General features: G+C 47.5%; 2 protein-coding genes across 2 annotated transcripts; one reads left to right on the plus strand and one right to left on the minus strand.

Annotated features, from left to right (window-relative positions):
* The first annotated feature begins 6,338 nt into the window (after positions 1–6,338).
* Positions 6,339–11,586, plus strand: LOC144168259 (uncharacterized). Its single transcript, XM_077697279.1, has 4 exons — positions 6,339–6,491; positions 7,962–8,055; positions 8,879–9,152; positions 10,959–11,586. Exons 1-4 carry the CDS (start codon positions 6,339–6,341, stop codon positions 11,296–11,298), a joined length of 861 nt encoding a protein of 286 aa, XP_077553405.1. The 3' UTR covers positions 11,299–11,586.
* A 25,365-nt stretch (positions 11,587–36,951) lies between these two features.
* LOC144157180 (uncharacterized) lies at positions 36,952–47,015 on the minus strand. Its single transcript, XM_077688410.1, has 3 exons — positions 46,995–47,015; positions 38,319–38,486; positions 36,952–37,191 (listed from the first exon to the last, which is right to left on the minus strand). Exons 1-3 carry the CDS (start codon positions 47,013–47,015, stop codon positions 36,952–36,954), a joined length of 429 nt encoding a protein of 142 aa, XP_077544536.1.
* Between the last annotated feature and the right edge of the window lie 24,830 nt (positions 47,016–71,845).

Genomic DNA, 71,845 nt, shown 5'->3' on the forward strand with positions numbered 1-71,845 from the left:
GAGGGCTTCCCGCCAGTAACCCGCTCATGACAGGCTGTAGACGTTCGAGTCACGCCCCGGGGTTGAAAAGAAGGTCCCCTTCTCCCCGTGTAGTCAGAGTGGCGCTGGCTACCACCCCCAAGCGTCAGATACACTTCTAGTAAATATAAATAGCCCAGAAAGTGAAGGAGAACACAGTCGCCCAGATAGCCGAATTGGTAAGGCATTCGACATGTAATCGAAAGGCGTGGGTTCGGTCCCCACTCTGGGCGCGTGTTTTTCTTTCTTTCTTTCATCTGTATATTAAAAAAAGTGTACTTAATTAACCGTAGTAAAAAAAAGAAAAGAGCCTAACCACACCCCTATGCCTCCTTTGGCATTGTAGACTGCCGACCTATCTTTCTGTATTTCCTCAACGAGCCCCTCATTTCCTTACTATATTATTCTGCGAAAGCCTAGCGAGGGTCTCGGCTCTGGCAGCCTTGATGCCTAGGTAGCATAAGAGGGCTTCCCGCCAGTAACCCGCTCATGACAGGCTGTAGACGTTCGAGTCACGCCCCGGGGGTTGAAAAGAAGGTCCCCTTCTCCCCGTGTAGTGAGAGTGGCGCTGGCTACCACCCTCAAGCGTCAGATACACTTCTAGTAAATATAAATAGCCCTGAAAGTGAAGGAGAACACAGTCGCCCAGATAGCCGAATTGGTAAGGCATTCGACATGTAATCGAAAGGCGTGGGTTCGGTCCCCATTCTGGGCGCGTGTTTTTCTTTATTTCTTTCTTCTGTATATTTAAAAAAAATGTGTACTTAATTAACCGTAGTAAAAAAAAGAAAAGAGCCTAACCACACCCCTATGCCTCCTTTGGCATTGCAGACTGCCGACCTATCTTTCTGTATTTCCTCAACGAGCCCCTCATTTCCTTACTATATTATTCTGCGAAAGCCTAGCGAGGGTCTCGGCTCTGGCAGCCTTGATGCCTAGGTAGCATAAGAGGGCTTCCCGCCAGTAACGCGCTCATGACAGGCTGTAGACGTTCGAGTCACGCCCCGGGGGTTGAAAAGAAGGTCCCCTTCTCCCCGTGTAGTCAGAGTGGCGCTGGCTACCACCCTCAAGCGTCAGATACACTTCTAGTAAATATAAATAGCCCAGAAAGTGAAGGAGAACACAGTCGCCTAGATAGCCGAATTGGTAAGGCATTCGACATGTAATCGAAAGGCGTGGGTTCGGTCCCCACTCTGGGCGCGTGTTTTTCTTTATTTCTTTCTTCTGTATATTTAAAAAAATGTGTACTTAATTAACCGTAGTAAAAAAAAGAAAAGAGCCTAACCACACCCCTATGCCTCCTTTGGCATTGTAGACTGCCGACCTATCTTTCTGTATATATATATATATATATATATATATATATATATATATATATATATATATATATATCCTAACATAGAAAATATTTTTTGAGTATAGTATCAGCGAAAGATATTTTTAACGGCGCTGCAGTGACCTCGCACTTTGATTTTTTGTTTTTAATTTAACCTAAATGATTAATGCGGAAACATTTTAGCATCAACCATCACGAAGACACTGCATGCATGCGCTCGGGCAAGCACGTCCCAATATATTTTTTGTTGAAGCCCGAGCCTGGCCCGGGCCCGAGAAAATGCGTGCGGCCTGGCCCCGGCCCTTGCAGTGCACTAATCCACGCAACACACACGATACGTTTTAAAAACGTCACTCAAGTGAGCGAAAAGCATCAACATTCGCAACCGTACGTAGTTCTAAGAAAAGCACCACACGGCACACTTTATCGCGCGATCATTTTAAAAGTGCACACAGTTCATTGGAACGCTGGTTGCCCATTAACATAAAATTATTACCGCTTTAGAATTGCACAAGTTCATGAAATGTGCTGCCCACGTCTTGCAGACGTAAGATAATTATGAACAGTTAGGAACTGAACAAATAAAAGCAGGGTAAAACAAATCGCAAATATAAAATATTTCTAGCTAGGGTGCAGTCCCACCCCACAATACTGCACAATCCTTTCAAACTGCATGAGCCATGGCCCTTCTGCAATTAGAGATTGTCGCACGCATAGCACCCTGTCCGTATTACCCATAAAAGACAGAATCAAGAACACTTAAGGATCGGTGCAGTGCCTGCAAGGCTCCTCTTGTAATTACACACAAAAAAGACCATGTGCAGCGGTTAAAAAACGTCAAAACACAGCGTGAATCACCGAACAGCAGCATAGTCGATCAACGCGCGCCGCTTTGGGATCTCCTCGGGCGGGGCACACCAGCGCCACGCACGGCGGTTAACACGTTTGGCTTCAAGGGCGCCGTGGGGAGCAGCCGCCGCTTTTTCCACTACCCAAGTATTCTAGTTCACTCTAGCCGTGCTATTCGCCCCGAGCGCGAACACAGTGGGAAGCACTTGATACCGCTTCTCAATCAATGGGCGGAGCCACGAAGACCCGTGACGTCATAACAAAAAAAAAAGACAGACTGGGTGTTTATAAAATTTTGCTTTTTGTTTTTTCATTTTTTAAAAATCAAATGCACCGTAAGCCGATATTGTGGCTGGGAGTTCGGTCGTTCGGTGGCATGCTCGGCGTTTGTTTTACCGCTGTGTCTAAAGGTACGTCGGACGTACCCGCAAAATTTCTTAAAGATACTTCGGACGTACCCGCAAAATTTCTTAAAGATACGTCGGACGTACCCGCAAGATTTCTTAAAGATACGTCGGACGTACAGGGCCCAGAGTGGCTCGAAAGCGGCGTTGCTCGAAACTATCGTGGTTATCTCGAACCATCGACGGCAAAACCATCACGCGTTTGATGTATATAAGCCAAGAATCTAACGATGCCTAACCTGACGCAGAATGTATTTTTTTCCTCGTGTTCTCTAGTTGGACCTTGAAGGGGCGGTTAGAGCCTTCGCTGAGGTCAGAGATCGAATGCGGACCACTACGGGTTCTCGCAAGAGGGAAACAAAATCATGTGCGACGCGAGTATCTTTCTTTTTTTTTTCCCCTCATATGTTTCTGTTTAAAGCCCTAACCACATTGGACGCGAAATCACGCGTCGCGCGAACGTCGGCGTCGTTCGACGTCAACGCGCGGGCCCGCAGGAGACCGGCAAGGTCGCGCGCCAGTCGCTGCGTCGGCGGGCGTTGCTGGACACGTATGCCATCCTGTTGAAGTCGTTTATGAGCAGTTATTATCGCTTCTTGAACTGCAATTGTCAAGACTTTAGCTTTAGCAAAAAAAAAATTCCCCGCATTTCCCCGAGGGGAAGAATGTGAAAGTGCGAATGCACGAGATGAATTTGCGCGGTTCGGTAATGTTCGCGAAAGAGAGATCACACACACACACACAACTACAAAGAAAGAAAGATGCATTTATTCACAGACACCTATTTGTGTTGTCGTTGTACTTGATTGCTAGAGCGGATCTCAGCTTTGAAATTTCGTGTCAGTACTCCTTTAAAGGGACAGACAACCGATTTTTGTCGAGTATATATTCTCTATCCCAAATGAAAGGGCATCACTTAAAGCCCCTAGACGAGAAACGGTTTTGCTGATAACGCCCTAGAATTTTTTAAATCGAAATTTTTAGATCTACGAGGCGTATGTGTCCCTCCCAAAAATAATGCTGGCAACTATGACATAGAGTAGCTCGGCAACATACTTTTGTCTGTATGCGAAATGAAAAACGATATTTCAAAACTTGTCTTCAGCTAAAAAAGTTTGAATCACAGGCTTTCCTGTTCCTTTGTGTGTTTTAAGTGCGAATGCACTTTATAAGCGACCCCAAACCATCCACCGCCGGCGGCGGCGGCGTCGGCGGCGTCCGCAGTGCTCCTCTATATATAAACAAGAGGCAGCATCCGGCGCCAGGTTTCGATCCGAGGACTTTGCGGCCGCAGCGCGACGCTCTACCGACTAAGCCACGGACGGCACGCTGATATCAGTGTGAGTAACGCGCCTTATATCTTTAACACATTCAAACTACGTCGTCAGCGGCGTGCGTTGGCGACTCAGCGGCGTTATAGCGGCTTGATAACTGCGTGGTGTACACGTGATACTACAAACCCGATGGAAGAGATGGAAGAGAAGGCGGCGAGGCGGTGGGCTGCGGGGGCCGAGCGCAGCGCCGCAAGCGGGCCGACAACCGTGCATTCGCACTTTCACATTCTCCCCCTCGGGGAAATGCGGGGGAATTTTTTTAATGCAACGGTCTATTTTGCACGAATGCGCCATCTGTTGGGAAAGACGATAGGTAGAATGTGGCTTCACGTTGTGGAGGCGGGAAGTTTGGTTCTCCCTGGGCGCGACGTTTTTTTTTTTAAGCTGCCGTTGGCGTATTTGGAAACTGAAATCAATTATTTTGGCAGAACAAACGCTCCTGACTCAGGCAGAATCCTCAAAGCTCCTTCACGGGGTCTGTTTACTGAACGCTGCCGTTGATTCTGGGCATGGAGGTTCAGTTAGCCACACTGAGAGCAACCTTGCGGCGGCAGGCGGCGTGTGTTTAAAATTTTCAAAATAATGTTTAGAAATACACACACAATTTAATCTTGTACAAATACTTGTGTTAAAAGGTTTTCAATACGTAAATAAACGTTTCAGCAGTTACAGTAGCTGCTGGGTTTGCAGGTCACGTGACAGGGACACATATTGTAGTGTCAAGTTTCGACACTACAAACCGCCAACCTTCCGATTTCAGGAAGTTTGCTGCCGAATTAAAATTATTTCCGCCAATTTGTTTAGAAATTGCTTGTGGTTACCGGGCTAAATAAAACGCCGGCTTTCATTTGGGATAGAGAACATATACGCGACAAAAATCGGTTGTCTGTCCCTTTAAGCGGGTGCATTAGCCCTTCTCAAGCCAGATTCCTGGCCAATCCCCCACTCCTGGCCAGGCAGCGCGCGCCCATCTCCCCCCGTTGCTAGGGAAGACGAGGAGCGCGCGCACCCGCAGCTGTTGCTATGCGGACTACGGCGGCGGACGATTCAGGCTCCCTGAAAGGCGTTTTGAGCACACTAAATTGACTAGCGCAATCGTTAGATTGGGTCGTCAAGGTCATCTGGGCCAAGTATTACTCTTTTACGCGCAGCGGAAAGCTCACACTTTTGTTGCAAAGTTTGTCGCTTTTTTCTCACCATTTCCTTCGTGTTTTTGGACGCCGCCATCTTCACATGTCTACATCATCAATTCCCAGATGTTCGTCATGAGCTAGACATCCTGCTATTGGGCGGTTTTTTCGCGCACTTCCGGCAAAGAGATGAGCCGTCTGCTCAGCGTCGGCTCGCCGGCTGATCTGCCAGCGGAGTGCCGGAGTGCTTGGACATTTTACGACAAACGAAACAAGTGTAAACAAACTCTTAACCGTTTGTATTGAATGCAACAGGGCCATAACACGACATGAATATTCTCTTACTTGAGTACGTTCCATAAAGAAAGCGTTGAAGCCCCGTGGCACTTCTTTCTTGCAATCGCAGAGAACGCCCTGAGCCGAATGCCCGGGTTTGACGCATACATTTTATTCAACTTCCAAACAATCCAGAGATGCGTTTCGAACGAACACAACGTCACAACATGCGTTGCAAGTCCGAACCGCGATTGACAGACGATGGGTTGCCTCTCCTGCCCCTCGTAAATTCGGCACTCACCTCGCGCGCGGTTCGCGGGGACGAACAGCAAGTCACTTAACTCTGGCGCACAAGCCGAGATGGCTTTTAGCCACGCACACTGCACATACCCCATGCGAGGTTGAGTCGTACGTCGCTTGAGAAAGATAATCCAGACCATGGGAAGCACTATCCACCCGCAGAAGCACAACGTCGCATTTCATCGCGAAACAAAGGCGTCCACAACACACACACCATCGCCTCCTGTAATGCCAAACGCATCTCGCACTTCCAAATAGGAGTGAGTAGTATGCCTGCAGTGCCCATATGCCGCGAGGCGGGGCCCCCAGCTGAACCGGGATCACGCAACCATAACTGACTTCTAGAGCGGTTTGTGCCTTGTTGCCAGGGCAACCGATGTTTGATATTGTCAAAGAAATGGTGCTCGCTCCAGCGCTAGAAAGCTCAGAGCCGCGGTGGAGCATGTTTTGCCAACGTTGCCGCTCTCCACCACGCGTCGCCCCAAGCTGAACTGGCGTAGAGTGCCTCGATGCGCGCGCCCCCGCTTAGAGTGGTGTCAGCTTTTGTAAGGGCAGATGCCGCCGCCTCGGCTTCGGCACCAGCGCGACCGCCATTTTGACGCCTCCGGCCGGTAGTTCGTGCTTGGCGTGTGTGGTGTTGTTGGGCAGTGTTCGTTTTCTTCCAGTTTTATGCACCCATCTCCGCATTACCATGCCTGGCTGCTGCGTGCCGCAGTGCACGAATCATTCGAGAAACGGATGGAAGTTGTACCGGTTTCCGAAAGACCCAAAAAGAAGGCTTCTTTGGACCGTTAAAATCAAACGATACAAGTGGCAAGCGACCAATACGTCGTACGTTTGCAGCGTAAGTAAACATGTTTTTTTTTTTTTGAGTGCGTCGTAATCTGACTGGTCAGAATTATTTAGGGCGCCGTTGTTTTTATTTAGGTGCGCAATGTAAACGCAGGAAACGTCGTGCAGGGTACTGTGCGGCGTGCTCGTGAAACAACCGCGCTTTAAGAAAATGCGTCAAGTAGGAGGCCGTGTAGTATATAGAATTCGGAAGCCCCCGTGTCGATAACATTTCATGCTGGTTCAAGGGCCTCGAGTGTGCTACTACATTCAAAAGAATTGCGACTAGTTTCAGTGTCCTTGCACGGAAAAGTTTTGCCTTGGCAGCAGCGTTGTGAAATCTCCCCCCTACCCGAGGCTGTTGTGCACTGCGCTTCGCAGCGATTGTGCTCGCGAGATCGGCTGCCGCTGTCGTGACCGTCCGCTTCGCGTCCCGAAGACAGACGTCGTGAAATTACCGTACTCGCTCGCCAACTCGCCCCGACAGCGTACGCGTCGACCGGGTGCTGGCGAGTTGAGCTGGAAGAAAAGTAGGCAAGAGATGGGGACGCAGGAGGTGTAGTTAAACAGATGAGAATTTAGAAAGTAGAGGGGGGAGAAAATTATATGCAAGGGCAAGAAACGGGGAGATTGTTCGGGCCGCGTGCTGGCGAGCGAGTACGGAAATTTCACGGCGCCTGGCATGCTGTCGAGCTTCAAGAGTACGGCACGTAGAGTTCACGTACAGTTCATGGAGGCATAGAATTCACATAAGAGGAAATCGAAGGTGAAATGCGCGCATATGGCCTCGCAGGGAATTAACATAGGCTCGGGTGGGGGTTTAGGGATTTCACAACGCTTACGAGGCGCCTGCGCGTGTTTATTCGTGCTCGCGTTCGCATTAATCGGTCGAAATTTGAACGCCACTTCCGAAATCGCACTGTTTGAATACAAACATGCTGTTCCTGCGAAAAATTCGTAATATTACGAGGCCGGACTCCTGCCCGCCTCGTGTGTATCGTCGTCTTGTACACTTGGGAATCAGGAACTTTTCAGTGACAAACAAAACAAGCGCTGGTACGGAGTGTTATGTCATTTTTACCTGACAAATAAATTCGACCCCATTGGGAAATTGGAGGCTTGGGTACAAAGCTTTTGATAGAACGAAATCTGTAACGCCCACTATAAAATCAGACCTGGTCCTTTGTCCGCACAATAGACTAAAATTTTATTCGCGCGAATTCAGGATTCTTTACAGATTTTCAGTGCGAAAATTGAAAGCGTTATTATAACAGCAGGCTGGGTCCATGATCGCACTCACTGAAGCGGCTTATGTGAAAGCGCGCGTGAGCTCAATTATTTCTTTCTTTTTGTGTCAAAGTTGCTGCTGGTTCCTGCTGGGAATCATACTGCACGCATACATGAAATCTTGTTCAATGACAGTGACAGACGTTCGTTTTTCTTTTGCCAGTGTGTTAATCTCCAATTCTGATTTTATTTGCAGGCTCACTTTGAAGAGAACAACTATGAGCAACACCGTGCGGATGGCTGGAAGAAGTTGAAACCAAATGCAGTCCCAACTTTGTTCACATTCAAACGTAAGTTTGAACTTTTTTCTTGCATTACATAAAGCAGCACTGATTGCAGGTACTTTATGTACCTGCGACTTCTACGAAGCTTAACACCAAATAGGTCCTCATATGCTGCGTCCACATTAATGCATAAATTGTGGACAGAGTGATGGATAAAGCAAATGCGAACACAAAAATGTGAACCAGACCACGCAAAATTGAAAAATATTGCTAATATTAGAATGTCAAACAATGGCACGCTATTAGTGCATTTGGAAAGCTACATTTCCCAGCTTTGTTTTTGTGATTACACCACACATCATTTTGACTTGCATGTAAAGAAATCACACTATTTGAGTGTTGTGGTTCATATTTCTTGTTTGCATTTCATTTGGTCATGACTGTATATACGTCTGGATCTCAGAGTTTACAGGCATGACCCGCCGCAGAACAGTTTTCTGCTACTGAGCACACGGTCGTGTACTGCTAGAATCTCAGGTGCAGTGACTATTTTATATACAGAGGGGGAAAACAGAAACCCTCATGTATATGAGACCACGATGCATTTTTAAACTACCTAGGGCGGCCGAGGTGGCTGCTTTTCGAGGTGGCCGGACACATGTAGCTCTGGCATATGAAGCTCCAATTCGAATTAGAGGCATTTATTGTGGGAAGAAATTTTTAGCACAATTTAATTATGGTATTGTAAGACCTTCCCCTATCCCTTGTAGAAAGGGCGGGGGAAGGAAAACAGTCTTCCTCACGTTAATAACCAAGCCAGTATTAACAAGCTAAACATGAATCGGCATTGCTTGAATATGTTCATGAATACGTACATTTCTGCTTGCAGCGCTGCCTAAGCAACGAAAGCCACCAAAAGAAAGAACTGTGCCCTCACCCTCCAGCAAAGAGACCAACAAATCTCCTCCGGGTCTGCGTCAATCTCCAGCTGCAGTTGAAGCTACCCTGGAAACCCCAGAAAACCACGCCATTCCTGAATCTACACGGCACGGAACATCGTGTTATGGACAAGACGCCATGGAAGTCGGCGACGCCGTTATTGAATTGTCAGCGAACACTAGTGATGCGGATTCAAGAGAGGTTAATGCAGCGACTGGTGAAACATCAAATGCTACTGCAGAATCAGCAGAACTGAAGAAGAAGCTTGCTGACCTTACAAGAAAGTACACTGAACTTCAGCAACATCATGCCACAGCCAAGAACACCATTCATGGTCTCAAGAAAAAAGTGCAAAAACTCGAGACTGAGGCAACAAATATTTCGCAAAATATGAAATTTCTGAACGAAGATCAAGTACGCGCTCTCTCAAGGAGTAGCTTGGGGAACTCTTGGTCTCCACACACTGTCAAGCAAGGCCTTCAAATTAAGTTTGCTTGTGGAACAACCGGATATGAAACTTTGAGAAAAATGGGATATCCTCTCCCATCCAAAAGAACGCTCGCAAGGAGGATCCAAAATTTGAAGTTTCTCCTAGGCATTCTTCACGAAGTGATAGACGTTATGAAATGCAAAGCTGAGACTATGGAGGATGTAGAAAAGGACTGCGTCCTTTTTTTGGATGAAATGGAGATAGTGCCGGGGTTTGAGCTAGACCTGGCCGAAGACGCACTTCTCGGAGGAATAACTCTTCCTCCGAAGCCTGAAGAGCCTGCGGTTCATGCTCTGGTATTTATGCTGGGCGGACTTAACCAGAGATGGAAGCAAGTGATTGCATATGAATTTACCGGAAGAAACATCGATGGCGGCTTGCTGAAAAACTATATGTTGGAACTAGTACAGCTGTGCAGTCAAATATCTCTGAGAGTTCGCGCAATCACATGTGACATGGGCTCGGCAAACCGCGCAATGTGGAGGGAATTTGCCTTTTCCAGTCACAGAGATTCTTCCACGGTGTGTTCCATACCTCATCCGTGCATGGACGGGAAGGAACTTTTTTTCATTGCTGATCCGGCTCACGTCTTGAAGAACCTGAGAGGCCAGCTCTTGAGCTCAGAAGTTTTCACGTTGAGTGAGGCCACAGTCGCCAAACATGGCCTGCCTTCTTCACAGGTCAACTTGGAATATGTTCAGGCTGTGCTCGAAGAAGATGCTAAAAGAGAACTGAAGGTAGCCCCAAACTTATCCGAAATGCACACCAGCACAGGCCACTTCACTAAAATGAAGGTTGGTGTCGCCGTACAACTTTTTCGGGAAGCTCCCCCAGCTATCCGATTCCTTATAAAGGAAGGGGTACTTAAACAGGAAGCAGAAACAACAGCTTGGTTCATGGAGCTGATTTCAAAATGGTATGCACTGATGTCTTCGCGTCATCCAACAATGGCCCTAAGTCGGAGAAGTAGGGCTAAGTACTCCGAAGTCCTAGATACATTGCACACAGCAATGGAAGCGACCAGAACTATGAAAATGGGCGCCACATCCCATTGGAAACCGTCGCAAGCAGGCGTGCTCATATCAACTACAGTTGTACTTCGCCTCCAAGATGTTCTTTTAGGAGACGAAGGCTATGAGTTTTTTCTTACGAGCAGGCTCCTGCAGGACTGCTTAGAGAACCTCTTTTCTGTGGTGCGGCTTATGAAGCCGGTTCCCAGTGCCTACGATCTCAAGTGCGCTCTGAGACTTGTGAGCGTAAGCCAATTTTTGCATACACCGAGGACGACGAGCTACAAGCTTGACGACAGGGAGTACCTGGTGGACCTGCTATCCCAGGGGAAGGAAACCTGCGTCGAGAAGGAAGCTCAAGAAATTGACGATTCGGAGATTTTGTTCATTGAAGGATTGTCGTCCACAGAATGCAGTATTCTCTTTTACCTCGGAGGATTTATTTTGAAGGGAATTTTGAAATCTGTGAAGTGCGTAAAATGCAAAGATGCTCTCCTTGGAACTGCCAACGACGACCATGCTTCGCTAACGGCGCTGAAAGAGTATGTTTCGGACGGAGGCAACCTCAGCTACCCCAGCAAGGGAGTAATGAAAGCCTTGATCGACTACGAGGAGCACTTCACGGCCATCAACTCTTGGTGCACGGACAAAATAGTCACGATGAATTCGCCGCTTCGTTCACTTACTGCATACCTAAGCAAGGTACGCCGCCACAGCTTGTCTGTATGCGCTGAGCACGAGGACGGCATATACAGACTGCTAATTGAGAGGTACGCAAGAATGAGGCTGCGCATCCACCTTCGGCAGGTTCCAGTCGGGAGTTCCAATGGGCATGGAAGTAAAACTTGTGCCGGCGTCAACCTTGCATAAGAAATGGACACGCTAAGATAAGCTGTATGCTTAAAAGGTTTCGGCTCAAGTGGGCACGCTTTTGACTTGTGCATTTTTTTTTATTTTTAAACATTTCGTACTGCATTTGGTTTGCCTTGTATCTGCCTTTGATTTTCATTTTCACTATTTTTTGTAGTGGGACAGCGCAGCATTGAGGTGCACAAATAAATGTCCTGTTCACTGGAATCGTGGGTGTCGTTTCATAAAGGTAGACTGGTAAAGCATGTTACTCTCAGCTATGCTGCCTGCAAGTGCATGAAATGGTGAGGCAGGGGAAGGTGGTACTGAATGTCAGATAATAGTGATATATATATATATATATATATATATATATATATATATATATATATATATATATATATATATATATATATATATATATATATATATATATATATCAAAGTACAGCGCTTCCTGGCTTTGCTATTCGGCTGATTCACGAAGACCCAAATATTCCATTCCTTTCAGCAAGCGTAGTAATAAAAGTTCATGCGCCCCTCTGTCTAACGACGACAATGGTTTAACGCGAAGTTTTCTGGTGTGGGATTTCATGGTTATCTGAGTTTGAACTTTAACTTGCAGACGGGTGGGACTTTGAGTCACTGAGCTTTGAGTGACTCCATGCAGTTGGCACTTTTTATCGCAGCGGTTTTGAGTTTGACCCTTCGCCATTTCATTTCACACAAAGAAAGATTCATGTTCGACCATCGTCGTCGTTCTACGGAGGAGTACACGAGTTTTCTCATTTTGGACGTTCATGCACCCCTTTCCAAATCCAATCTTCGAGAGTGTCGGAATAGTGCACTCTGATAAGCGTCGGGTTAAGAACACGAGGAACCCAAGTTCGATTTTGATTGCTGTAAGCGTTTTTTTTTTTCTTACACATCACAAACGGTCATTCACGTCGTCAGAGAAAATTGACTTTCCTGCAGAGTGTTTTTCACGCGATATACGCCATCAGTAAGACGTAAAAACCTTCGCTTTAATAATGTAGCTCTCATTTCTTCTTAACAGGATAATTGCACCGTACTACGCCTCGGCACCTCATCTCTGGGCATGGGGACCTATTTCAGAGCACAATACGTATGAAGCCGTTCATAACAAATTAGTAAATTGCTTGTAAACAGCAAAATATGCCCCCAGAGCCACACTTAGATAGCTTCGCAACAGCGAAATTTTTGTTGAGATACATAGGCTGCTGCCGACATGCATATAAATGCTTTAAACGGTTCTTAGTGCATTTGAAATTCAGACTGCCCCAAGAAAAGAGGTACCTGTCGAAAATCTGTTGTTTCCATCCCAAGAAATAAAATTCGTTTTTAAAATAACGAAGTATATGTCAGCCTCTGGCGCATTGCACAAGCACCGACCGCTGGCTTATATGACGTGCTTTGTTCCATTTAACGTTTAGGCAACAACGGCACTAAGAGGTGTCAAAGTTTCATTAAAAAAAAAGCTTGTGAACGTGTACTTCTTTCCGACCATACGCGAGCACCGCAAACGGTAGTGCGCTTCGCATGCTGCCCCGCTACGGTGGGAGGCGTAATGGCGGCCGTCGTAGCAGACGACGCGGCTGTCCTCACCCTCAGCGGAGCGCGCAGGAGCGCAGGCATCAAGGCACCCTAAACTGGCGTTTTGTGCACGGGTTCTGTATCGGTTTAAAATGGCTTTTTCACATGCCGCCGGCAGGAATTACCACCGCCACAAAATAAGACCCGGCACCAGCGGGGCCACATCTGATACGGCGCTTTTTGGATAAACAGTGCGCTGTGCATCCAAGGGAGCGAGCGCAGGATCCTCCCCGTGCGGCTGCGAGTTCGCCGCCGATAATAAGTCGCGTGCCGCCGATAGCAAAGTTCTGCAGCAACGTACACCGCGAAAGGGCAAGGCCAGGCCGCCGCACACATGCGGCCAGATTTTTCGTTCGCTTTTCCAGCCTTGAGCGGAGTGCGAGATTCATGGTGTCAACAAAGCTTGCCCGTAGCAGACGGCTGTGTGAGCAGCGCAATAGCGGAAGTACGTCACCGCCGGGGAGCGCAGCATCATGGGAGGGAAGGCTCGCTCGCCGTCAACGGCGGAGAGTAAGTTGAAAGGAGGAGGAAACGCGGCGCGACGATAATGCGCGGTTTTTGATTTCCGGTTTCTCAGCTAATACTCATTGCTTCAACAAAGTTCTTGCGGGAGGAGATTGCTAATACATTGCTTTATTTGGTTACATGTACATCCACGCATCGGCGGAAGGTATTTCAGGACCCCTTTAAGAAGTGCATTCGCACTTAAAAAAAAAATCCCTTGGCGTCTTTATTTATTGCTAAGTATGTTGGCGGGCAAATATTGAAATGCTGCGAAATGTATCTGGAGCCATCACGGTCAAATCAGAACAAAATAAGATAGAATGATAAACGAAGACGCACCTCGCACAACTGCTTTAGTTGCTACTTGATTTAACCTTCATGTTGCGTACCGACTGCACGTTCATGAATTCAAGTTGTAAGCAAAACAAATTTCAGCGCTGCCTTGATAGTGAGGTTACCGTCGAACGTCATTTGTAGGTTGAAAGGCAGGGTACTCTGGCACCCTGTCTGTACCCCGTAAAAAAAAAAAAAACTGATCAAACCCTCGCCGCAAAAAAAAAAAAAAAAAAAAAATGTTTTTGCTAGGATTCGAACCATAGACTTTCCAAACGGAAGCCCGGCTCTCAACCGCTCGACCACGGGAGCTTTTTTTTTTTTTTTTTTTTGGTAACCCGACCACGGGAGCAGACGAGGAGGTGTGAAGAATTCGGTGTACCAACTGAGGCTGCCCACGAATAGTGTCGGGTGTGCTTTCTTTTGGTCGTATTTGAGAGATTTGAGCAGTGGTAACGCTTGCTTCTTGCGCACCGCTCTTGGAGCCGAGGACAATAATGCTAGTGCTACAAGCGATGTAACCACAGCTCCCTTATTTGAGTCAAAAAAAGCTATCACACATCCCCGGTCTCCCCTGCGCAAGCCACGGGAGCTACGAATGGAATGGAATACGCCAGAATTCTGGCGTTGATAACGCTTGCTCGTCACGCACCGATCTTGCTGACAAGCCACATTATGCTAATACTGGATGCGATGTAACCAGAGCTCCCTCATTTAACTCACACAAAGCTATCGCAGATCCCCGATCTCCCTGATGAAAGCCGAACAAGCCACAAATGGATGAGCGCTTGCGAACAGAAATAGTTTGCAATTTGTCTCAAGGCAACCGATTACCGTAAGTTAAAAAGAAATTGATTGTTTTCTGCTGAAAGGAACGACCCCAAACCACGCGAAGACGGACGCTGCCGCTCGCTTTCCGATGCTCTCTCGCGCTGCGTCGACGCCGCTATCCGGCGAGCGTAGACATCGGCGTCGCTCGAGTTTCAGCTCGCGTCGCCATGCATTTCTGGCGACGCGACGTCGACGCGAGAAAACGCTGAACGTATGCTGCATGTTTGGGACGAGTGAAACCGAATACACCGACGTACTAAAAAAAGTTTTTCCGGATACGTCCGAGGTATCTTTAAAAAATCTTGCGGGTACGTCCGACGTATCTTTAAGAAATTTTGCGGGTACGCCCGACGTATCTTTAAGAAATGCTGCGGGTACGTCCGACGTACTACCTTTAGACACAGCGTTGTTTTACGAGAAGCGGCGGCGCGGAATCGTGGCGGAATCTCGAGACTAAGGCGTAACCACATGGAGCGATTTTTTCTAGCGATGCGACAAGCGACAAAATCTGGTTTTCGCCGCGACCCTCCGTCGCTAATCTTAGTTGCAACGCGTGATTCTAACATGGTGAAAGAAAAATCGCTTGTCGCCAGCATAACCACATGAAGCGTTTTTTGCGAGATGCGACCGGCGATAGCGACAATCCGCCAGATCGGGCTGTCGCAGCGATCGTCTGTCGCTAACTTTTGGCGTACCGCTCGGTTTTGGCCTGACAAAAAAACAAAACAAAAAATCGTGTCGCCCGGAAGGGTTACAGAAGCGCAAAGGCTGACGGGTCACGTCGTCTGCTCCCGCGACTTCCGGCTCTAGAGCTGCGCTGGCATCACGTCCGCCGGCGGTTTGAGAGAGAGAGAAGAACTTCATTACACCATTTTCCATAAGCAGCCGGGAAAGGGGGAAAATACTCTCAAACCAGTTCTCTCGGCGGCCGACCAGCGTTGCCTGTGCGCGCTGGGCTGTTAAAATCGCCCGGCGCGGTGTGCTCCGCTGCGTAGTTCAGGAGTATTTCGCACCGCGTGCTTAGTTTTTTGCGGAACTTTCAACTGTTTTAGCCAATGCTGCGATGCCGTTCGAGGCGCAAACGTCGCTTGGCCAGCACGGCGCGGTGGTGGGTTATTGAACAACCAGAGAAAGTGATCACAGTCGCTGACAGCACGCATGTGCACGACACTGCCTGGAGAAAATGCACTGCGGTCACGGCGTGTTTTTGCTGCATCGCCTCCCAACGCACACCGAGTTGAGATATCGGTGGATGCCGTTGATAAATCGCAACGACTTTGTACCAACGACCAACTCCAGGGTTTGTTGGGTGCACTTGGACGGCAAGCAGACGGAGCAAAATCCATTTATTACACGCAATGCTGCGACAGGGAACGGAACCCCCTGAAATGTTGGAAGCAACTTTATCTTTTACAATACAGCATTGATTGATTGGTTGATTGATTAATTGATTCATTATGGTGTTTAACGCCCCACCGCTTCATGGGTGATGAGGCGTGCCGCAGTGGAGGGCTCCGGATTAATTTTGACTACCTGGGGATCTTTCACGAGCGGCGATACAATACAACATTACAATAACTTCTGGTTCCTTGTAGTCAATTTAAAATACCATATATTGTTTGTCATTACAGCCGATTGGCATTAAACAATCCCCTTTTCATTTAATCTAACCTTTAAAATCACGGCGTTTTGTTTACGTTTTTTCAGGCCAACGCATTACACTGCCAAACGATATGAAAAGATAACTTTCTCCATCGCACACTGCTGGTCGATAGCAGGATAAGCAGGCAGCCAAATGTGGAAATGCAGCTAGAGATACGCGTGAACGCTGCATTTGGAAAATAGCTCAACCTGTTGACAACGCGGTCAAAGCAAAATCTTCTAATCCTTTTGCGTTGCCACGGAATCTAAAGTATTACAATTACAAAAAAGCTACTGCTGGTCGCGTAAAGCATTTGTGGTGCAAGCAGCGGTTTCACAAAGGTGGGCTCCGAGCGAAAAGCCACATGCGCTGCGCAGAGTTAGTTCAATCATGATCAACCAATATTAACTCGCCGAACTTTGACCCTTCTGCTCAACCTTCGAATAGTAAGTTGACTGGTTGTGCGGTCGTGTTATTTTTCCGCCCAGGTAATTTCGTTTTGTCAGTAACCTTCATAAGTCTAGTTAAGAAAGATTATATTGCATTGCAATGTCAACAGCGTATACCAATCGCCTCGTCGAAAGTCCATCGCGAGCACGGATCACCGTGACCCACATATGCTGTGCGCGCTCCGCATTCGACGTCCGCGCTTCCGTAAACATGACTAATCGGTGAACATAACAAGATGGTGGCATTGAAAACACGTATTTACTCCCCGATATCGATTTCAATGTCAGTCGGTGCCATACCGAAACATTTGCATCGCGGAACTGCGGAGCACCAGCGGCACCACCACCACACTGCTACTACTGCTTGCAACAGCCGGAGTCGGCATTTTCCACTCTGGCAGCACATTAGGACCTAAAATCCGTACGCAGATGATGAAAACAAAACAGAACACACACACACAGAAGCACTGCAACCGCTAACTTAACGCCAAACCACTACGGTTCACTCTGTAATGCACGGGTACCGAGCAGACGCACGGAAAGAACGGAGCACTTAACAGCCCAGCGCGGAGGTTTCGGCGGTCGCTTCATAGACGGCGCTAGCGGTCCGGTCAGAAAAAGCAAATGGCGGCGCCCACCTCTAGCAAGGAAAATGGTGTATAGATCCGGCAAGATGTAGTCAGCGGCCACGCAGGGCTCGCACTACGACTCTAGTGTGATTCGAATAAAGTCTCTTGTCACACCGGGCCTTGGACTCGAGGGAGGGGGGTGCCTTGACAGGGGTATTTGGGTCCCGCTGCCGGTGAGTCCGGCGTGTGGTCTCCCGTTCTTCTCTGTCTTGCCAGAGCCTCCTCGAGTTGCTGGATCGCCCACTTTTGCTGGTGGTAATTGTCCGAGCGAATGCACCGCTCTAGTCCCTCCGCGAGCCGGTCTCCTGGCACCCCGGCTCCCGTCACGCAGTCTTCGGCTTCCTCGCCCCGTGCGGGATCGCCCGTGTTAGCAGTTCTTCCACACCTAGTGATGTGGCACAGAGTCGCGAGTTCACTGTCACATACACTGCACACAGCACTCACGAAAAGTTCGGGACACGCGTGCCTGGCCCACGCGGGAGTCAAAGCACACTTCACTTGCAGGTGTCTTAGGAGCACCGTCTCCGCTCGAGAGAGGTCTCGATGCGGGTTCGGGTACTCCCTCCTCGCCTCCCGATGTCTTCTGAGGATATCCCCGTAGTCCGTCAGGACGGCGCTCGTTGCTTCTTCGTCAGGATCCGCGGTGACTTGCGTTTCGCCGGCCCGGCACATGGTGAGCTCGCGGGCTGCAGCGTCTGCGTCGTCGTTGCAGTTTTCGACGTTTTCCAGCCGGCCCATGTGAGCCGGAAACCACTTGATGGTCGTTACGGGGCTGTGGGCTCGCGGATCCCGCGAGGCCCGTCCGAGTCTCACGATTCGTTCCGCTCCTTCCCATACCGTACTCCTTTCAAAATTCCTGATCGCCGTCTTTGAATCGCTCAGGATCGTCTTGACGCCAGGTGTCGCCAGCGCAAGGCCGATCGCCGCTTCCTCGGCTTGGCCCGGGGTCTTCGCCCTCACCGACGCGGCGTTGATCAGCTCGCCCGTGGACGATCTGACCACCGCTACGGTGAAAGCGTTCGCTGTAGTCGGGTACTTCGCCACGTCCACGTGGGCCGCGGCGTCGTCGTGTCTGTAGATCCTGGCCAGGGCTGTCGCCCTTGCTAGGCGCCTTTCCCTGTCCCTCTCCGGGTCTACGTTCTTCGGCATAGGGAACACGATGATTCCCCTCGCCTCCTCGTCTCCGAGCGGTATTCTGTCGCTCGTGTCGCTGTTCTCCCCTCCTTTGGGCGGGTTGATGCCAGCCATGTCGAGGATGCTCCTGCCCGTTCTCGTGCAGCTCAGCCGCACCAGTTGGGACATGCGTTGGGCCTCGCTGATCTCCGAGAGTGTATTGTGCACTCCCAGATCCAGCAAGGCCGACGTCTTCGTCCCCGGGAGAAGTCCCAGGGCGCTCCTGTACGCTTTGCGTATGGCTGCGTCGATCTTGCCCTCCTCCGATCTCGTCCATCGGTGGAAGGCTCCTGCGTATGCGACCTGGCTAACGACGAAGGTCTGCAGAAGGCGCAAGAGCCCTCGCTCGTTCATGCCGTTGTATCTCGACGACACTCGCTTAACCAAGCGGGTCGTTATTCCGATTTTCGTGATCATGTTTCTCAGCGCCGTGGTGTTGGTTTGGACACCGTCCACGTGCATGCCGAGAATCTTGATGCCGGGGACGTGCGGGATGAGTTCGCCGTCTTCCGTTCGTAAGGCGATGTTCTTGGCCGCCTCTTGCGCCGCCGTCTTCCTGTATCGCCCCGGTGGCGGCAGCACCAGGAGCTGCGATTTTTGCGGTGAGCAGCGCAAGCCTGTGCTCGAAAGAGCGGACTCCACCGCTCTAACCGCCTCCTGAAGGTCCGATTCGATTTTCCCGTCGCTCCCTCCCGTCACCCAAATTGTGACATCGTCTGCGTATATGCAGTGACGGACGTCGGGGCCCAGTGCCTTCAGCCGTTTGGCGACCTCGATCATCACCGTGTTAAATAGGAACGGCGAGATCACTGAGCCCTGCGGTGTTCCTATGCTTCCGAGTCTTCTTTCCTCGAGCTTTCTGTCTCCCAGCGACAGTCTTGCCGTGCGATTCGACAAGAAAGCGCGGACGTCATTGTAAGATCTTTCGCCCAGGCCCAGACGAGAGAATTGCTTGAGGATTGCCGAGTGTTTGACGTTGTCAAAGGCCGCCTGAAGGTCTAGGCCCAGGATGGCTCGGTTGTCCTTGCCAGGGACGCCTTCCGGGGGGTCTAGTATCTCTCTCTGCAGAAGTAGCATGGCATCTTGCGTCCCCAACTTCGCTCTGAATCCGAGCATCGTGTCGGGGTAGTAGCCGTGCCTTTCCATGTAGTCGTTCCACCGGGCGTTGAGGACGTGCTCCAGGACCTTGCCCACGCAGGACGTGAGCGAGATCGGTCGCAGCCCCTCTATACCCGGTGGCTTGTTCGGCTTTGGCAGGAGAATTGTCTTGGACGTTCTCCACGCCTTGGGGAGAGTTCCGTTCCTCCAGCACTTGTTAAAATATATCGTGAGCTCCGTGATGGATTCGTCGTTGAGGTTTCGAAGGGTCTTGTTCGAAACACCGTCCGGGCCCGCCGCCGACTTGCCGTTGAGGGCTTGCGTCGCCCGACGTACCTCCCATTCTTCAATGTCCCGGTCCAAATGTGCGTTTGGAGGGCCATCGTAGTCCTCTTGTTGTTCCCTTTTCGTTTCCGGTAGGTATCTGTCGTTTAGCTGTTTATGCATTTCACGCGCGTGTGTGCGTATTGTGTATTTGTCACAAAGTTGTTACCTTTCAGAGACGCCCCTGGTAGCATTCATCGTAGTTATCGTTGAAGGCGCGTTGTTTGAGCGTTTTATTTCAGTGGCAAGAGACAAACAACGCGCACACACGCTCGTGAAAGCCGCTGGCGAGCGGAAGGCCAGGAGCACTCCGGCAGGAGCAGACGATGTACGCGTGAGCCTTTGCGCTTCCACCGCTTGCTACTGGCCCGCTACCGGGGCGCATTTTTGTTGTCTGCTGCGGATTTAGCAGGGCCTTCAGCGTGGCAGCACGATTTCTGCGCTCCATAGCCAGCAAAATGAAATCCACGCACCTCTGTTAACGACATAAAACGGCAAAACCGACGACAAGACCCCTTTTGGCGCCTTTTTGATCGCGCACGCTCGTTCTGCGCAAGCGCGAAATACGGAACTGCGGAGTGTAAAATGAACTGATAATTACTGTTCAAAAAACGTCACCGACTACGTTTTTATTAAATTATACCTACAGGATTTATTAGTAAATTGTATTTATATATCTTTTTCGCATTCGTAACCAACCTGTAAGCATCCTGTAAGCAAAAAGATTCTCGCCCCGCTCCCTTGGTGGCCAACGGCCGGGCGACAACCCGTCGCTTGTCGCCAACGCTTGTCGCTGCATGGGGTTGCATCACAAGCATATCGGGCCAGCAGGTACCGCACCCTGATTGGTCAATTCTAAACACGCTGATTGGTTGGTTTACAAGCGGATGTGACGTCATTTTTAAGGATGGCTTTTTTTTTCTTTTTTTTTATGGGAGAAAGACGTGCTGCCTTGAAGGCGTTGAAAGCACGGCCGGACTGGAGGAGCGGCGAACGCGCTCGCCGCTCCTCCAGCCCGGCCGTGGTTGAAGGTGCCCTGCTCTGACCTCCGACGTTTGCGGCGCATTTACTTTTCTGCGGCATGGCGGGCTCGTCGAATGCTGCTCCCACCGATGAGGATCGTCGGCGCTGCTCTGACTGCGACAAGGTGTTTTCGCAACGAAAAGTCATGCTTAAACACGAGAGAAACGTGCACCACAAAGAGGGGACAAGCTCAAAAAGCCACATGAAGTGTGACAAATGCGGTCACAGCGTTACAACTTTTGACAACCTCGTCCTTCACCACAGAGCGATGCACGGTTTCGACGCTGAGATTGTGCAACTGGTCTTCGGCAGCGCTGAAGGTAAGAAAACTTGGAATAGTTTGCTTTTATTTCGCCTGCGTTAATCCGCTTCATCTAGTATTGTGCCTAGTAATTTAAGGCCTCTTATCGCACCTGACCTTCAATAGCTGTGAGCAGCGTTTAGAAGTAAGAAAATGTAAATATGAGCGAAGAGATATTCGTATTTAATTGAATGGACATTTGTGTTGGATAGAAACGATGACTTCATTGTTTTATTTGTGACTGTGTTAAAAATTGGCAGTGGCTATTTTGCCGGCAGCCGACAGATTAGCCTGGGAGAAAAATTGCCGGCAGTTTCTTCCCATTGGCTGGCCCAGACCACGTGATTATTCTGCCGGCACTTTTCCGCAGGGGCTATTTTGCCGGCTGCCGGCACATTTCGGCGGGGGCTATTTTGCCGGCTGCCGGCACATTTCCGGGCGGGCTATTTTGCCGGCTGCCTTCACATTTCCGCGGGGCCTATTTTGCCGGCTGCCGGCAGATTAGCCCGGGATAAAAGTTGCCGGCAATTCTCCGACAATGCTGCCTCTGTGCGCCAAAAACCTGCAGGACCTGCTGTTCCCGACGGGTCCTGCCAGCTCCCGTCGTGAAGTGTTCCGGCACCTCCTGGCATTCCTCGAGGCCACTGGACTAACCCAGCGCCTGTAGCTGAGGCTACTCAACGAACACTTGTGCCGTTGTCGCTTATGTAATGCCCCCCCCCCCCTCTTTTCTTTTTTTTCTTCTCTCTTTCTCTCTCTCTCTCTCTCTCTCTCTCTCTCTCTCTCTCCTTTCTTCCTGTCTTTCTCTTTCACGCCTTTTCTATTCCACCCCTAGCCTCCTCCCAAGTCTTTTATCCCCTCTTCCCCTCCCCACCGCACTGGGTTGTATGCAGGTGAGCTCCCTACTGAGCTCAATAATATCCCCAGTGCACTTTCCTTTCCTTTCTTCCATCCAATCACTTCTCTCTCATGCTCCGGCAGCCGGAGATGTCAACTTTAACGTTGGTGACAAGTTTTCGAGCTTTGCCGAGGTACTGAATTACGTCAAGCTATAGAAAGAACGAATCGGCAAGATTGCAGCGGGCATGTCGAACTTTGACTCAGCCCGCCGCGAACTTGGACCATGATTGCCGACAGTGAATGTTCCTTGGTGTTTTCATTGTAGAATCTCAAGCAAAGTCGCACAATAAAGAAATGATACCTCAAAAAAAAAGTAACAACACCAACCCAAGAAAAAGGGTGTAAAACATCCCCCTCGCGAGGGGCACGATCAAATGCAGAGCATTTCCGCGGGGGGCGTGCCTGCAAGTCTTATGGATTACGTATTGGTTGTTGTTGTTGTAATGGTTGTCTTCCAGCGTAGACATTGTCGATGAAGTCGATGGTGAAACGTGAAACGTGCCGTGAACCCCCTGCCGCGGCTATTACGCAACGTGGAGAGGCTACGACGCAACGTGGCTAAGGTGGCTGGCGCGGCTATGACGCAACACAATCCAACACAATCCACTTTAATACAACCCAATCCAAATCCAATCCAAGCCAAGTCAATCCAATCCAATCCAATGGAATTCAATCCAATGCCCTTCGCGAGAGAGTGTTATAGCGCCGAAATCGCGCCACCACATGAACGCGAACCGAACGCGGCGAGAGAGGGTGTTGCTTGAGGAGAGAAGGCGAGGAGGACGTGGGGGAGAGGGCGCACCTGTGGCCGACGGTTGAATGAGTCAAGGATATATGGCGCGTGCGTAACCTTCCATTCTGTGTCGGCTCCGTGGAGCAGTCGGTAAAGTGCCGTGTACCTTGCGTTCCGCCCGCAGAGTCGTGGGATCGAAACCTGGCGCCGGAAGGTATTATTTCTTTATATAGTGTAGGGTGCGGACTACGTAGTGATGCGGACTACGGACGCCAACGCGGGTGACATCGTGAGTTACTAAAATGCTCTGCATTTAAAACAAGATTGCATGGCTAGAATTCGCCATTGTTTATTTCAACGATGAAATTTTAAAACTTCAGTAAAAACAACATTTCTGCATTGAATCATGCAAAATATGCAGACGTCCAAAAAACATCTATCAACGGAGATGTCAACGTTAAAGTTGACATCTCCGGCTGCCGGAGCATTGGCGCCCAGAGGCAGCATTTCCGCGGAATTGCCGGCAACTTTTCTCCCGGGCTAATCTACCGGCAGCCGGAAAAATAGCCCCGTGGAAATGTGCCGGCAGCCGGCAAAATAGCCCCTGCGGAAAAGTGCCGGCAGAATAATCACGTGGTCTGGGCCAGCCAATGGGAAGAAAGTGCCGGCAATTTTTCTCCCAGGCTAATCTGCCGGCTGCCGGCAAAATAGCCACTGCCTAGAAAATTTGGTTAGGCTTCAACGTAGGCCTATCAAGTCCACGCTCAGCGTCGTTGCAATTAATGCAGGGCGATATCTTTACTGCTGTTAGCTAAACTGAATCAAATGAAATGTAAATGTGAGCCGCCGTATATTCGTCACTGTGTAAAATTAACCTCTGCTTGCTTCATGTTGCGACTGTTCCAAATTTCTAGGCCTAACGTATTAGAATGGTAACGTTCGCAAGTGGCAGTTGCGCGCATTCACCATATTTACAACAATATTGCGACGCGGAGTCTTGGTTCTGGCGAGTTGGTACATCACTGCAAGGGATTAAAAGCGCCGCAAAGACGGCGGACCTAAACGGAAGACGCACAGAGCACGGTGTGTCTTTGTGTTTCGGTCCGCCGTCTTGGCGGCGCCATACCTCGGCAAAGTTGGCGCGGCTCACTCAAACTCACTCACAATTTTTTTTTTCGAATCACCACTCACTCAAACTCAGACTCAATGCTGAGCAGCACACCTGCGCTCACTCAAACTCAAACTCACATTGAGCTCAAAACTCAGAACTCACTCGGACTCAAAACTCAAAATGTACTCAGAACTCAAAATGTACTCAAACTCAAAATGTAATCAAAACTCAAAATGTACTCAAACTCAAAATGTACTCAAACTCAATTTGGACTCAAAACTCAAAATGTACTCAAAACTCAAAATGTACTCAAACTCAAAGTGTACTCAAACTCAAAATGGACTCAAAACTCAAAATGTACTCAAACTCAAAATGAACTCAAAACTCAAAATGGACTCAAAACTCAAAATGTACTCAAACTCAAAGTGAACTCAAACTCAAAATGTACTCAAAACTCAAAATGTACTCGAACTCAAAATGAACTCAAAACTCAAAATGGACTCAAAACTCAAAATGTACTCAAACTCAAAATGAACTCAAAACTCAAAATGGACTCAAAACTCAAAATGTACTCAAACTCAAAGTGAACTCAATACTCAAAATGTACTCAAACCTCAAAATGTACTCAAACTCAAAATGTACTCAAAACTCAAAATGTACTCAAAACTCAAAATGTACTCAAACTCAAAATGGACTCAACACTCAAAATGTACTCAAAACTCAAAATGAACTCAGAACTCAAAATGGGCTGAGAACTCAAAATGAATTCAGAACTCACATGGCCTCACAGAGATTGAGACAGTCAGAGAGTGAGAGTGAGAGTTTGAGAGTGTTAGATTGAGAGTGTGAGAGTGAGAGTGTGAGTGTGAGTGTGAGTGTGAGTATGAGTGTGAGTGAGTGTGAGTGTGAGTGTGAGTGAGAGTGAGAGTGGGAGTGGGAGTGGAAGTGAGAGTGAGAGTGAGAGTGAGAGTGGGAGTGGGAGTGGGTGTAGGAGTGAGTGTGAGTGTGAGTGTGAGTGAGAGTGAGAGTGAGAGTGAGAGTGTGAGTGAGAGTGTGAGTGAGAGTGAGAGTGAGAGTGAGCGTGAGTGAGAGTGAGAGTGAGAGTGAGTGTGAGTGTGAGTGAGAGTGAGAGTGAGAGTGAGAGTGAGTGTGAGTGTGAGAGTAAGTGTGAGTGTGAGTGTGAGTGAGAGTGAGAGTGAGAGTGAGAGAGTGAGAGTGAGAGAGTGAGAGAGTGAGAGAGTGAGAGAGTGAGAGTGAGAGTGAGAGTGTGAGTGTGAGTGTGAGTGAGAGTGAGAGTGTGAGTGTGAGTGAGAGTGAGAGTGAGAGTGAGAGTGAGTGTGAGTGTGAGAGTGTGAGTGTGAGTGTGAGTGTGAGTGTGAGTGTGTGAGTGTGTGAGTGTGTGAGTGGTAGTGAGAGTGGTAGTGAGAGTGGTAGTGAGAGTGAGAGTGAGAGTGTGTACCTTTTGCTGTATACCTTTTGCGATATCCTCATAATTATAACCAGAAACCATTTTCATATTTGTCCCACGTGACCCCCTCGACGAGACCTTTAATTTGATACCCCACACACTATAGCTGGGTCATATGGAATTCATACCAGTCAAACTAACCATGACTCATGACTGTAACCAGGACGCATTATTTAGGTGTCCGACATGATTCCCCTAACTGGAACCTTCAATTTGACGCCCCACATGCTTCAGCGGCCTCACCTTGAATTTAACCCCATCTATGACTCATAATCACCATCTCATGATTCGAACTACGAAGCCTTTTTTTTATTTGTACCACGTGATTCCCCTCTTCAAGACCGTAAATTTGATACCCTACACTTCCTAGCGAAGTCACTTCGAATTTTACCCCAATATAAGACTCGCCATGACAATCTAATGGTTATAACCAGGAAGCATTTTTGTATTTCTCCCACGTGATTCGGCTCATCAAGACCATTGATTTGATACCCATCACATCCTAGCGGAATCAATTTGAACGTTAAACCAATCAATGACTAACCATGACTATCTCATGATATAGCCCTACCACATTTTTGTCCCACGTGATTTTCCTTATCAGAACCTTCAATTTGATACCCCGGACACCCAGTGGCATCATTGTGAATTTTAACCTAATTTATGACCCATTTTGACTATGTCATGATAATAATCAGGAAGCACGTGATTACCCTCATCGAGACCTTTAATTTGACACGCCCTAGTGTCATGAACCTGAATTTTAACCGAATCTTTGATTTACCATGACTACGTCATGATATATCCATACCTCATGTTGGTCCCGAATGATTCCCCACATCGAGACCTTGAATTTGATTCCCCACATGCCCTCGCAGCGTCATTTTGACTTTTAACCCAATCTATGACTCATTATGACTGCCTGATGACTACAATCAGGAAGCATTTTTTATTTACCCCGCGTGATTCCGTTAATCCGGACCTTTCATTTGATACCTTACACGCCTTAGCCTCATCAGTTTCACTTTTCACCCAATTTAATGTGGTCATTATTCTGTCTTAAGGGGCGCTGCCCAGTCAATTCAGCTAATTCATTTGAAACAGTAGAAAGGACAGCCCCCGCCCCCATTTTCCCCCGGCTCTCACATCTTCCTTTGTGACCCCTAGTATATCAAGCCGTTAACAGTAGCAGGCGAACAACCAGCACGCCAGCGCCGCCGTGTGCTTTCCCACCACCCTTTCCCACGCTCTTAGTGGATCCTTAGTGGATCCGCTCTTAGTGGAGCCATAAAAATTCAACAAGAAACTAAAAAAAATCAGACACTACCTCCCTCCCAACCGATCATGCAGATCGCGATTGGTGCGATACCCGCAGGTAACTTGAATTCCGAGCCCACAGTGACGCATGAAACTTAACAGCCAACCATAGCTGCCTGTTAAAACTCCTATTTACTCAGAACTCAAAATGTACTCAAAACTCAATATGTAATCAAACTCAAAATGTTCTCAAACTCAAAATGTACTCAGAACTCAAAATGGACTCAAACTCAAAATGTACTCAGAACTCAAAATGGACTCAAACTCAAAATGGACTCAAACTCAAAATGTACTCAGAACTCAAAATGAGCTCAAACTCAAATTGTACTCAGAACTCAAAATGAACTCAAACTCACAATGGACTCAAACTCAAAATGTACTCAGAACTCAAAACGGACTCAAACTCAAAGTGTACTCAGAACTCAAAATGGACTCGGAACTCAAAATGGGCTCAAACTCAAATTGTACTCAGAACTCAAAATGGACTCAAACTCAAAATGTACTCAGAACTCAAAATGGACTCAAACTCAAAATGTACTCAGAACTCAAAATGGACTCAAACTCAAAATGTACTCAGAACTCAAAATGGACTCAAACTCAAAATGTACTCAGAACTCAAAATGGACTCAAACTCAAAATGTACTCAGAACTCAAAATGGACTCAAACTCAATCGGACTCAAACTCAGTCGTGATCACTCGGCTCAAACTCACTCAAGCTCAAACTCACCATGCCACACTAGCCTCGAGCTCACTCAAACTCAAACTCACGCGTGAGTTTGAGTCCAATTGAGTCTGAGTGAGTGGACTCATGAGTGAGTTTGCCGACCTCTGGGCGGCGCTAAAAAAAATCTTGGAATCAAGGCAACGCGACATAGTAGAGAGTTTTGGCATAGCGTTACCGTGTTTGCGGCAGTCGACTGCGCATGCGCGAGTTAACGTGAACGGTAACTTACCGGCACAGGCTTTACCGTCGCCAGTGAGCTTCCTGAGCAGACGAAGTGTACCGTCGCGTATTGAATACAGCAAATGCAGTGGCGCTCGGCGCTTTATGCTTTGTACAGCCTATGAAAGTAATCTTACTTGATGCTGTTTATTACGTCTTCGGGTCTTCCCATGGTGAGGCTGCAGTGTTATGCTGCATCTGGCAGTGTGCCAGAACACTTTTCTCTTAGCAGAGCCTGCCTGCTTCAGAGAGCGCGTCTCCCAGGTGGCAGATTGGGAAGCTCCTACCAAGGAGGCGGGCTAGTATTAGCAGATTTCAACCAGCACAACATATGCTTCATTTAAAAAACTCAGCCTGCACATTCCTGTTTGGTAAAAGATGGCAGTATCATTAAGAATAAATGTGTTGTTGTAATTATATTGTTGTTGTTGTTGTTGTAATTGTAATACAGTTGCATTCAAATTGCATGTCCTGCCACGCTGGTAATCTTTGGACTGAAAACTGGACTGGGTGGTTCATCTAGGTTGGCCCAAGCATGTTGCAACTCAAGCCCATGCCTCTGCTTGGTAGGAGCGGTGCTTGCACCCGTGGACCAACAGGTGACGGGACAATGAAAGCTAGTGCCCTGTGTTCTGCCACATAAATCGGTGTTTTATATCATGCTTATGTGTGCGCATGCCGTCAACTTAGCCTGTTTCGGAGCTGAAAATGTTGCTCCGGACTGCCTGTATGTTTCCTTGCACCCCTCATCCAGTGCCCGTTTCCCCGGGATGGTGCATACCCAACCCTGCCTGAGCCCGTTAAGCTCCAGAGGACTTCCACCCTGGGCCACGGCCCACAATGGCCCACCTGGTGCTGCAGCCCCGTCCACTCACGCTTCGGTAGCATGCTGCCATGGGTTCATTTTGGATAGCCGAGGGGGGGATTCGGTGCTGCTACAATTGATCACGGCTGAACTAGCAGTGCTAGAAGAGGCCAACTGTGGGGAGAGATACTCCTTGACTAATCGCTTGACTAATTAGACAGATACGCTGTCTAATCTTAAAAAAAAGAAGCAACACCTGGGCCATGAAGCACAGCATAGTGGAGGTCTACGGACTAATTTAGACAACCTGGGGCTATTTAATGTGCACCGTAATCTTGACACAACGGCACCATCGTATTTTGCCTATTTATTTCCCGCAATTACAGCCTGGCTGTGCTTGGTTACTGCATGCTGCAACCCTCCTTAGCTTGTCATGCTGCCAAAGCATGCTACAAAAGAACTCGTGGCCTGCTCAGATTGACGTTTGGGTTTCACTACCGTTGACGGATGTGAAGGCTCGCTTACAGCCTCTGTACATTTTTTTTTCGCTTGCTAGGAGTAGACCACATTCACAGGCACTACAAAAATTGCAGTGCCTTGGAATGTCGCCACTTATGCCTGCAGTTGGATGTGCACTACCCCCACCTCCTCCCCAAACATGTGCTAGGCTTTTTTGTGAGCTGAGAACAAACTCGTTTATTACCTGTCAGTATGGTCACTCATGCTGTATGTGTTTCATTTTTCTGTATTCGGCAAGTTCCTGTTGTCATGAAGATGCTCCATCCCCATTGCCTGCTGCACCTGTTACTGGACAAGTCACTGGTGCTCCAAGAACTTTCATTTTGAGCTGTGAATGCGACACTGAGGGAGCTGAAGACATGTTGAGAAATGTGTCGCCTGGGCTGCAGTTGGTGTTTCCCTTATTGCTTGAGATGTGCTCTAATAGGAGTGTTGCCACACTACCTTGGCAATGGGGCCTGTATTCATACTAATCCAAATAAACATGATTTACCTGGAAAGTTTGCTTCAGAGACATCTCTTTGCTACAATAACACCGTTAGGCGGGCTAGTTGGTACTCAGAATTCATGCTGAATTTTTGCGCAGCGTAAGACTAGGAGAGATAAAACAAGGGACACGAAGACCAGCGCAGACTAACAACTGAAATTTATTTCTTGAACAACACACATTTAGTACACAGGTTAGTACACTCTCCATCAAAATGCAAAGCATGATAACCATACAATCAAATTGACTTGATAAGGCGAACTGCCGCCTCGCAACAATATTATACTATCTTGTATTGGTCAGCAACTGTATTTCTTTTTCTGACAAAGCTACTGAAGGGTGGCTCACGCATGCTCCCTTGATCGCAGCCATGTGCCAAGCTTCTACAATTTCCCTGGTAGTCTGATTAGGGTGACAGAACACAATAGTAGTTTGGTTCAACAAAGGTTCGCACTTGTCTACAGTACATTGCTCACCGTGCTTTGCCAAATGCGTATAGGCCTCCTGCGCTGCCCAGGGGGCGCTGCGCAAGCGGCTTCCGGGCAGTACTTCCGGGTAGTACAAAGCTGCGCGGGTCCTATATAGGATACCGTGTTGACAGAAGCAAATGAGCTCGATGCTCCCGATTATTTTGCGACATAGACACCAGCCCATCCCCGACGAGTCCGATATCTTCTGGCGATCAACTTGGCATTAGGGGAAAAAGCTTTGCAGCGGTAAACACGTTTACAGCGCCGGTGAAAGTGCCGGGACCGTGACGGCGTCTGCTACTCGCAGGTTCACCGATCGATGGTCGTACAAAGTGAAATTTTAAGTGATATTTCTAGTTTAAACTAATACTCTTGGTGACAGAGACTTCTAAAAAACAGCCAAGAAGAGCAGCGCAATCGGTGATGATCGCGCTTTAAAAAGCCAGCGAGACCGGCGGACCGCAGGCTCGCCTGCTCTTTTGCGTACCTGCACACTATGCGTGCACTTTCATTAAACAGTGCTGGTTTGCGTCTCCGTTACGAATACACGGTGCAGCGATAGCTTGCCGTTTTGTTGCGTGTCTCAGTGACAGTGACAAATTGCCGCGACCGTCAGAAGCGTGAAATCTGTTTTGCGATTCTGAAATTATAGTGGCCGTAAAACAAAGTGGTCGGGCGAACTAAGAGGCCGCTCGCGTTCCTTGTTTGCTCTCGCTTGACTTAATTACGCTCTTGCAGTATACATTCCCAGTTCGCACTTAATAGCCTAGAATGAGGGTCAGCAACGGCCGAGTTCCATGCAGCCGACACGGCGGAGGGCTGGACGGCAAATCGGAAGGGGGGGGGGGGGGGGGGGGAGGAGGAGGGGGGATTTGAATGCAAAGAGAAAAAATTCAGCGAATTTCTAATAATAGTTGACAATAATCTGGCGAAGTGTGAAGATGGGGGTGCAATTCAACTGGAGGACGCCAATTCTCTGTTCTTGCCTCGCTGTCTCACTCCATTTGAAGTCAAAACTGGCGTGTTGGCGTTTAGATTCGACGACCCCTGCACTAGGAAACCAACACAGTCAGTGATGATCGTATGTAAATATTCGGGGCCCCGCGCCGTGTATGCGGCTGTGTTATGTTATGCTGTGTTATGTGGTGTTATAGAAGTACACATCTCTGCAGGCAGCGGGCGTGTGATTTGGTGCATGTTTTGCGTCCTTTAATAGCGCTTAATTTGTTTATTTGGCGCTATTGCTCCACCTACTCGCTAGTATACATGTACCCTGCCGTTCGTAAATCGTGCGGCGTAAAACGTCACGCAAGAATCATTTAGTTTGCGAAAATACGAAACGAAATTTCCACTCGTTTCAAAGGCGGTGCCAGGCCAGCAGTGTCAGCTGAGTCGGCTGCGCAATTCTTGCTTTCGCTTGCATGCTCCCGCTGAAGCAACCTTTTGCAGTTACCTCAGGATATAGGATGAGCAGCGTTCCTTGTTTATGCTACTCGTGAACTTTCCTTTGTCGACCGCACGCAAGAAGAAAAAACTGTAACTGTCGTGAAACAGTTAAACCACCCGACCTGGCGATACTGTCCCACGCCGCGACCATCGCGAAAGCTCGCTAAAAGAAAGCCGACAAATCGGCTTCTTTTAGCGGATATTATTTTGTTTAGCCTCAGCAACTACTTTAAGGGCTATTTCATACAATATGCAGCCATTTAAACTCGCCACAAAGCGCCACAACCAACTTTCACTCTGGCTTGTAATTGAAAACACATGGAGGGCGGCGGGGGTCGTCTGCTTTTGTACTAACCAGAGGCGTTGGCCGCTAGGGGCGCTGCATGTCGCCAAAACTCCAGCGCAGGAGGCCTATATGGCCTTCCTTTCAAGCTAGACAAGTGTTCCCTAAGCCTAATATTTACACATCTGCCTGTCTGACCGACATAATGCTGCCCGCAAGTGAAAGGGATCTTGTAAACTACGTTCTTTTTGCATTCTAAAAACCTGGGTTTGTGACTAACCCAGTGTACTAACCTGCTCATGCGCGGTGATCAAGGGTTGTGAGATAGTGTATATATATGTGTTGTTCAAGAAATAAATTTCAGTTGTTAGTCTGCGCTGGTCTTCGTGTCCCTTGTTCTATCTGTCCTAGTCTTACGCTGCGCAAAAATTCAGCATGAATTCTTTGCTACAGACAGCAATATAGGCCAGGGTGGGAAATGGGAACTATTGAGTGCATGGTGGAGGCTGTCACGAGCACACTTCATTTGAAAGACTAGCAACAGTACCACCTGATTATGAACTTCTGCAACTTAACTTTCCACATGGTGGTTCGTTGTGCACCTGCAGCATTCCAAGAAAAATGGCATTCATGATCGAAATGCGAGGGTTTTCAAGGTCTTTCACAGCTGTGTCAATTTTTGAGCACCACAATGGGAACCTTGATAGAGCCAACATTTCAACAAGAGGAATCCCCTTCAGATAACTCCACTTGTCAAAGCAATGGCTCAACAATTGTTCCTAATGGTGTGTTGATAGATAAGCACTTTGTGTGTTACAAAATTTTTTTATTCGCTAATGATCAACCGAACAATCGGGTCTTCCTAACGTGGTAGCCTTATGATTAATTTTATTTATTCAGAAACTTTGACACTTATCAAGGGTTGATTTGATTGATTGATTGATTGATTGATTGTAGGGTTTAACGCGCCGACGCAACGCAGGCGATGAGGCGCGCCGTAGTGGAGGGCTCCGGATTAATTTTGACTACCTGGGGATCTTTAACGTGCGCCGAAATCTCGTACACACGGGCGTTTTGGCTTTTCGCCTCCATCAGAAAAGCGGCCGCCGCGGCCGGGAATCGAACCCGCGACCTCGTGCTCAGCAGCGCAACGCCTTAGCCACTGAGCCACCGCGGCGGGTGCTTATCAAGGGTGTGTGCAAGGCAGTGGTTTGTAAGTGTTTAGAGAACCATCATGAAACCCAGTAAAAGGCAACAAACCTCAAGACATCAGAGATCAAGGCGCTTGCTTTCAAGCAAAAGGAGCTTACATAGTAGCCCCATAACTTTGCGGTATCCTAAATGGTAGAATGCAGCGCACATGAACAGGTAACATAATAATGTTTCTTAGCAAAATGGCTTGGTGCAGGTTAGCTGCCATGGCCATTTTGAGTCACGATGAGGAATATTTGTGCATAATCAGCCTCCTACTGTCCACTGCACCACAAAGGCCCCTCCCACAGACTTCAAAAGCATGCTCTGTCATCTGAATCCATTCCTTTCTCTGCAGTGGCAAGAGTACAGTACAGACAATATTCATGCAGCAAGCACACACAAGTAAAATTGGCCAACGAAGTATTTGTGCCAAAGCAGCAGCCAAGCCTAGAATTATGACGGGGGTCAAAAACACCGCAGCAACTACATTTAAAGGGACCCTGAAAAGCTTTGTGAAGGTGGCAATCAAATGCATTCAGGTGGTAGAACACAGAACGGGGGATTTTAGAGCCAAGTGTGAGCCCCATACGTTGTACGGATAATTTGTAAACAATTTTTGAAGATCGCCTTTTTCAGCCGATGAGCGCGACGCCGCAGCGAGCCGACCGCGGCTGACGCAACGGCTAAGGTGCCCCCTGATTCGCCCAATCGCCGGCGAGGACGGCCGCCGGCGGCGTCACTGTTATTGGCTTCCGGCTGCTCTCCCTCCTTCCTGCGCGATCCCGAGGCAAAGGCGGGTCCGCAGCGATTGACGCGTGCCTAGGCGCAGGAATGTAGCTAGCGCAGAACGGAAGTCGAGCGTCGAGATGTCACATGGCTATTCCCAGCTGCTTTGAAGGAAGCAGAGAGGGAGGAGGAGTCGATTGATTGATTGTATGGTTTAACGCGCCGACGCAACGCAGGCGATGAGGCGCGCCGTAGTGGAGGGCTCCGGATTAATTTTGACCACCTGGAAATCTTTAACGTGCGCCGAAATCTCGTAAACACGAGCGTTTTTGCTTTTCGCCTCCATCAGAAAAGCGGCCGCCGCGGCCGGGAATCGAACCCGCGACCTCGTGCTCAGCATTGATTGATTGTGGGGGTGTAACGCGCCGACGCAACGCAGGCGATGAGGCGCGCCGTAGTGGAGGGCTCCGGATTAATTTTGACCACCTGGGGATCTTTAACGTGCGCCGAAATCTCGTACACACGGGCGTTTTTGCTTTTCGCCTCCATCAGAAAAAGCGGCCGCCGCGGCCGGGAATCGAACCCGCGACCTCGTGCTCAGCAGCGCAACGCCTTAGCCACAGAGCCACCGCGGTGGGTAGGGAGGAGGAGTCGATCGGCAAGTGGGGAGGTGCATTTAATTGCTTCTGGCGCAGCTAATACTGAATGTAGATCAATAATTCCAATGACATTGCATCGCTATATTGGTGCTACGCGACAATACAGGCCTTTTGTAACTTTTACAGAAGGCTTTTGTGGGTCCCTTTAATTGCAGAATGCGTGAGCTTTCCGAGATGCACTGTAAAGCTTACAAACTGCCCTAAAGCTCTGATGCAGAACAGCAGCAAGTTGGAAGCTATTTTAAAGCTAATAATGAGGAGGTCGTGCAATGAAGTGTGCATGTCTCGTAGAAACATCTGCACTGCTATTCTTGAATCCTGATTTTAGAGGACTCCTTGTAAAATTGCTAGCCATAATTACTTTGGTTCAGGTTAGCTGATGCTTAACGGTATATATAACAGAAATATAGCATGCAAGCAGAAATGATGCGTTAAGCAGACACAGCCATGCAGCATTGAGTAAATGGAAGCAAGTGTGGCATCTGTGCAAATCAGTGGTTGCCGAAAGAAACACTGTGGCATGGCTATTAGCAGCAAATTTCCCTAGGGCAGAGGACACGCTGAGGCTTGATTGATTGTAGGGTTTAACGCGCCGACACAACGCCGGCAATGAGGCGCGCCGTAGTGGAGGGCTCCGGATTAATTTTGACCACCTGGGGATCTTTATCGTGCGCCAAAATCTTGCACACACGGGCGTTCTTGCTTTTCGCCTCCATCAGAAAAGTGGCCGCCGCGGCCGGGAATGGAATCCGCGACTTGGTGCTCAGCAGCGCAACGCCTTAGCCACTGAGCCACCACGGCGGGTGGCACTGAGGCTTCATCAACTGGGTGGAACAAACCATTTCTGATTCGTGTTTGGGAGAAGGTGTACATGCAAGCATCCCACCAGTAACAACCGAAGAAGTTAGGAAGGCTTTGAAAGAAATGAAAGGGGGCAAAGCACCTGATGAGGATCAGATAACAGCAGACCTCTTGAAGGATGGCGGAGAAATTGTACTTGAAAAACTGGCAAACCTGTATACGAAATGCCTAATGACCGCAATGGTACCGGAATCTTGGAAGAACGCTAACATCATCCTAATCCATAAGAAAGGCGACATGAAGGACTTGAAAAATTACAGGCCGATCAGCTTACTGTCAGTCGTCTACAAGGTATTTACCAAGGTAATCGCTAGCCGAATCTCTGCAACCTTAGATTTCAGTCAACCTAAAGAACAAGCAGGGTTCCGTAAAGGTTATTCAACAATGGACCATATTCACACGATCAATCAGGTGATAGAGAAGTGCGCTGAGTATACTGAACCCCTATATATAGCCTTCATAGATTATGAGAAAGCATTTGACTCGGTCGAAACCCTAGCCGTCATTCAGGCATTACGGAACCAGGGGGTAGATGAGCATTATGTAAGAATACTAGAGGATATCTATAATGGGTCTACAGCTACCATCATCCTCCATAGGGAGAGCAGTAAAATACCTATAAGGAAGGGTGTCAGACAAGGAGACACAATCTCTCCAATGTTATTCACAGCATGCTTACAAGAAGTATTCAGAACGTTGGATTGGGAACAGGTGGGAGTAAGGGTTAATGGAGAATACCTCGTAACCTCAGATTTGCTGATGACGTTGCCTTGCTAAGTAACTCGGGGGACGAATTGCAAAGCATGCTTTCCGCACTGGGCGAACAGAGTAGAACCGTGGGCCTGAAAATTAAAATGCAGAAAACTAAAGTAATGATCAATAACCTCGGGACAGCACAGCAGTTTGAGATAGATGGCGAGGCAGTGGAAGTGGTAAGCGAATATATATACTTAGGCCAAGTTGTGACCCCAGATCCCAACCATGAGGCAGAGATAATTAGAAGGATCAGAATGGGGTGGGGTGCATATGGCAGACATTCTCAGATAATGAATAGCAGCCTACCATTGTCGCTGATGAAGAAAGTGTATGACAGCTGCATTTTACCGGTACTCACCTACGGGGCAGAAACTTGGAGGCTCACTAAGAGGGTTCAACTTAAATTGAGAACGACTCAGCGGGCAATGGAGCGGAAAATGATAGGTGTAACATTAAGGGACAAGAAGAGAGCGGAGTGGGTCAGGGAGCAAACTGGTGTTAAAGACATATTAGTAGAAATTAAGAAGAAGAAATGGACGTGGGCAGGGCATGTAATGCGAAGGCAAGATAACCGCTGGTCATTAAGGGTAACAGAGTGGATCCCTAGAGAAGGCAAGCGTTGCAGGGGGCGGCAGAAAGGTAGATGGGCAGATGAGATCAAGAAGTTTGCGGGGATAAATTGGTCACAGTTGGCACAGGACCGAGGTAATTGGAGAATAATGGGAGAGGCCTTTGCCCTGCAGTGGGCGTAGATAGGCTGGTGATGATGATGCTACATGCAAGTCGAGAATTTCGAAATTAAGAGCATATAAAAAGAAAGTGCGACTCTCGGCGTAGGGCGAGCACAAATCATGGCTGCCTGTACTGCAATGAATGTGCAAGTAGTTTTCTCCACCACCTATTCACCAAGTAGGGTTTTATGCTGACCATACCACTAGAGAGAGCAGGTTACGGGGTGACAATGGTTGGCTGCAGCGAATCCCGCATGGCAGGCAAATATGTGGCCCTGAAAAGGGCCGTTTTAGCAAGCCGATGGTCTTCAGTGGTGCCTCGTTGCACCTCAGGACGGCGAGCACTACTGCAGGCAGTCGTTCCTCTCGTGGCCCTTGGCTCCACAGCGGACACAGCGGGAGAAGGTGTACTTGGCACCAGGTGCAGCTCGTTCTGGCGAGAGAATGCCCCGCCCATACCGCCTGGCCAGCGCCTTCACAAGGATCGCGGACATCTCGTCGATGCCACGATCCCTCGACACGTGGTATCCATCCGTGGCAAACAGGGACCGCTTCGGCTGTTTCGTCGCGTTCAGGAAACGGTGCTGCGCACAAATTCAACAACAAAGCAAGCAGACTGTCAGGGCAAATGCAAGCACACTTCGCAGTACAGATATTTAATGTTAGGTAACAACAAGACTCGCGAAGAAATGCGAAGCCAGCACTGGTTCACTAGTAAGTTCTTTTTAAACCATGTATACAAACATCTAGTGTGCCTCTGCCATAAATAAGTTCTTTTGATGCCCCTGCTACACTATGTTTTGAAATGACATTCGGCTCAAATGAGATTCGAGCCAAATAGCACCAAAAGAGACATTTGGGATTTCAAATGCCATTTCTAGCACTCTCGCACGCAGCGTCTTCGATTGGCAATAAAAAATATACTACTGCCGTACGTAAAACAAACAAAATATTTGTTTGTGGAACTTTGTTCACTGCTGATTTACTTAAAATATGAAACAGACATATTTAATTTTAATGCTTTCAAAACCAGTGGGTCAGTCGCAAAAAAAAAAAAAACACGCAAGACAGCAGCCACATTAGAGTAAAAACTGGTGCCTCTTCTAATTTGACATCATTTTACTGCCTTAGACTGCTCCTACATTTCATCGTTGTATTATTGTACGAAAACGGAACGGGGCGACAACAGTGCCACTACAGCACGGCGAGCAATTGTGAAATCTTTCAAATGCCATCGAAATTGTAGTGTAGCACGGGATGCTGAATGACATTCGAAGCACCCGATTTGAGTCAATTGACATTTGGTTCAAATGACATTCGGACCCTTATGTAACCATGTAGCAAACATTTAGTGGCACTCTGCCATTACTAATTTTGTAAGGCGGACTTCTCCAAAGTTTCATACAAAGTGGGACTTAATTTTAGCTCCTATTTCCGACTCTATAAGCGTACTTCAGTGCAAACGCTAGGGGGTACGGCAAGTTTGATAACATGCATTTCGAGAACACAGCGACGTCGCAGGCGAAGCACGTGGTCGGTCAACATGTTTTCACAACAGAATGGTACCTTCTATACACATACTTCCACGCAAAACTGGCTAAAGTTGTGTACAATTTCTAATTTTTTAAGACAGCGTTAGAAATATAGTTATACGTAGCCACTAGAGAACAAAACAATACACGTAGGCCTATACGAGCTCGTCCATTGTTACCTCAGCGTTCAGTATGTAGACGTCCCGCATACCCTTCAAGGTGGCCGTTAGCTTCCTGTTCAGCAAGCGACGAGTAGAACTCGCGCTTGCCGACTGGAAGCAACGAGGCAGCACCGTGAAGACGTACACGGCAGGGGCCACCTCGCGCTGCATCTGGGTCACCAGGGCCTACAACACAAATAGGGCGACATTTAATGTCCATCCCGCCTTCACAGACAAACAAAATAGTGCGAGGGTTTCCTCTGTACACACCTTGATGCTGTCACATATCCGCTGCGGATCTGCGCCGGTCCGATCTAAATCGTTCCCCCCAACATAGAGAACGGCGAAATCTGCCGGCCGGCAACGCAAGCGCGACACTGCTTCGGACAGCCGGGGAGTGTTGTGGCCACCGAAGCTAAATGTGCAGGTCTCCACAAACGGCAACAAACGCAGCCGCAACCTGCACATGAATTTGAGTTGGCTGTCGCCAACTAGAACTCCGCGTAACGACATCACTCGAACCTGGCTGCCTGGCGTTGCACTAACGATGAACCACGGTACAGAGAACAGTCCTCTGAACTCACGCTGCCAAATGCCAAATGACTGCCCTGGCGAGAAAAAAAAAATCAAACGTCACATCCGGTTAATGTGTGTGTGACGTCATTTTAACGGACCAATCAGGGTGCGGTGCCTACTGGCCTGATATGCTTGTGTTGCATCGGCGGGCGAAAAGTCACGCGGCAGGACAACTTGTCGCTATCGCTTGTCGCGTCGCTAGCAAAAATATGTCCATGTGGTTACGCCTTTATGGCTATTCTCATGGAGGATGGCTATTCTAGTAACGTTGCGATGCACTGCGGGCACCACTAAATTCCAAAATGTGGTTGGTGCGTGCTTGGAGTGCACATGGGTGATGCGCCAGGGCAACTGCTTCGAACGTTTTGCTTTTTTTTTCTGTGGAAGTTCTGCCGTGTTGTGCCGCAGCTATGACGTGTGTTTCTACGTCTGCCCCGTTTCAGCTCACCAAATTGGTGCTTTCAAACTGGGTGATGCTTTCAAACTGCGTTTTCTAAACTTCCTGCTCCAGCAGTGTGCAATTATGATTACTACCCTTTGTCCCGTGAAGGACTACGTACGTGCGCTGTTGGTTTGATAAAAAACTGTACGCGGTGGTTTGTTTACGTACAATATCGTCAGTAGACTGAATGAAAAGACAAAATCGTTACACTAGAGTTTCCTTTGCGCAGGTAAATGTCGTCATACCCGTCATACCGTCGTAGAATGCGGCTATGTTGAAACAATATGCTAAAAGGAAACACTCCCTTATGACCTAGCACTATTTCGATCTACAACTTTAGGTTCATTTGGTGCAGTAACGACATCGTTCAGAAATGCATACCCGAGAGAAAATGTGTTTATGAAGCAATTAATGACCTAAATGTTAACGTAACACAAGTACAATGTGCATATTCAGCTAATATCCAGAATTAAAACAATCAGCGGTTATCTTTTGTTAGAAATTATCCTAGTGGTCATTAACAGAATGACTGCAATGCACACAGAAAACCATTAAGGGAAAGTAGCTATGTGTACGCTGCATTCATGTGGATATGCATAGCGCTTAAATACTGACCCCTTGCACACGTTAACGGAAACAAATTATGTGCATTTTAGAAGTGTCACTTTCAGCAATGTCTAACATGTGACCATGCCTGAAATCATCACGATGTCGGGAGGTTAGCTTTAAAACGCGTGACGCATTTGAAATAAGGGTTCATTTAACTCCGTATTTAATAACATTGTTACTATGATGGGATGAAAGTGGACGGGATGAGGCATTTATTTAATGACAGAATCGCCATGTTATGAGGGATATCGAGAGCCTAGGCATACTTTAACAAAACTGAGTTGGAAAATTAGTTTGTGACATTTAAAGTGCCATTGGGCTTTTGACATTGAAAGGAACTACAGGCAGTCCTGAAACATTTCAGCAGAAAATGGGGGAGGGGTACATATACACAGACAGTGTGGATGTTTATATGCAGGCTTTGAACAAAACAAGCAAGTTGGCTAATGAACACAGCATTTGTTGTGAAGTAAAACGAAAAAAATCTCGTTATTCTTGGATCATCACTCATGCCAACCGTGATGCCATCTTTCAAGTACATTGTCGCAGTTTCTGTAATCTCATTCGGCACGTGGCTTTACAAAGAGGGGTTAACATTTGTGCATGTCCCCCGAAAGTTTCCCAGCACGCCTTCTAGTACACCAGTGCTGCTTTGTAAAGGAAGCTACGCTAATCGGTCAGGTTGCATCTTGAGCAGCAGAAAGACGTGCCTGTATTGTGCCTCTTCCGGTCCCTCATCTTAGCACTGTTCAAAATGCAGTGCTGTTTGTTCACAGTCAGAAGCAAGGTGTTTCCTGATGACCTGACGGCTTTTCTTAGCAAAGGCTAGGGCCTTTGGCTTGAGCAGCTGTGGTAAGGGAATTTCTTAGCGGCAATCTACTGCACAAAGTAATCAGCTCACTTAAAATGACACAGGCCTCAAGCCTCTTGATAGCGTAATCCAGAGCCAAGGGGCCTGTGCAGTAGTAGACAAAACTCTAAAATTTTTCTGTGGGGCTACAGTTAAAGCTGATGAGCTTTGAGATATGCTTAGTGTAGTTGTGATATCGTGAGGTTCTGGCTGTGCTTCAGTGGGCCCTAGTCTGATTTCTCCTTCATAAGGGTTGGGCACGCACGTCATAGATACAAAAGGTACATTGAGCTAACTTCCAGGACGCTGTAGGAATGAAGTGTCACCGTGCCTAAAAGACAGTGCAGAAATGTTTACAATGAATTTTCATTACATTGGAGTCCGTCCTGGTGCATTCTTGCGGCAACATGTCCACTGTGTACCAGACAGATGGTGTTCTGATATTTCTGACAGATGGTGTTCTGATTATGTGTACCAGACAGATGGTGTTCTGGTTGGTGTTCTGATATTTATTCTTCAAAACTTTGTTTTGGCCCTCTGTACCATTATTTGTGGTAATGACTACATTGAAGTCAAGCCTGTATATATGCTCTTACCTACATGTCTTTGACGGCCAGCCATTGGCATTCTATGTACAACCTCGGCTTGCTGTTCCAGCAATGTTGCAATCATTGAAAGTCTCCGAAAGATAAATTTGCGATTTCAGTTCTCAGACAAATAAATACAGCATCCTTTAACTGCACATAGCAGTCCGTCTTTTTATGCCATTGGTGCGAAGCTTGCTCCCGGTGGAAGTCGCATAGGACAACTTTATGTTCTGGAAAGCGCTCGTTCAAAGCTCAGCTTGACTGTTTCAGCTTGACTGTAGTCACCATCGAATATTCTGCACAGAAGTTAGTATTCCATTTCCCGAACACTTTAAGGGCTTTAGGTTCGCAGGTTCCTGTCTCGAACTGTGACAAAAGCACCAAAGGTCAAGTATCCAAGTGACGTGTTCACAATGAACAAAAGAAGCGGCAATGTGTATTAGTAGCCTTTGAGGCATGAAGCTGGTTTTAGTATTTGGTATTTCTCATGGAAAATATTCTTGGTTTAATTTGGTTTGTCCATTTATTTTATTTATTAACAGGAAAAAAATACAGGGAACCCTGCTTCAAAGGTAATGATGGAGTTTAGTTGGCGAGAACTTTGGAAATTAGATGTGCACAACATACTGGTGTGTTCTCAAGCCGTCCACTTCAGAATTCTTGAATGCTTATGCAATTCCCACCTGCTAAATGGCTGTGGTCCGAATTTAATTTCCCGTGATTTCATCTCTGTTCTACAAATAATTAGTGCTGTGGCGTTTAGTAAAGTTGTTCAGATTTGTGATTTTTTCACAACTCGGTATCAAACTGTGTGCACTTTCCAGTCTGGAACGACTCCTGGAGATCCTTATTGAAACCTAGAAATTAGGTTATCGCCATCTTTCATACAATCTTGTAAATTTGGCTTCCTGTGGATCGTTATCCTGAGTGAGAAAAAAAACGTAGTTGAGCGAAATAAAATAATAATAAAAAAAACGTGTGTGGCATTTTCCTTTTTCAGAAAGCCGTGAGTTGTCGCTGCGCGGCTCGTGCAGCCAAATTTTCTTGAATTTCAGGCCGCGGGCTGATCAGCCCGCACTCACATTGCTTCACGAATGGGGAAGGCGGGTGGTATGGACATTCACAGTAACGTTGGGCGTTCCTGCACGAGGTGGTACAAGAGTGGCGGTTGTAGGGGTATACTATTAGCTGAGATAGATGTGGGGCTGATTAGCTGAGATAGATGCGGGGCTGTCGTTATTGATTGCTTCAGAAATCAAGAAAATTATGAGCAGCATGCAAACAAAGGGCTATGCAATTGTACTTATTTCACTTCGACGTTATATAATGGATTTGAATTGTGATCTGTGGCCAAGAGTAAATATCAGGTGGTAAGATCTCGTTGATGGTTAAATTCGCTGCTGTTCCCAGTGAACACCGTACCAGCGGAGAACAGCTGAGCTCAGCTGTGAATTCAACCATAAAGTAGCTGGTGCTAGCACAAATTTCTCTCGGGTATGCATTTCTGAACGATGTCGTTACTGCACCAAATGAACCTAAAGTTGTAGATCGAAATAGTGCTAGGTCATAAGGGAGTGTTTCCTTTTAGCATATTGTTTAAACGTAGCCGCATTCTACGACGGTATGACGACATTTACCTGCACAAAGGAAACTCTAGTGTAACGATTTTGTCTTTTCCTTCAGTCTACTGACGATATTGTACGTAAACAAACCACCGCGTACAGTTTTTTATCAAACCACCAGCGCACGTACGTAGTCCTTCACGGGACAAAGGGTAGTAATCATAATTGCACACTGCTGGAGCAAGCTTCGCATCACTTGGCAAGGAAGTTTAGAAAACGCAGTTTGAAAGCATCACCCAGTTTGAAAGCACCAATTTAGTGAGCTGAAACGGGGCAGACGTAGAAACACACGTCATAGCTGCGGCACAACACCGCAGAACTTCCACAGAAAAAAAAAGCAAAACGTTCGAAGCAGTTGCCCTGGCGCATCACCCATGTGCACTCCAAGCACGCACCAACTGATCAAAAAACAAAACGGACACGCACACAAAAGCATCATCGAACACAAGTGCTGTCCACCGTGCCCTAACGCATCACCCACTTCACGCGCGTATGTTGACGTCGACGGAAATCCCAAACTGATCAGCTGAAACAAGGCGGACACACAAACACATTTTGGAACTTAGTGGTGCCCGCAGTGCATCGCAACGTTACTAGAATAGCTATAATCTCATGGATTTCCGCTCCGCCGCTTCTCGTAAAACAAACGCCGAGCATGCCACTGAACTCCCAGCCACAATATCGGCACGCTACTTTTCGTTAAAAAAATAAAAAAAACAAAAAGCAAAATTTTGTAACATTCACCCGGTCTGTTTTTTTTATTTTTGTTATGACGTCACGGCCTTTCGTGGCTCCACCCATTAAAAGCGGATTTTATTTTTTATTTATGACGTCACGTGTCTTCGTGGCTCTGCCCATTGACTGCGAAGCGGCATCAAGTGCTTCCCAACACAGTCGGCCCCTGGCGGCGGCGGGGCGAACCGCTCCTAGTGTGGCACGGCCGGACTGGAGGAGCGGCGGGTGCGCGCTCGCCGCTCCTCCAGTCCGGCCGTGAGTGTGGATGGCGCTCTCGCGTCGTCTGCTTTTTCACGTTGCGTGCGGCGCAAGACGCGTGCTGCACACGACAAAACAACCAATATGTGCGCTCGTTTGGCAATAAGCAATGACATAGTTACCTCTGCTTGCGCATTTCCTCTAGAAACGCAATAATCAGCGGTCGTTGCGGGTTAATGCGCTGGTTTATTCCACGAAACATCTTCGCCCTGGTCACCGCTTGAGAGTGAAACGTGTTATAAACATTGCTTCCACACATTGCACTTTTCTTATTGTTGAGTGCAGTCGTCTGCCGTTTCGGGAACGTCGAAGGGTGCTTTTTGAAGGTGGCGTGGTCATTATTTAAAGGATAAAAGTTTAGTACGCAAAACGGGTAGGAAGCGACAAGACCTGTGCATACGCGTGCAAATTCCACACCCTTATAAAATTGCGCTGTGTCCTTATAGAAGGAAGAAACAAACAAAAACATTTACACTGCACACGACCCGCAAGCGCCTGTGTGATCGTGTCCTTCCCGTACCTTTTCTAAAATAAATACCATTTTTGGACAGTCGTTGTTTATACTGAGGAGGAGGAATAAACATTTATTCCACTGTATCGAGTTGATAATTTTACGTATTATTTAAAATACGTTTCTATGGATGCGCAGGAGTATTTAGGGGGGATTTTTCGGTAAAATTAAGCAGTTGCGAGTTTGCGTCTGTCATGTGGCATTTCGTGTGTCATTTTCATATATATCATTTTCAAATCCGACATGAATCACCTTGCCCAGAAACGTGTCTCACTCAGCATAACCAAATGCCTAATATAGTCACGTCTTAACCTCTTAAGGTGGACCTAAGTTTAAAGAAAGAGAAAACGCGTAATATAATGCACGTTGTTGCCCACATGTGTGAGGGGTGTGTGCCGTGACTTGCTGTGTTTTTTTTTAATTTTTTCCCACAATGCTTGCTTTCAATACAATTTTGAAAAAGGCGAGCCACAATTTTTGGACAATCCCGGACCAAAGGGGGGTTAATCAGTTTGGAAATACGTACTGCCTTTTCACCGCTACAGAACACGACGCCTAGTGTAGTTTCGATTGTAGGTAATACTGATAACCATAGTTTGGCTTTTCGCGTTACATGCGTTCTCTTCTCGCTGCTCTTGCAACGCTGGCAGGACCCCCCCCCCCTTCCCGAAAAAAACTAAATGCACAGAATTTCATTTTTTAACCAATCCTCAAGAATTAAATCCCAAGACAAAGGCGATATTCAGTTACAAAACAAAGTAGTTACCGGGAACCCGTTGCGCTGATTCCCAACGAGAAATAAAAAAGAAATGTTTTACTACATGTGCAACAGCGCAACTTCATTTATTGCCATCTTTAGGGTTCGTAAGCGACCTTATAAGCAAGAATGCAAACACATCTCGCTGTTGAGGCACCTGTTAGATTTTAAATGGAACCCAAATGGCCAACAGAGCAGCCGTAACAGAACATTTGTGCCCACTGTGAGGTCCCAGAAGGTTTGCACACTTTAAACCTGCTTGTCACTTTGCTAAAACCTAGCTAAACATGAGATGTTGATTGTACTGCGTGCGTTGGCAATTCAATTCGCAAGTTCACTTGCGACGAAAGCCGTAAATAAGTGATCTGAAACCGTTATTCATCAAACCTCCCTTCAGAGTCGCTAAAATTTCATTTAAAAGACCCGTTAGAGCGGTTACAATTATATCTCTGCGCTGATCAAAATTCAGTAATTTTATGTTGCCTTTTGAACACACAAAAAATATCGTAAGCTCTTAGAAAGAATTTCGGAGCAGTTAAGTAGTGTTACCATTTTAGGGCATCCCACAAATGCAAAAATGCGTCATGCTACCAGTGAAAGCGATTGAGATTGCCTTTGTAAATTGAATTTCAGAGATCGAGGCTTCCTTATTTGTTTCTATTTATGCTTTTATTGAAAGCTCAAAGCCATAGTATGGAAAGATCGAGCTTGCTACGAGCCACAGCGTACAAGTTCATTGTCACATTTACGACCATTCTGAGATTCCCGATGAGTCGTCGCTTTTTTTGGCGTAGTAATGAAAACTGACTGCCGCTTCAATGCTATGCATTGAACGTTGAGGAACCAAACTACAACATACCACTCTTGTTTGCAGCTTTCGTGCGCACATACGGCGGGACCCTAGTGCATCTGTGCATTCTTACGGGCCGCTCAGCGGAGCATCCACACTAGCAGCGCGACGCTATCGCCACCTACATGTCGAGCTCGCCGTGCGGACAACATTGTTTTGCGCATTTCTTGCTTGTCCGTCCGTGCGGGCCGTGCTTCTCCCTGCTTCTCCGGCACCGTTTCGACTGAACGGCCGGACGGCCTGTGCGCCTTCGTGGTTTGAAATCGCAGCTTTTACTCCAACTGAAGTTCCTAGGGTCCTACCGAGCCTCACGTCAGTCTGCGCCTCAGCTTCGACTGCGCAAAGTCGGAGACTTCGCTAGCTCGGTTTCGTGGCCGTCAACGTCGGTGGTAGCAACAAGCTCCTGAGGAGGTAAGTGTTTAGACTTGTCACATCGCCCTTTTCATACGGAGAAGAAAACACACAAGGTGATGTTGCCTTTAGTGTTCGTGGTAGAAGTGTAGGCTAATTTCAAAGTGGATAAGCTACGTGCCATTTCTTGGAAAGCACACCCGAAACACACGCTAGTGTCGTGATGTTTTTCTTTTTTAACTTACAGGCTCAGATGCGTAACTGTTGGCTAGGATCTGCTATGGTGTCACTATGCTTACCACTAGTGACAGGTATTACATGGAGGCTTACTACGTTAACAGCCGTAGTAAGCAGAGCAGGTGTTTTAGATTGCACGCGCAAATGTAAAGCAAGCAATGTTTCTTACACATTTATTTCGTATCATGTGTCATCGAGACGCCGCTCACTGCGCTTTCGTTACAGGGGCTGATAAATTTCCACCACAGTCCCAGCATGTGTACGAGTGGCTGATGGGTGACCTGCTCCGTTTCAAAGAGGCAGACCTACCTCAAGATACTGCTTGTCCATGCCTTGGCATACAGGGTGCCACTGTTCTCATTGCGGATGTAAATGTTTCGCCGAATCTGCGCTCCCGATCCTGTTTTTCGTAGACCATGCAGTGCAAGTATATTTCTGTTGAGGAGCCACATATGTATGTGGCACGCACGCGCGTGCGTGTGTGTGTGTGTGTGTGTGTGTGTGTGTGTGTGTGTGTGTGTGTGTGTGTGTGTGTGTGTGTGTGTCGATACAATTTGCACCTGTCCTCACAATTTCTGTTCTAATTTTTTTTAAAAACAGAATGGAGAATTTTCAGCGTTTGTATGCAGGAGTTGGAAGATGGAATTTATTTCACGGAATGCATGTCATGAGTTATTCTGTTGGAGGGAAAGCGCAATAGAGATACTTGATACTTTCAATGAACAAATACTGTGTAGCATGTGGTGGGCCCACTTAACACACTCACGTTTGATTCCCGACAGTTGGTGTTGAGTGTACGTAATGCAGCTGCTTCTCTTTTTCAATTGCTATAATCGCACTACAAGGGTTGCTGAGCATGGTCGTTTTATAGGTTATTAAATTGCTAAAGATTGCAATTTACTAACGTAATTGCACTTCAGCAGAAATGTTCTCAAGTAATGTAAGTGTGGTTTTTCGCTACTTTTCGCTAACACGGGGCACTTCTTGGCCGGTCCCACATCACTAGACGAGAATTTTTCTCGCATTGCTCATGCTGTAGTCATCGTCCTGAGCCTATTTGTGTACACTGTGGAACAAGAACAAAGGCCTGCCTGCTGCATTTCCGATTGCTGCTATCTTGCTTTGTCCATATCCATTTGTTGCCCCTGGATTTTCTTCTCTCACACCCCTCCACTGAGTGGTGTCTTCTTCAGGCCTCCCGTTCCTTGGTGGCATTGTCATAGGTGTGAGCAGGGTTTCATGCGACAAAAGGTGCTTTCGAACGAGTAGGTGATGCCAAATTCTTTGATGAAAAATTAATCCTGAAAGCATTGTTTGACTTCGATCTTTACGTACAGGTGCCGTCATAAGTAATTGGAGCACGGGAGCTGCGGCCGAATTGTATCGGAGCGCCGTGTAGCTGCACCGGCGGTAAATGAAAGCACGAGAACACGCATGCGCGCCTGCCGACGGCGATAGCCCATCTGTACTTCTCAAACCACTTTTTTTTAACCTGGCTTCAAGCATTGTTCACAGCATACTGGTCTTGGCGATGGCTCTGATAGCGTACACACGTAAAAATATTTGAATGAAAAACTCACTACAAATTCCCGTGACAGCGCGCCGCTTCTTCGGCAGCTGGAAGTGCGCCAGAGACGCTGCCAGAATCGTCTCTGCTATCAACGCCGCCGCCGAGAGCAGCACTGTGCTGCGAGCAATGCTCGAAGCCAAATTTAAAAAGGGGTTTGAGAGGTATAGATGGGCCATCGCCGTCGGCAGGCGCGCATGCGTATTTTCGTCCTTTCATTTACCGCCGGTGCAGCTACACGGCGCTCCGATACAGTTCGGCCACAGATCCTGTGCTCCAATTACTTATGACGGCACCTGTACACAGTCACAGACTGATTTTTTAGATTGTCCAATCATGTCAGTGGCGCTGCTGTCCACCCTATTGTGCCAGTGTATAACGAAGTCTGAAACTTAATATGCTGAAGCCATTCACCATCTGATTTTTCTGACTTTTTGTTTACCGTGACGAGAGGTTAAAATGGCAATAACCGCAGCAGCCTATTGCTGTTCGCTTTATCCTACAGCCTTCAACTAGAATTTTCATGTACCACCCTCTGCTAACCTCTTTTTTTTTACTTGATATTTTGGCCATGCAGCATATGAAGAAAAGATAAGACGGTAGAAGAGAGAGAAGGGGTACAAATTCACAGGTAGTCAGGAAATTGATGCCCACAACGGAGAAACTTGTGATGCTTCCATGTGAAGGAGAAGAAAGAGCAGGCTCAGAAGAAGTTTTCCAGTGCCAACCTCCTCTGAGCCTGCTCTTTCTCTTCCTTCACATTGAGGCATCACAAGTTACTTGGTTGTGGGCATTTACTGTGCGTTCGATATCTGCTTTTGGCATTTCTTTTTTTGCTCCGACCCCCCTGGTTTCTACACACGATTATTACCAGTGAGATTTCGTTCTGTGTGTACATTCGTTTTTTCAACTGCTCTCACATTCCCTAGAAAGTTTGAACAATTAGTCAGCTTGTTCATTCATTTAATCTTGCATAACATATTAACTAGAGATGTGCAAACAGGAAATTTGGAACTGTGCATAAAATACCAATAGCAAAAACTGACTGGATTGAATGAATCAAATATATTCAAATACAGATATCTTTTTTATTGTTTATAGAGTTTTTAAAACAAAGTGACAAACAAGATAACTTAGGCAGTCGTCAGGACCTGAGGCATTAGAATATTTATGTATCGATAGGAAAATGGTACCAAAAATGGCAAGTAAACGGCAACCACATGCAGCGACGGTAAAACGTAACTCAATGGGTACAGCAAACTGGTAGTGTGGATGACGGTGGCAAGCGAAAATGTTTATAACCAGGTCGCTAAGGGAGTCGACAGCAGAAGGCGACGGGCTGACGCTGCCGCTTGCTTTTTGCTGGACAGAAGCAGCCCACAAGTGAGCAGCAGCGATGAACGACGACGACGGAGAGCATTGGCGGCAGTTTGATAATTTTTTTCACTTGTTGCTGTCACTCGTGCTATCTGTTTGGTGTACCCATTGAGTTACAGTTTTCACGTCGCTTCTCGCTGTCGCTGCGTGTGGTTGCCCCTTAAAAGATTAAGACAGTATGGCAAGGCAGTGGAATGAAATTTGGCACACCCTGCCGTGGAAAATGCGGTTTCCTCAACATGTTGTGACCTAAGAAATTATACAGTTGGCTACCATTAGTGCAAAGTCCGCAACAAAAAAACAGAAGGCACAATAGCGCATTGCCATTGGTCCGCAACAATCTTCTCTTCTTGGTTTTGTTTTGTTGCCTATTCGAATGTGACACAGCTTGCCGTGATAGTTCAGACTTGTGGTGAAAATCGAAGCCTGAAGCTTTCACCACGCAAACTGTTGCACGGAGCTGTGCGCAACAAAGAAGGTTGAGGGCCTAAAAAGAGAGGTGCTTACACTGGCACAAGTCTCAAGTGACCGGCTGCTTTATCAGCTGTGCGCTGCCTCGGTTGTGATGGTGCCAACATTGCAGGACACGGCGGTGTTTTGACGCTTTAAAATTTCCAATTTTATCAGGATGTGATGTTCACCTTGATGCTTTTTATTCGAATTAACTTTCAATTAATCGAAAAATTGGGTTTCAGCTTTAAATTACCAAGCAATTTCTTCTACTGAATTGAATGTACCATTGGTGGGACCAGAGCATTGCTTCCAATTACCCGAAAATTCCAATTAGGTGATGATCAAGAGTCGACTGCATTTGAATGGCTTGCTCCAGGCATTGAAAAGAGGTTAGGTACGTTAGTGGTTGGTATGACCTTTACTTTAATGCAAGCATTTCCAGCAAGTAATAAACCTTGATTTCTCACTAATACCACCATATTGATGGGAAACTTCTTTCCAGTTTATAAATTTTGCCCAGGTAGCGTTGCACCTCAGCCAACATTGGCTGCCAGAGTTCCACTCTTGTGCAAGGCTTTTGTGGTAGGCTTTCTTGCATAGCTTCGGCGTCGTGCCAAAAAGCTAACACTAAAGAAAATGCCATGCAGTGAAGCTTGGAAGTTTGCATGTCGTGTCGTTTGAAGTTAGAGAAGCTCAGAGTAAAATATGCTTTGAGATGAGGTTGAGGGCAATGGATAAACGAAGGTGGGCAGCTAAGGTTTTTAGGTACCTATACTTGAAAAGCGTGGACACGCAGTGGTTAAGAAAGACTAGAAGGCTAACGATGAAATACGGAAAGAACAGTGGGGAATCCAAAACAGCCAAGGTAACCAAAAAAGAGGCAAGGCAGATTGAAAAGAATAAATGGAGGGAAAAAATGGAAGCTAAAACGTCATTAGAGATGTACAGGGCTGAGAAGATGAACATCAGAAAGGAAAATTTCTACGATAATTCCCAGGGCAGTGCTTTGCTTTTTGAGGCTAGAGCAGGTTGCCTGCGAACTAAGAGTTTTGTGGGGAAGTATTCACAAAATGATGGGGTATGTGTGGTCTGCGGAAAAGAAACAGAAACTATGCGGCACATAGTGTTAGAATGTGAGGGTATCCATCCAAATCTACATGAAGGGAATATTGGGCTTCCAGAAGCCCTAGGATTTAAGGGTATCACAGAGGAAGTTAACTTCAAGGCTGTCGAGGGGACGAAAAGAAGATTAGAATGCTGGTGGACGAAAAGCAGAGAGGGGAATATTGCCTAGGACAGTTACCACCTGTAACAGGGAAAAGAAAGTATTTCGGGCCTAATAAGCGTTAGTGCCTGCCCTAAGCAGCGCTAGTATTAAATCAAGAGTGTAAAACATGGTTATATTATTACTTTTTGGTAAGATGACATGTCATCACCCCGCTTCAAAGGGGAAACCAATAGGAATCATCATCATCATCATCATCATCGTGTGGTAGAGCCAACTATTATTTCTGTATTAATGAGCAGCAAACCTTATCTGCTCCATGAGGATAAATATTTAGTGTTATAAGCAGTGAAGAGCCACTATATTCCCTGGGTACACATGGAGCATGGCTTACAAGGAGAAATAACATACAAAACGAAAGCAAGTCCTTGGTGGCTCCACAACACTGCAGGGCTCCATAGCCTCCCAGCTGAAGCTATCAGATTGCGTGGTATTCATCGGAGCTGTCTGGGGACCTCATGACTCATGCCTCGACAGTGCACCAGGGGAGCCTATCAGTTTACGTGATGTTTGTCGAAGATATTGGAACTACTAGCACTGTGTCTCAGTATGGAATGTGGTTCGACATCGGGTGTACTGCTAGATTCTGTGCCAGCTAACACAACATATAAATAGACATCTCATTTTTTAAAATATTTATACCCGTGGTGGACTTACTTCTTTTACCCCTTTTTCAACTGTAAAACTGATGCTTCACTTAATTATTCTACTACTTCGAGTAAAGTGGATCAGGAAATTTGTAATGCAAGTGAAAGGTGTCGTGACCATACCACTTTTTACATTCTGTCTTGCATGCTCATGCTCCCAGCGCTGCTGCAGCAGCAAAAAAGAAATGTAAGGAAAAACAGGGAAAAACACTTTTTAAAAATGAAAAAGGGCTGGAGTTATACAGCTGTATATCATACTCTTCCTGACTGGGATAGATTGAACAAACTTCAGAACCAACCAAATTTCAGAACTGTTCAGCTACAGAAATAATTTCTTTGCAACGCAGCTTGCTAAGGCAATCTGCTTGCCATTTCTTTTTTAGAGCGCACCTCTTAAGAGGCCAACTGCGCTCAAATTTCACATCGACCAAATTTATTTTAATGTCTAGTAAGTACCCCCACATCAGCTGGGACACGAGTGGTAGCCCCGTGAACTGCCTCGTTAATCAGTCAGAAGCGTTTAAAAAAGCTCCACCGCAGACCACGCTGCACCTGCCGGCAGATTGCGTAAACAGTCATGACACACCTGTGACGCTCCAGCTGACGGTGGCTCATTCCTCTGGCCAGCCATGCAGCTAGAGAACCGGTCAAGCTCTGCTGCGAACACTTCACCCGTTTGCTGCCCCGTACGCCGTCCGGCCGCTCGCTGGATGGCTGCAATGTCATTTTAATGGCCGCGCTCTCCTCGATTTCGGTTTCAAAATCGCTGGTTTTTGCTGACCGGTTGCGGCGTCCACACGCGTATTTCAGCCGTTGTATTTTGCATCTTGCTTTCTTTTTCAGCAGACTATACGGAAATGGTGTTTTCAAGAAGTCGAAATTTTGAATGCAGTTGGCTTTATTGGCCCGCCTGACTCCTGTGGCTTCGTGTCACCGTCGACTTCGTTGTAACCGAACGAAGAAGAGGGCACTGGAGATAAATGAGATAGAGCAAGCAGGAAGGCGGAGGAGGAAAGTAAAATGAAAGTGTGAAAGGGAGGGCAGTACGCAGAGGCCACCCGAGACATGCTCAGTGGCACCGAGGCGCTGTAAAAAACGCCAGAGTAGCGTCCGCCGTCGTGTGTTCACTGATGACACGATCACTTCCTGAGACACAGCAGCTACACGCTGTCACCAAGAAGACTACAGTTTGCACTGCGCTCCAATTTTGCATTAGGGAGTATCGTATTCTTGAGCCGTCTTTTTTTCTTTGCTGATTATTCCTAGCGCAGTGTTCAGAAAAGTTTGCAGTATCCTAGTTTTGTATCATGTTTACTTTTAGCGCACCTAATACAGATATGCTGCTACCAATAATATCAAAATCACACACCGTAAACAGCTCACTGCAATTGAAGAACAAAACACACTTGGTCTGCCGACAGTATTCAGCACATTTATTTTGCATTCCGAGTTTTCGAATGATACTTCAGCTTTATGTGCACAGAGGGCAAAGGTATCATCAGGCTGGACTCCAATGTGCCAGTGTATTTTTCCAACAATGCTCCAACCATACACAAGAAATCACTGTTTCTGAACCAAAAAAAAACAAAAAAAAACAAGCTATTCTTGGTTGCCTGCCGCTTTTTTTTTGTCAGATTCATAGCTTGTTCTATTTCACCCGTTTGGAGAATGCAGAAATTTGTGGAAGCTTACCTCAGGTGTCACATGCACCTGATGGAACATAGCTTGCACCACATGAAAAAGACAGTGAAAACGTGTCTGTTACCAATGGCTGGTCACACAGAAAGGAACATATAAATGCGGGGCTTTCTTGAAAGAAAACTAGCAGCAAGCTACACAGTCAGCAGCAGCGGCATGACGGAAAAAAGCGCGCTTACCCACCGAAAGACAGCGTAGCTAAATAACAATATGTTGTCACCAATACTTAACAAGAGATTAGGTCGAACACTGTATACAAATCTGCTTGTATGCATTTAAAATTTGCCGCCAATCTACCATGCTGAAGCAACTGCTACAAGCACATTCTACAATTGCTACAAGTGCGCCATGATTTGCTACAGCAGATTTCGCGTTTTTGTGTATTAATACCATGCTATTTTGGCTTTCTCTATTACCATTTCATATTTGCTTTTTTTTTAAGCTTAACGAGTACTCAGATCGCAATAATTGTAAGTTGCCGCTAAATTTAGCGAAATGTCGATGCTGGTCTGGTAACATTGATGTAAACAAACATTAAAGATGGCGGCGCCCATCTATGTTTGGGTACAGTGGCTAGAATAGGAAAGTGTGATGACCGGGCCCTCTCCCGCGTGACGCTGTAGGAGGAAAATCCAGATGGCGCTGTCGCACGATTACACGTTCGCTGCGACGCCGGCGGAATATGGAGTACGAATATATTTTCTTTCATAGCTATTCTACGTGGTCGCGCAAACTGAGATGCAAAGAATGTCGTATTTTAAAGTACTACAATCGAAGTTTGCAACCGACTGGGCGCACTTTGACAGCCGAATATAGCCGGCTGGCTCGGACACTTATGAAGCAAATCAGAGAATTGTGGACTGGTAATTGGCAAACACGCATTTTATTTTCGACGTGCTCGTTACAAACAGACAAAAACTACTCACTTTTGGTGAATTTCTCATGATTCGTTCATAATTGCAAACGCTCGAAGCCATCAATTTTCTTTGCTCAATGGCCCTTGCCTTTTGCTGCTATTTCTTTGTGTGTTTGTGTGTGTGAAGAAATTCAAGCATTTCGACGTTCAATTCTGCTCTATGTTCGATTCTGCTGTTACGTGAGGTAATTGAGCTTTAAATGCTTCTTCCTTTCACCAAAAGGCGTGCCTTCTCCTTTTTCAATGCCTTCGTGTAAAAGTGCAGCTAGTCCTAGAGGACCAAAACGAATTTGATAGTCATGGACGGGGAGAGTGGCAGGCTTCTCAGTATGTCAGATGTTTCGTAAATGCTTCCAATGTCTGCAAGGGTACGTGTACGGGCTTGGGATTTATCCTGCGCAGTGCGACACACGCTGTAAGGTACTGTGAAGGGCGAAACACTCAGCGTGTGGTTTCCCCCGTGTTTCCGAAGGTCAAGTACGGTCTTCACAGAAAAGGAGCATGGGGTTCTTCAAACTCTGCACTCACAGAGGAGTCACCATCCTTAGCGTTTTTATTGCTGGGTGGGGCCGCGGGTGCGCTTCTCGCTTGACACTTCCTGCTGGGGGAAGTTGTTTCGGCTGGTACTTCGGAAGATTGGGAAATTGCGTGGGCACAGCTTCCGGGGGCAACCGAGGCCTGCCCCTGTAGATTGAGACAACTTCTCCGTTCACGGTATGTTCAATGTGCCGGGAGATTTACCTTACGTCGAAGTGTAGCTCGCACATAGCGGTGTTTTCCTTGAGCCGCTTCTCAGTACGTGGTATTGCTCGTCGCCACTGCGCCAATATAGACGCGCGTTCTTCGGAACGCCAAACAATGACAGTTTCTTTTTGCGGGACTTGTACACCGTAGAGCGGCCCGGCACAAAATTGTGGCTCTGCTTTGGCGGCAGTCAAACCTGCTACGGCACAGGAAACAAGCGGTGCTTCTCTCTGGTCAAAGCAGCAATCGCATTGCAGACGATCCGCGCGCGCCTCACCAGGCGACGTGTAAACGATCGCGCGCGCCCCCTCGCGGATCCCTATCGGCGGCTTCAAAGCGCCTCATAGGCGCTGCATGCCGCTAATCACACTTTCCTATTCTAGCCACTGTAGTTTGGGTGAGCCTCATTTCACACACGATCTCTATGACACCCCCTCGCGCTCCTGTCACGTGATCAAAAAGGTCGTGACGTCACGACCAAAAGTCACGTGACAAAGATCGTTTCGTCACGTTCTTGCTTTGCCCAAAAGAAATCGTGCCGTGCTCGTTTTCTCTACGTTGGCGTCGGCGTTTGTTTGACGCCCCATTTTCTTCCTCTAAACGTCAGTGCTATCCGCGTGTTACGTTGTCAAGGCCGGTTATTTAAACCAAGTGCAGCGTCGATCTGCAAACGCTATACTTCACGTTGTGTGCTGTGCTGGGAGCTCACGGGTGTAGCCGGCGTGCTGAGCCCTCGTCGACGAAACGGTGACCATGACGACACTGATCCATCTCGTGAAAAATCGAGCACGAAGTTTGCCACCACTAGTTCTGCAGTACCTATCCTACAAGTCACGTTGCCACCAGCAATGACATGCAACAACGTGCCAGAGATCACCACACGAACAAACGCCGTGCTGTGATGTGGCGAATACAGTTAGGTTCGATTGTGTGCATCGGAGCGTAGAGCTCGACGTACTTACCACATTCGGATTTTGCGGTAAATGCGCAAATGAGATGTGGAGGAGTGGAGGGTGTGTTGTGTCCTATGTACCGATTACTTTGTGCTGTCGCTCTTCATGTCGGCGCACTCGGCGGTGAAGTGCGATGCTTGCATGGGCAGCGATTGTTGCAGGCAGCCGCTGCAAGCATCGCGCGGTTGTGCTGGTCAGTTACGATCGCTTTGGCGTTCGGTTAGCGCCCGAGGCTGTTTCGCCCAACGGAGCTGCTACCCGCGTAACATGCTGCGCATTGCGGGGACGAAAGATGGCAGCGGCGGTGGTGAAAGAAAGGGTACGGAGACCATGGTGACCGCAGGACGCTTGTTTTCATTATCCCTCGTCCATGCACTTATTCTATTCCAGCATGAAGGCTAGACTTCTGCCAATTTACTAGGACGTCGTAACTTAGCTTTAGGAACGACAAAAAGTAGGTTCTGTATCTAATAACAGGTTCGAATTTCCCATTTACAAAAAGCCAGCAATTATACTGGACTATAAAAGGCCACTTTACAAGTGCCCTTTTAGGGATGCTGTAAATCAGGCATGTTCTCTGAACAACTTCCGCTTAAACCCTTTCGCACGTACCCCCGCCTTTTAATAGATATCCTCCTGTGGGCATTGACGTGTCCACCAAATGTGCATTCTGCTCTTTGTTCTCTTGAATTTTATTTCAAGCTACATAAAAACCGCTTTTGGCCTGAATGTCCAACGAGACGAAGGGTCCAACAATACTAAGGCCCACTGTTTTATTCAAGACATGCATTTGTTGTGAAGATTAAGCCGATAGAGGTAGGTTCAAGCGTGTTGTGCCAAATGTTACGCTACGTTAATAAAATAAGCGTTGCGACTGTGCAGGTAGTCATGTGCGGGCCTCACCTTTGCGTCAATATAAAGCGTTGCACATGAATGTGCCGTACCGGATGGCTTTCGTCAACCTCCTAAAAATAGTTCCACCACAAAACAAACAAGAAAGTGTGATTGTGATTATGGAAATCTATAAGACTAATCTGTTTGTTTGCGGCACAGGGTACCATCATATGATTAATGGCGTGTGAAGACTGGACCGGAAATCACAAAATTTCGCCAATTACTCTTAGGCCAGAAAAATGAACTTCTGCTCAATTGATTCTTTTAGCAACTATGGGCTATCTTCTCGATTTAGCTGGAGCACTCCTTAATGATTAAAAAAATACAGCGCGACTTGGACAACGACGGTAAAGAAGGACGACGGGTCAAGCGCTCATGGTTTACTAGAATTAACATGCACACAAAATCATCTCACCCGCTATGAAAATAAATAATTGCATTCGAGCAGCATCTCTTGGCGCTCTCTCTTGTTCATTCCTTTGTTTGAAGTATAGTTGTCCATCCCTGGGGAGTATGGCAACTGAACAACCCGGTGGCAGATTAACCGTTTGTCCGCTCACATTTAGTTCCTAAAGGGTGTAATGATTGGGGCAAAGTCAAGTAGTCCCCCAGAAGACCAACTTTTAGTCCTTTTTTGCCTATGCATGCATGCAGTCTTTTTAGGCCGACTATGCAGAAATAACGTTTTCAGGGGGTTGAAATCTTGAGTGCACTCTGAGCCTACTCGTGCTCACCATCCCACAGGACGGATCAGGCTCCAACTTCAACGCACAATGACTCAGCTAACCAAATTCATTCACCGCACCAAGCACAACGGGCAGGAGTGAAGGAACCAGACATCATCCGACTTAAGCTTTTCTCATAAGGCACATTATGTACGGTAAACCTTACCTGTCTCTCAAGCCAGCCGAACGGCGAACATTCTGTACTTGTGACATGACGCCATAATATCGATCACTGCAGGCGAACAGGATATGCCTTTTCGTATGCTGTGAATGATCTCGTGGCACCTTGTCACAAGCACAGACACTTACGCACAGAATAGTAATAGAAGTAAAACGAGAACAAAGCAACAAACGTGAACAAAGAATTGTAAGCCTTATTTCGGAAAGTAGGGTAACTTGGCACAGAAGACGACAGCTTATCTGAAACCAGGTAACCGGTATCGACAACAATGAACCGCAGGAGTACAGTATTATGATTTGTACTAGCTGCTATGTAATTATTTGTGGCCATCCTAAGCTATCGACAAAAGAGGTTTTTTGATCCTCTGCTACCTCATTCGGCTCCTTCCCACCGTGAATTGTCATCGCTCATTTCATTTTGCATATCCCAGGTGGCACCACCGATCCAAGATCAGCTTGTCCGTCCATTATGGGCGCCATTTTGCCATAGTCAAAGATCGATATTATGTATTTGCAGAATAAACAGTTATCTACTGCTGTTGTTCCCAGTGCCAAACAAAATAGACCACAAAATGCGACCTCCGTGTGAAGTTTGAGCGCGAACAGAGCAGCGATACGCTCAGGAAATTTTCATTTCCTGAGCGTATTTTCATTTCATACGCTCGGGAAGTGTTCCATTTATCGATGTAACACATGTCCCGGTGCTGAGTCTATGCTGCTGAGGGCATCGTCAAATTTCTACTGCTGCGGACAGATGAGGAAAGGGAATTGATGAAAAGAAGACGGTTTTTGAAAAGAGAATAGTACTATAATAATTCCAAGGCTTAAAGTTAGTATTTGGGCTTGCTGTTGTGACAGCGTGAAGCACAATAACGTCGTTTTTATAAGTGGGCACGAAATTTAGAAATATCAGAAGGGAAGATATTGAAGTAGGATGTTTTATCTCAATAACTGATTAATATGTGAAATCCTGGATGACAAATATGACACATCAAACCGACGCCTTAATGAGACCGAACTGAGAATATACAACCCTCATCCGCATCGACCGCTTCTTACGGGCTGCCAGCAGTTGACGGACACTCACGCGCATACACGGTGAGTGTCAGGCGACTGTCGTAGCTCCCTCCTTTTTTTGGATGGACCAACATGTGACTGTTTGCTTAGCGCTCGTGTGCCTGCCATGGCATGAAGGTCGGGAAAATTATTTTTTTCACTGATACTAGTGCACTCCAACAAAACGACGAGAAAAACCCTGATGGTTTGCCCGAATGATAAATCAGGTCCAAATGAAAAAACTGGAGTCATATTTCGGCACCCTCAGCAACGTACTCGCGACCAAGCTTGCTTTCGTCAATAGCGTTGCAGGCGCACTCAAATTTTATGACGTAAATCAGAGGTGCCAGGCATACATTTCACTTCAAATTATCGTGTAAAAGGTACTGCATATGAAAATGCAGAAGGTCCCACAACTATATTGCGGTAGAGGGCATTCAAGGTAACTTCAGAGTGCTCCAGACATTCATTTAATAGTAAGAGCCTCAATGTCTAACGAGACGAAAGATCCTCTGAGACGGAAAGTCCAATCGAGCCTGAATGACCACCGAGACGGAATATCCACTATTGGACCTTTCGCCTCGTTGGACCTTTAGATGCTGAATACACTGAAACAAAGTTAACGTAATGACTTGCATAGTTTCAGTGTTGGAATACTGAGTTCGCAACCAATTTTACAAATTAATTGTGAAACTGCCACACTTCTACTGCACTATTGTTAGTCACAACAGTTACCAAAGCCTGAAAGGAACTTTACATGTTTTTGTGTGTGTCAGCAGCAGCTGAAAATGCCTTGCTGGAAACAAACTTTCTACCAAACATTATGCTTGCATTATGGCGCATACAGTTGGGATGTTTCGTTGCCGCTGCTGTACATCACAACTTCACATTAATCAGGCAGAGTTGGAATGACAGCAAGCGTACCCCACATTTTTTTTATTGCGATAGTATGCCCGTTGGCATAAATACTATGTCACAGGTATGCAATATAAGAATATATAATATTATAAATAATGTAAAATCAGCAAATGTACAAAAAGGCCATTAACTGCGAAAGTAAAATTAGAATTCAATAAGTACACTTGAAACAAAAGAAAAAACAACATTTTTATGCACGAAAGTGCAATAAAAGCAATATCTTGCAGGTAGGTAGTTTATTGTTTATGTGACCGACTTCTTGTTTGTACCTGTAATTCTGCCTTAAGTTGAAGCATTTATTATGTCTGTCTAAGGTGTAGCTTATAAGCCACTTAACTGCTCTCAGCAATGCTACAGATCTGTGAGACAGGATAGTTAAGCAGACACCAATTTATTTGAGAGCAGGCCTCGGGTACGTGTCGGTGTACAAACATTCAAATTCAAATAACATACTGAAAGACAAACTAATGTATACACAGGTAAACAATCCAATGTGGAGTAATATGGAAATCAAAGAACACAAGACCACGCGCACTTTGTTGTACAGATACCAGGACACTGCACCTCTGTGCAATTAAAACTCACGGGCTTCGCACAAAGCCTCCACAAAAATTGTTACAGGCGTTAACGATTGCGCGCCGCAATCGCAAACGGATACGCCTCTTTACACGACAGTTAACGTGCCCACTAACCCAATGGGCGCGCTAAAGTGGTGCTTTCCGCTGTACTAAAACTCTCTACGGTCTGTACAGTGACGACTGCCTCATCGTCGACTCATGGAACCTTTTCTCGTTGTCCGAAAGGTAGCCACGAACAACGACTGCGATCCGAGACGTCAGTGACCGCTTTCCACTCGCACTTTTGACATAGTGGGCCTTGAGCACCCTGTTTTGGGCTTCAATGCCGTTATTTGTCGTTAGAACAACGTCAAATTCAAGCCTGTGAAACATTACCCACAGCTCCTTCACACTTAGCCACACCGCTTCAAAGTAGCTGCGAAATTTCTCGTTGTTCCAGTACTCTGAGCTAGAAGCAAGAACAGGTAAGGTAAGATTAATAACTACTACATGTGGGCGTCAGCTTCCCGGCGCGCAAGGCCAGCCGCGCACTCGGAACGATCGACCGCCAGGCACGAACGCGACGCCCGAAACCACGAAACGACGGAAACAAGGGGAAAATAGCTCTCCCTCACTCTCGCTCGCTTATTTACCTGACAGAAACGTTTGCAGATCGACGCTGCAATTGTTTTAAATAACCGCCCTTGACACCAAACGCGGATAGCACCGAACCGCCAAACGCCGACGCCAACGTAGAGAAAACGCGCACGGCACGATTTGTTTTGGGTTAAACAAGAAAGTGACGAAACGATCTTTGCCACGTGACGTTTGGTCTTGACGTCACGACCTTTATGATCACGTGACAGGAGCGCGAGGGGGTGTCATAGAAATCGTGTGTGAAGTGAGGCTCACCCTCTATGTTTACAGCAATTGAGTTATCGAACTCAAATACCGCTTATTCAGTAGTTACGGTCTATATTACGCTGTTTTTGAACTTAAGTGACGCACCCGAAGCCGAAAAAGCTTCGGAGCCTAGCGGTTCTGTACAGTTAACCTGTGTAAAGTACCAATATTAACCAGTGGAAGGGGCCGAACTGCTTACCGGCGTTGTCGCACGTCCCGTGGCTGTAACTTGGTTGCTTCATTGGGGCTCTTCGATTTACAGTCTCGGACTCACCGTGGGTAGTCTGCGGGTAGTCCGAGGATTCCCCGAAGTCATAGGGATACGTGGGAAAATTGAATGCCGGACTGCTTCACGGGGAGTCCGCGGTGAGTCCGAGACTGGAAATCAGAGCCCTACTGTTTGCGGTTGCGCCGTTGTTTTTATAGTACTCCTTAGATGTTCAGGCATGATTTGCAGTCAGTGTAACTTGCCTTGTGGCATCGATTTCGTTAAAAACTACGTAGAATGACCGTTACGATGTGCCGATATTCGGATCAAGAACTTGCAGTGACGATGCGATGACGATTGGGTGTCTTGCGAGTAACGATTGTGTGAATCAGTCAGTGATCGAATATTATTCTCTAAACATTTAAATTTGAATAAATATGATTTTTATGGGGTTAAAATTTACGAGTAAATTTGTGTTAACGTATGATCCTATTGGACCGCGGTAAGGCGAGGGCGACACTCGCAAAAATTACTCACTGCATCGGTGGCGCAGCTGGTTGTGGTGCGGACGTTGACGTTCAATGGGCATGTGTAGCGAAAATAAGAAGTTCATTAAACACTGAAAGCGTGCGTAATAGCCGAACATAATAGACAGGACGAGATTGCAATAGACGTTTGCATGTTTTGGAACATGCAGTGAGCACCTTGCTTACACATTGGTTGACTTCCACGACCAAACGAATATGGTGCTCTTTGCTTAAAGGAGCCATGAAGAGAAAATGCAAGTTGGTTTTATTTGAAAGATTTCGTGTTTTATAGTGCCCCCAGCGCTTGTCCGGATACAAACGGTGCTTTATTCACTGAGAAATTAAACAATTTAAGTTAAAATTTTGATTTTCCCGCTCAATCGTGTGTTTTCGTGGTCCCAAGTGACATAACAGGAACTACACTGTACAGGAACCGACCGCTCTGCAGCCTAGAATACCTTCATTCGCGCATCCGGCGTACAGGGTAGAGACACGTAACGCTGGCGCCGCCATGTTCGGTTGCTCGCTCGCCGCCGAAGCAAGTCATTGTGTCAAAACCGCGCTAAAATTATCGCCGCAACGCGGTTTACTGAAGAAGTTTGAATCATATTGTCTGTTTCGCGTTGCTAGGTCTCGTGGGAAACGAAAAGAATAACGCGTTGAGCCCGTTGGCCCAATTGCGGCGGCACGGGACCGTTCAAAAATTGTCTCCACCCTGTACAGCGGTGTGGGTTTGTTCCCGCGTTTCTTTACGTTCCGTAACCTAGATGGCGCCACCATACCGTGGCAAGCGTTTGGTTTGTTTTTGCCCGCATTTAAACCTGGCTTGTTTTTGTTCTGGGAGAAAATATTCGTTCCCTGAAACAGTGCTCGCTCGACAAATGGGGTCACGTAAGACACCGTTGCTTGCGTCAATCGGCCAGTGTCGTCTGCGACAACCCCAAGCCCCGTAGTGCTGTGCAGCTAAACCAAAGCATGCTGTGCGCAGTACGAACAGCAGAACGCATCAGTACTTCTATGTTTACATGTGCTGTCGTAACTTCCACTGTTTGTCCGATCATTCTTATTGCTTTGTAAAGAATGTGCCCTAAATTTAAGCGCAAATCGCTCGTTCGTCTAGTTTGTAAGCTCTACCTAATTTGCGTCTGCTTCTGCCAGCCTCCGCCAATCGCAGAGCTTAGCCCATGTGACATCACAGGTTCTGTTGCGGGAAATGAGCTGGTGGGTCGCATGACCATTCCCGTTTTTCCTAATTATGTAGCTTATTTGAGCGAAGTTACGTTAAAAGTGGTGTCAGTGTGATTCTAACGAGACAATCTTTTGAATGAACCAAACTTGTGTTTTCTCTTCATGGCTCCTTTAAGCCATCATGTATTACTTCACATGGAGTAACCTGGAATGCTATACTCATACACTGCAGGGTTTCGTTACGTTCCAATGTCCATGCAATCCATCCAGTACCAGCACCCCACTGTCGCTCAGCTGAATGCTAGGGAGTGCCACATTTTATCCGAAAATGTAAAGTGTACCTGACTATATCAAAATTTTCCTGTATCCACAGTGCAAACGTCAGGAGTTCCTACACCACAATTTCATCTGGCTAGTCTTACCTTCGGTTGGTGTTGTAGTTGCCAAGGCCAAAATGCATTGGCTAGGAAGCTATACACAAGTTTATGTATCCTGCCTATGCCACTAGTGCATATGTATACAGCATCCCAGCATATATGCTTACAGAATGCGGTGCATGCCGGATGAGAAAAATTTGTTTACCTAATGTGAATCGATGTGGTAGCGCTCGAACAGTCACTAAGCACTGCTTAGGGCATGTGTAGCATGCTAAGCACTGCTTAGTGACTGTTACTTATCTTATTTTGTGCAACTAGTTGAGCCACTATTTTGGGTTCAACACTGCATGATGACCTTGGCATTGTTTACTCTGCGAAGTTCTAAAAGCGTGATAATGAACACTAATATCAGCTGAATTACTTGGCCTCTCTCCCTGAAACTATTGGAAGGAGATAAAGGCGATACGCTGCCCTACCACCAGACGATAAGGCCATGTAAGCTGGATCCTGATATGTACCCTAGCCTCCTCCTCTTACTGCCGTCCCTGTGCAGTTACTGCACTCTCCATTGGTTGTTGCAGCAACTGCTGTACCTAGCATACCCGACGCCCCTGGGCATCGCCTAGAAAAGCTCGTTTGCTCACTTAACATTCTTTAGCTCTGTGAACTTTTGTTATGCCCTGGATGCGGTCTAACAGAAGGGAAAATGTTTGGGCGTGTTGGTTCATACCCTCACGAGAAACATAGCGCAGTAAAAACAGAATAAGTCGAGGACAGGACAAGTGCAAGGTTTCAACAAATGCTTTATTGCAGGGCCAGCACATATAAAGACATCTGGCTCGTAAGAGGAGAAAGGAAAAAATAAATAAACAACAAAAGATGAGACGAAACCCGCCACATGCCGCCTACACCAGGAAATCAAGCTCTGGCTTTGATAAAGCCACAGACCGTCTACGGACACACTGATCACCAGAACATGCTATCTCACTTGCTTCCACAAGTTTCTCGTCAGCCCAGAGCAGTGGTAATGCAAAACAATTGTCTGGTCGTACATGGGATAACAAAGGTTGCCCGATACACACATTTTACAATGGGCGGCCAGGTGGCCGTTAGAGGGATCAATGTCTTGTTCACAGCCCCGAACAGGCTTTTGGGCTTGTGCAGGTTAACCTGCCTACCGCGTGCGCAGAAACCGGTCTGCTCTAAGCTGGTACGCTGTGGACATCGTGCTGTCTACAAAATTTCACTCTCACACGGCAGCGACTATACTGGCCAAACAAGCAGATATTTGAATGTCCATTTAAGAGTACAAGAATAAAGTAAGCAGCGTTGCCACTGACGGCCAGTGGGCTGCCCATTATAAAAAGTGCGTATCGGGATACCTGTGTTATCCCCTCCACGACGAGATGATTGCTTTGCATTACCACCAGTCTGGACTGACGAAAGAAGTTGTGGAAGCAGCTGAGATGGCATGTTACGGTGATCAACGCATCAATAGACCATCTATGGCTTTACGAAAGCTAGAGATTTATTTCTTGGCGTAGGCGGCGCGTGGTGGTTTTTGTCTCATCTTTCGTTGTTCGTTTTGATGTTTTCCTTTCTTTCTCTCTTATTATGAGCCAGATGTTTTTATAAGCGCAGGTCCTGCAATAAAGCATTTGTTGAAAGTTAGCTCTTGCCCCAGCCTCACCTTGTCCTTTGTTTCTACTGCTCTGTGTTTTCTGTGTGGTCTAACACTGTTACACTCTTTTTTTCTGTCTTGCACGTCACTTGTTTGTTCCATGCCCATTGACTCCACAGTTTGACAAAATGACAGATGTGATTCGATAAGGTAGGGCACCTACCAAGCTTGGGCTAAAATTTATCCGTACTACTTGCATCACTACACACCGTCAAAGCCGCCACTGATTCGGGGGAGGAGCCGCACCCCGCTAAGGACAGGGTGGGGAAAAATGGGCGGGATCACGACTGTGCTTACAAGAAGATGTGGACCTCACTAATGTAAGAAAGTCATGAAGTGGTGCAGCTTCTTATGTGCGACAGTTATGAACTAGTAGAATGCCACTGTTTCTGTTCCACATCATCATTCTTTCCCTCGGTCTTGTTATCCTTGTCATGCTGGCCATGCCATCCAGCAAGATGAAGAGAATACGCCTCCCTTCCAAAGGGGCAATGTTATGTCACCCATGCCTCATTGACATGAAGCCTCCATCAAGGAGTGCATGTGTGTTTGCTAATGCATACGTGAAATCACAGTGTGCCGTGCAATCCTTTAAAGGGGTCCTGAAATGCCTTCCGCCAATGCATGGATGTACATGTAACCAAATAAAGCAATGTATTAGCAATCTCCTCCTGCAAGAATTTTGTTAAAGCGATGAGTATTAGCTGAGAAATCGTAAATCGAAAACCGCGCATTATCGTCGCGCCGTATTTCCTCCTCCTTTCAACTGTTTCTTCTCTGTTGGCCTCCCCTTCCATGATGCTTCGCTCCTCAGCGGTGACGTACTTCCGCTATTGCGCTCCCACAGACTGCCGTCTGCTACGGGCCAGCTCTTTCGGCTTTTTCATCTTTGTTGACACCATAGACACTCCTCTAAAGGCTGGAAAAGCGAACGAAAGACCTGGCCGCATGTGTGCGGCCTGGCCTTGCCCTTTCGCGGTGTACGTAGCTGCAGTTGGTATCGGTGGCGAACTCGCAGCCGCGCAGGGAGAATCGTGCGCTCGTTCCCTTTGGTGCACCGCGCACTGTTTATCCAAAAAGCGCGGTCTCAGATGTGGGCCCGCTGGTGCCGGGTCTTATTTTGCGGCGGTTGCAATTCCTACTACCGGCGGCATGTGAAAAAAAGACATTTTTAAACCGACACAGAACCCGTGCACAAAACGCGCCGGATCGGATTGCTTTATCAGTGGCGATGAACGGGAAGGCGCAGAGCAAACCAACGCCGCACTCGAGCAGCGAACATCCGTGTTCTGCCAAGCTGCACCCGTGTGTTGGATTCAGTACTGATGGGAAAGCGTTGTTTGAACTTGTTTTGATAGTCGTAAAATGTTCAGGCACTCCGGCACTCCGCTAGCAGATCAGCCGGCGAGTCATTTCGGAAAAAATTTAACAGATGGTGCCGTATGCATTAGCATGTCGCAACGCAAAACTGATGAGACGTTCTACTAAAACTCCCCTCGCTATGTTTACGTAGCGGGACGGAAAAATTTAGCGTTTAGCGTATGCAAAGGCACAAACGCTGTACTAAAACTCTCTATTAGCAGCAAAATAGCGTGCGTACGTGAGGCTGCTTCCGTTTACAAAGCTGCACGCCGAGCGCTTACGTTTCAAACATAGTGACGTCGTTTAAATACACTCGCAAGCACAGTGTAACGTAGTCACATATCAACCGTATGCTCAGGCGACAAGCAAGAGCTTATTTTATGTGGGACGGAGATTGCGCATAAAGGCCCGTTCGCACTTGCGACGAAAGCGAGCGAAAGCGATGGGAATTTCGTCGCTTTGTCGCGCGACGATCGTGTTTGTCGAATTGTCGGGAGAAATTTTCGTCGTGCGACAGAATTCCCGCCGCTTTCGCTCGCTTTCGTCGCAAGCGGGATTGGAAAGTTCTGCCGCTGCCGTCTGCTACGCAGCGCGGAGGCAACCGCGCGATCTGCTCGGGCCGGACGAACGCGCACACTCCCGCACGGCAGCGCCCCAAGCGGCAGCCGGCCGCGTACATCGCTCCCGGCGCCCGCCTGGGGCCCGCCCTCGGCACACTAGCAACACTATAGCCAGTATATTTCAGGCACAGTAATGGAGGAAAGGTCTTTTGCTTCCCATGAACCAAGTTCTTTGCCGCTGTGTTTTTAAATACGTGAAGTGGTTAGCACGTCGCCCTCACGCAGCTCTGTATCGTCGTAGCATCGCTGACTGTCCGAACGAAGCTTGCAACTAAGCCAATGCAGCGACCGAAGCTGTGTGTGTGTGTGCATCGCCTCCTGTGTGTAGCGTTCGTTTCGCGATGAAATGCGAAGTTGTATTTCTGCGGGTGGATAGTGCTTCCCATGGTCTGGATTATCTTTCTCGAACGACGAACGACTCAACCTCGCATGGGGTATGTGTAGTGTGCCTGGCTAAAAGCCTTCTGGCTTGCGTGCCAGAGTTCAGTGACTTGCTGTTCGTCCCCGCAAACAAGGCGCGAGGTGAGTGCCGAATTTACGACGGGCAGGAGGAAGCAACCGGTCGTCTGTCAATCGCGGTTCAGACTTGCAACGCATGTTGTGACGTTGGTTCGTTCGAAACGCATGTCTGGTTTGTTTTGAAGTTGAATAAAATGTATGCGTCAAACCCGGGAATTCGGCTCAGGGCGTTCTCTGCGATTGCACGAAAGAAGTGCCACGGGGCTTCAACGCTTTATTTAGGGAACGTAGTCAGGTAAGAGAATATCCATGTCGTGTTATGGCCGTGTTGCATTCAATACGAACGGTTAAGCTTTTGTTTACACTTGTTTCGTTTGTCGTAAAATGTCCAAGCACTCTACTCCGCTGGCAGATCAGCCGGCGAGCCGACGCTGAGCAGACGACTCATCTCTTTGCCGGAAGTGCGTGAAAAAGCCGCCCAATAGCAGGATGTCTAGCTCATGACGAACATATGGGAATCGATGATGTAGACATGTGAAGATGGTGGCGTCCAAAAACACGAAGGGAAGGGTGTGAAAAAAGCGACAAACTTTGCAACAAAAGTGTGAGCTTTCCGCTGCGCGTAAAAGAGTAATACTTGGCACAGCTGACGTTGACGACCCAATCTAACGATTGCGCTAGTCCATTTAGTGTGCTCAAAATGCCTTTCAGGGCCCCTTTAAAAGGAGAAATTTAATTTTTCCCCCTGCAATCCCTTGTCTAGCTCTCACTGTACATTTTTTTTTGCCAGCAGGGAGCCACAAGCCAGGTAGCAACAAACTTGGTGCAGATTGGTACCACTGGTGTTGTGTCCCTGGAGCGAGCCAAGAACTTCTGGGAATGGCGAACCATGTGGGCCGCTTCATTCCTCATCTTTCCGACATCACAGCACCGATCAGGGCATTGCTTCAAAAGAGAAACTCATGGCTTTGGGGACCGTGCCAGCAAGCTGCTTTCGACAAGCTCAAAAGCTTGCTCAGTTCATAGGTCTGCATGGCTAAATATGACCCATCGTACCCAACGGTTGTGTCAGCTGATGCAAGCTCATACGGTCTCGGAGCCGTATTGCTTCAAGATGAACCATCGGGAGAACAACGAGCACTAACGGACACTGAAAGCCGCTACAGTCAAACAGAAAAAGAAGCTTTGGCTGTGACGTGGGCTGTCAAGAGGTTCGACCAGTTTCTGAGGGGCATCGCATTTCAAGTCGAAACGGATCATCGTCCTTTAGTCACGCTCCTGGGATCAGCAGAACTCGACATGATTCCGCCCAGGATCCAGCGCTTGCGAATCCGTCTCATGCGCTATCAGTTCACTGTTCTCTACGTCCCTGGAAAGCTGATTGCCACGGCAGACACGCTGTCAAGGGCTCCTATTTAGGGACACGATCCGGAGCGAAGTCAACGGCAGACAGACTCCATCGAGTTATTCGTCGGGGAAGTCGTTACGGCAGCTGCCAACCTCATGTCCTCCCGCATGGATGCGTTACGCAAGCACCAAGCGGAAGACTGCATCTGTTCTGGGCTACTCCGCTTCTGTGAGAAAGGATGGCCAGAAAACGTCTCAAAAGTTCCAGTTCATCTAAGGGAGTACTGGAAAGAAAGAGGCAACATCACAGTGTGCGATGGCTTCTTGCTCAAAGATCGCCGCATCATTATTCCAAGCCTGATGCGCCGTGAGGTACTTCAGCAAATCCACGAAGGCCACAAGGGCATTGGACGGTGCAAGGCAAGGGCAAGGGACGCAGTTTGGTGGCCTACCCTTAACAGCAAATTGAGCAGCTCGTAACATCGTGTGAGAAATGCGCTCAGACGAGAGTTCAGCGTTCGGAGCCACTAATCGCAACACCGACTCCAAATCGGCCATGGCAGCGTGTAGGCGCCGACTTGTTTGAACTTGACGGAACTCACTACATAATCGTGGTGGACTACTACTCTCGTTTTCCGGAAGTAATCAGCTTGTCGTCGACCACCTCCACAGCTGTCATTGCGGCTGTCAGGAGCACGTTTGCCCGACATGGAATACCTGATGTGTTCGTGTCTGACAACGGCCCGCAATTTTCGTCACGGGTGTTCGCCGAGTTCGCGCAGACCTACGGATTTCATCACATCGCGAGCTGCCCGGGCTACCCACAGTCATACGGCGAGGCAGAACGCATGGTGCGGACCATGAAGGATCTTTTCACAAAATCCAAGGACCCACATATGGAGCTTCTGGTGTACCGCGACACGCCAGGAGTGAGCGGATACAGCCCGTCGCAGCTCCTAATGGGCCGACGCTTGTAAACGACAGTGCCGAAGACGCCAGACACCCTGCAACCGGAGTGGCCGCCACACGACGAAGTCACAGCTAAGGATAAAGCTAACCGAACAAAACAAAGTCAAGACTTCAACCGTCATCACGCCGCCCATCAGCTCCGCCCACTCGCTGACGGGGAGGAGGCGTGGGTGCAGGATATGTCATGCGCAGCAAAGGTGCTCAGCCCAGCAAGAAGACCGCGCTCATATGTGGTGGAAACACCGACAGGCATCATTCAGCGCAACCGTCGGCATTTGATGCCATTCAACGGTGCAGGCATGCCTGATGGCCTTGCGTCTGGCAGTTATTCAAGCACAGACGAAACACCAGCAGTGACGGTCGAAAGCTCCGCGGATCAAAGTGGAGAGCTAACTTCAAATCAGCGCACCGAGCAGCCAGAAGCAACGGCTGAAGCAACAGCGATGTCGCCATCAACCAAGTGCGACAGTGACAGTGACCACCCACGAGTGACCAGGTCCGGCCGACTGGTCAAGCGCCCGAAAAGGCTGGACTTGTAAACACAATTCTCTCAGAAGTGGGGATGTAGTGGACGCGCATTTCACGGCGCGCTGGAGCCTGGAGGTGCGTTTCTCACGCTCGCTCGGGAGGCGGTTCGCGTTACCGGACCCGCCGGATGTATGACGCGTGATATCATGGAGGAAAAAAAAGCTGATATCGTGTTCCACACCTGCGCCGCCGCGCCATCGGGGACCGGGGGGGGGGGGGGTTTCTTTTCTCTTTGCTTTAATAAAGGCACTTGAGTTCCAGCAACCGGTCGGTGTGGTCGCTTTTATCGTCGCTCGTCAGCCGACGAGACAAGGACATCATTTCATTTCGATCACTGCAATTGTACGTCGCTTTCGTGACAACATTTTTTTTTGCCATAACAACTCGTTCACTTGCGCTAAGATTTTGAACGAAGGGCACAAATGAGGTATTGACGGCGACAACGGTTTCGTTTGCACAGTCTTTATAGCGGAGTGCATAACACTCACCTTCTGTTGGAAGAATCAAATATTCTGGTCTCGACAGCTGTCTTCCGATGCGGAATTTCCCACATTTGTCACTCCACTAGCACTCAATTCCTGTGTTTTGCCAGTCTTCTCAACAACTGATGGACGCAAAAGCACATAACAGCAATAACAGTCACGAAACCAGTGCTCCGCGCACATAGAAACGGTGGGCCGTTGCAGTGGTTTCAACTGGTTTCAATTTGAATTGGCGGCTGTGTGGTTGCGAATTCAGAAACGAGGTGGTGCACCAGTCAGCTGTTCGTAAAAAGTTGCGTACATTTTTGCTCAACGGATGTTTGATGCGGAACTTGTTAATAATATTTTTAAATAACACATTGTAAGCGAACGGTGTGGGCTCTTTGAGTCACGAAATGAATGTTTTGTATTCTATACCAAAAGTAACCTTGCTCTTGCGCCGTCTGGTGGACTTGATGGTCGAAAACTGCGCTGTAGGTTGGTCACGTGGGGCGTCGATTTTTACGCTGCCTATAGGGAAACCAGGGAACGTCCAAGCT

The sequence above is a fragment of the Haemaphysalis longicornis genome, unplaced genomic scaffold (assembly GCF_048455015.1).
Source record: "Haemaphysalis longicornis isolate Haplotype H1 unplaced genomic scaffold, Haemaphysalis longicornis Haplotype H1 scaffold_1, whole genome shotgun sequence".
Lineage (NCBI taxonomy): Eukaryota > Metazoa > Arthropoda > Arachnida > Ixodida > Ixodidae > Haemaphysalis > Haemaphysalis longicornis.

What these genes read in the sequence shown, in the direction of transcription:
- LOC144168259 (XM_077697279.1), top strand. Translation starts at nt 6,339, where the DNA reads ATGCCTGGCTGCTGCGTGCCGCAGTGCACGAATCATTCGAGAAACGGA. An exon ending in ATACGTCGTACGTTTGCAGC is followed by an intron (nt 6,492 to 7,961) that starts GTAAGTAAACAT and finishes TTTTATTTGCAG; the next exon opens with GCTCACTTTGAAGAGAACAA. An exon ending in AATGCAGCGACTGGTGAAAC is followed by an intron (nt 9,153 to 10,958) that starts ATCAAATGCTAC and finishes TGCTTCGCTAAC; the next exon opens with GGCGCTGAAAGAGTATGTTT.
- LOC144157180 (XM_077688410.1), bottom strand. Translation starts at nt 47,015, where the DNA reads ATGGACAAGCAGTATCTTGAG. An exon ending in TGGACAAGCAGTATCTTGAG is followed by an intron (nt 38,487 to 46,994) that starts GTAGGTCTGCCT and finishes TTTGTGTTGTAG; the next exon opens with GCCCTGGTGACCCAGATGCA. An exon ending in TCTACATACTGAACGCTGAG is followed by an intron (nt 37,192 to 38,318) that starts GTAACAATGGAC and finishes ATTTGTGCGCAG; the next exon opens with CACCGTTTCCTGAACGCGAC.